The 72,089-nt window shown below is 35.1% G+C and overlaps 3 protein-coding genes and 1 pseudogene across 3 annotated transcripts; 3 read left to right on the forward strand and 1 right to left on the reverse strand.

Moving 5' to 3' along the window:
- Positions 1 to 11,747: 11,747 nt before the first annotated feature.
- LOC132298766 (SKP1-like protein 1A) lies at positions 11,748 to 13,072 on the forward strand. Its single transcript, XM_059795133.1, has 3 exons — positions 11,748 to 11,932; positions 12,189 to 12,239; positions 12,407 to 13,072. The coding sequence occupies exons 1-3, from the start codon at positions 11,806 to 11,808 to the stop codon at positions 12,952 to 12,954; spliced, it is 726 nt and encodes a 241-aa protein (XP_059651116.1). The 5' UTR covers positions 11,748 to 11,805; the 3' UTR covers positions 12,955 to 13,072.
- Positions 13,073 to 23,417: 10,345 nt separating this feature from the next.
- On the forward strand, positions 23,418 to 31,141 carry LOC132301511 (polygalacturonase ADPG1-like). Its single transcript, XM_059798759.1, has 10 exons — positions 23,418 to 23,484; positions 28,988 to 29,100; positions 29,179 to 29,316; positions 29,452 to 29,622; positions 29,726 to 29,752; positions 29,845 to 30,052; positions 30,190 to 30,271; positions 30,455 to 30,563; positions 30,691 to 30,807; positions 30,914 to 31,141. The coding sequence occupies exons 1-10, from the start codon at positions 23,418 to 23,420 to the stop codon at positions 31,139 to 31,141; spliced, it is 1,260 nt and encodes a 419-aa protein (XP_059654742.1).
- A 10,531-nt stretch (positions 31,142 to 41,672) lies between these two features.
- On the forward strand, positions 41,673 to 50,791 carry LOC132298767 (agmatine hydroxycinnamoyltransferase 1-like; annotated as a pseudogene).
- A 9,882-nt stretch (positions 50,792 to 60,673) lies between these two features.
- Positions 60,674 to 61,339, reverse strand: LOC132301512 (ankyrin repeat-containing protein BDA1-like). Its single transcript, XM_059798760.1, has one exon. The coding sequence runs from the start codon at positions 61,337 to 61,339 to the stop codon at positions 60,674 to 60,676; it is 666 nt and encodes a 221-aa protein (XP_059654743.1).
- Between the last annotated feature and the right edge of the window lie 10,750 nt (positions 61,340 to 72,089).

The raw sequence follows: 72,089 nt of genomic DNA on the forward strand, positions 1-72,089 counted from the left end.
AACGGTTCCGGTGAAGACAGACCCAGCTGATGCTCCATCACCATGAACGCCGGCGAGCTTCATTCAACCAGTGATTCAGATGTGAATTCTGAGCAGCAAAGGTATATTAATTCCAATGTGCTCCAGTTGCAGAATCTTCATCATTCTGGCGAGTTGCTAAGTTTCAGCTCACTCCGATGACCCACCAAAGTTCACATTCGAAGCTTAGACACTGAGCATCAACGATTCAACTGAAGCATCAATTCCACCGTCCTTCAGTCACGGCGACCAACAGTTCCAACAACCTTCGTGAACAGGTCCGGCGAGACCAGTGATCTTCACTAACCAAACCAAAAAGTTAGTCCGGCGAGTTCATTTTCAATGTGTTGTCCATTGAGAAAAGGAGGAAACCAGATGAGATGTATCAAAGGAGGCAAAGGGTTTTTTTGTCTTTTAAGTTATTAATTTAATTCTAATGGAATGGCATTCCACTAGTCTAAAAGTGGAATAGTGATTCTAACAAAATAATGGAATGAGCATTCCTAAGGAATTAGTTGGCATTCTCATTCCACTTTAAACATGGGATATCAAGTAAGGGAAAGGGAATAAAAAAGTAGAATAGGTATTTCATTCCATCTCATTCCACCACACCAAACATGCCTCAAAATTGGTAACATATATATATATATATATATATAGAGAGAGAGAGAGAGAGAGAGAGAGGGGCTAAGAAAACTACAAAAAAATTGGGCATTTACACAATTTATTGATTTATAAAAGGGTAAAGTGTAAAAAAAACCCGCACAATTTACAGACATAATGTGTAAATATCTAGTGTTAAAAAAAAACACTATATTATTGAATGAACAATACGTAAGTCTTCATTAGTGAGAATTTATACCATATTGACCGATGTGGTCCAATAATATATGGATATTTTGTAAATTTGGAGACAGATACTTAAAATGCCCTTAAGATAAAAAATAAAAATAAAAAAAAATAAAAAAACACTCAAGTGTGTGAGAGAGATTATTAGGGGAATTTTGGAATTTAAAAAAAAAAAAAAATGGTCAAAATTGACCGTCAACAAATATTAGGAAGCAATTGGTATATTTTTTTACATGCCATGATTTTTTTTACATGCCATGATTTTTTTTTTCTTTTCTCATTCACCTTACCCTTTATAAAACTAAGAATATATACATTGGCAATATCCAATGTTGGTAGATTTTAATGGTGCAATTGCAAGTTTGTAGAAAACATTCATCCCAGCCCAATCTGAGCCACCACCATCATTATCGTTGGCTTCAACCCATTTATATCATTACATATCTTCCCATCACAGCCATGTTCTTATTCTCCAAATGCTCTTCAAAACCCTCTACGCATATATGGAGAGAGAGAGAGAGAGAGTTCTAGAGAGAGACAACAAGCAAGAGGATCAAGTTTCTCTAGAGAGAGATGTGGTGTTCTTGGAACAAGTATACGAATATATTCTCAAAATTTTGAAAGGATCTAAACGAATTTTCAAATGTCAGATCCTTTATCCTTAAGGTTTCATACGTGAAATTTTTGTATAAGAGTGCGAAATTTTTATTAAAATTAGATAATAAGCACATAAACACCAAATAAAATAAAATAAAAAACATCGATCTTAGTGCTATACAAAAAACACGAACCAATTTACATCAAAAAGTTAAAAGTATCTTCAACTTCAAATCAAAGTAAATGTAATTATATTGAGCTGCAATGTAACGACCCGAAAAGATACCAAAATAATAATAATAATAATAATAATAATATAAAATTTCGGCATGACTTCCGCAGAAAAAGTCCCTCTATAACCTGTTGAAATATATAAAATGCAGACCTCACTTGGCATTAAACTAATCTATCGTGTCCCAATACACAATACAAATAATATACCACATTTCCAAAATAACCACATACATATAAAATGGTCTTGTTCCTCTATCATACTCAAACAAGGAATCACCAATTCACTATCTAGTCCCATAATTCTTTACAAGGAAGTACTTTAATTACATCAATTTACAGTCCATGAAATACAGTTGAAATCAAAGGTCCATAATTTACAACATTATACAAATTATACTAAAGTTTTACAGAATAGTCAAGATTTACATTTACAAAATATTAAAATTCTAAAACAAAAATAGCAAAATATAAACCTCTAATCCTGTCTAAACTTGTGGTGGATGGTAATCCGCCACCTCTTTTCCGTGTCTTAAAAAATATTAATAATAAAGGGATGAACACAATGGCTTAGTAGGAGATACCTAAGACACACCTCTTGTGACCTTGTGAATCCAAACAAGGAATAGGAAAAAGAACCGGAATCATCCTATTTCCGGGAAAAAAATATATATATAACCACAACATCAACAACAATAATCCAAATCATAAACGAACTATGTCATGCTCTGGAATACAATGTCATGCAACGTCGCTCCCCATTTCTATAACCTTTTCCGTCATCACTTCCAAACCGTTAGTGTAACCCATCCCATGGCAACTCTATGGCGGCACGAGAGAAGAATTAGCTACTGTCCCTGACCCATGGTAATCCCATAGCATCATTTGAGGCCCAGATAACTCAACCACGCTAGGAAAATCTCCCCAATTCCCTTTAGGACACACTAACGCTGCGACCTCTAGGTAACTCCTAGGCAGCCGAGTTTTTGCAAACCCTTTCAAAAAAATTTCTCCAAAACTTTTTTCATTTCCTTCAAAACACTTGAAATACCCAATGTCATGCATAAGTGCATCATGCCTTTTCTGTGCCATGTCAATATTCATATTATACATCTAATTCAAGCCTGAATCACTTAGCATGCTTTACAAGAAATACCTTAAACATACTATACTTTTTATTCAAAAATAATCTAGCAAGTTAAGCATACCAAACATGAAAATATTCCATATAAGCATGCTTTCTACGCAATACATCATCTACACATAGGAATTCACATAGTAATAAAAATCCTTGATGACAATATAATAATTTTCAAGAATTAATCCCAAATAAGCATGTTATAAATCCAATTATAGAGATAACTCACAGAAATCAAAGAGTTTTGTAGATTAGAGCACTCCTATCTCACTAGATAAAGAAAACTTCAATTCAGCCCAAAAAATTCGAAATCCCAAGTGCTCCAAAATGAAAATTGCTCCAATCAAGATAAAGCCCACGACGAGCTCTTTAACTTTGCTTTAAGTGGCAAAGTCTAATTCCCACTAGTTAAGCCTAGATTAAGGCTTGAAGTTTGTGTGAAAAAAAAAAAAAAAAGGTTACGAGGGAGAGAGATACAGACGGGAGGAGAGATAGAGAGAGATAGAATGGCCTGGTAATGGCCTTTGGCCATTTTAATGACCAAAATAAAAGGGGTGGGTCCCACGGATCACATAACCAATTCCATTTCTCAATTCCCAGTTAATTCGACTGCAACCTTCTTTTTTTTTTTTTTTTTTCCATAACCTTCAACAATGGCCTTTGGCCATTTTAATGACCAAAATAAAAGGGGTGGGTCCCACGGATCACATAACCAATTCCATTTCTCAATTCCCAGTTAATTCGACTGCAACCTTCTGTTTTTTTTTTTTTTTTTTTCCATAACCTTCAACAATGTTTGTTGAAGGTTATGGAAAAAAAAAAAAAAAAAGAAGGTTGCAGTCGAATTAACTGGGAATTGAGAAATGGAATTGGTTATATATATATATATTAGTATATATATATATATATATATATATATATATATATTAGTATGTGGTGCTGATGCTGTGTGTGTTGTTGAAGGTTATGGAAAAAAAAAAAAAAAAAGAAGGTTGCAGTCGAATTAACTGGGAATTGAGAAATGGAATTGGTTATATATATATATATATATATATATATATCATAAAATAAATTAAATCTTAAAAATTCGGATTGTAACATACAAAATTATCAATTGAATTGCTCCAATCAAATATCTCCAACGTATCATTTTAACATTTTCTTCATTTTTATTCCCATCATCGTCATTCCATTAAATCTTTATATTCTTTCTTCATTTGCATTCTTATTCTTATGTTCTTCATTCATTAAATCTTTATGTTCATTCACATTTTCTTCATTTTGAGTCTCATTGCTATAATCTTCATTCATTAAATTTCCATGTTTATTTAGGTTTTCTTCATTTGCATTCTCATTCTCATATATATATATATATATATATATATATATATATATATATATATTAGTATGTGGTGCTGATGCTGTGTGTTGATGAAGGTTATGGAAAAAAAAAGAAGGTTCCAGTCGAATTAACTGGGAATTGAGAAATGGAATTGGTTATATATATATATATATTCTATGCCAAAGGAAAGTAGTGAAGAGAATTAAATCTTAAAAATTCGGATTGTAACATACAAAATTATCAGTTGAATTGCTCCAATCAAATATCTCCAACGTATCATTTTAACATTTTCTTCATTTTTATTCCCATCATCGTCATTCCATTAAATCTTTATATTCGTTAAGATTTTCTTCATTTGCATTCTTATTCCTATGTTCTTCATTCATTAAATCTTTATGTTCATTCACATTTTCTTCATTTTGAGTCTCATTGCTATAATCTTCATTCATTAAATTTCCATGTTTATTTAGGTTTTCTTCATTTGCATTCTCATTCATATATTCTTCATTCATTAAATATTTTAATTGGGTAAATTCATTCATAATTAAATAATTAATTATGACAACTAAAACTCATAAAATAAATTAAATCTTAAAATTTCGGATTGTAACATACAAAATTATCAATTGAATTGCTCCAATCAAATATCTCCAACGTATCATTTTAACATTTTCTTCATTTTGATTCCCATCATCGTCATTCCTTTAAATCTTTATATTCGCTAAGATTTTCTTCATTTGCATTCTTATTCCTATGTTCTTCATTCATTAAATCTTTATGTTCATTCACATTTTCTTCATTTTGAGTCTCATTGCTATAATCTTCATTCATTAAATTTCCATGTTTATTTAGGTTTTCTTCATTTGCATTCTCATTCATATGTTCTTCATTCATTAAATCTTCAACTAAACTCTATATTTGTGTATTACGCCTACAAAAACTTAAGAATAGCTCAATTTTGAGATTGAATCAATTCTTCTCCTCTCTTCTTTTTTTCCTTTTTACATGTCGGATTCAAATTTTCTAGCAGGCATAACTGACAATGAAAATACAAAAATAGAAGTTATACAACAGAAAAATGTCAAAAACGTTGGAAAGAAAAAAAAACAAAATAAAAAAATAAAAACAACAAAAAAAATAAAATTGGGTCCTCAGATTTATTTATATATTCATTAATTTTCAATACCAGCAAGAAATTTGACAAGATTCAAAATTAATTAAATGAAAACCACATAATTTAGATTTATTTATATATTCACTAATTTTCAATACCAGCAAGAAATTTGACAAGATTCAAAATTAACTTCCAATTATAAAAAAAAAAAAAAAAACCCCATAATTTATATTTCCCCATCAGAAGCTACAAAAATTATTAGCAGTTAGCAATTGATTGTTAAAACCCAAACTAAATTTCAAGAACAAGTAAATCATTCAATTAATTATGCAAAACCCATGAATGATTCAACCTGAACTACAAATACAATGAAAAACATTTACAACAATATCAAGGTCATCTCCAAATTTCTCTTCCTGGTTCTCTGGATAGCTTATTCAGAAGCTCAGCCCTGAATTCCGGAGAAGGAACCCCCCCCAAAAAAAAAAAAAAAAACTTAACAATAATAACAATATTTATTGACTTATTGTCACTTAATCTGCCTGAAATTATTCACATATGAGTGATAGTTTAAGCAAAAGCAAGCGAATTCGAAACTTGATTTAATTTAACAAAAAAGTATCTATCTCAGTTCAATGGATTCAACAGGCAAGCCATTGACTTTGTATTATTTGGTAATAGAAAAAATATATGATTCTTAATACCACAAATTCATCAAACAACCTGCTAATTTGCTAATAGAAATTATGGGGCTTTCTGCTTTCATCAAATCAAACAACCTGCTGGCTGGTACTAATTTGCTAAAGCCTAAGCAGGCTAAAACATAAAATACACTATATATAGGGCTGCAACTCGGGCGGGCCCAACCCGAAGTAACCCGAGCCCAGTCCGAAATTTTGTGAGCTTGGGCAATGTTTTTCTAATTTCGGTTTGGGTCTGGACTATATATTTTGAGCCCGAATTCAATTCGGGCTAGGCTTGGGTTGATATGAATGAAGCCCAAAGCCTAATCCGAATCCGAAAGTATTATATATATTTATAATTATACTTAAATCACAAGAGTGTAATAGTTAAATCAGTAATGTATTTGAGATTTATGCTTAAGGTTTCAGTTTTAAGTCATGGGTGCAGAATTAATTTTTTTATTTTTTACACACAAATTCTTTTGAAGTGGGCTTAGTGCAGGTTCGGGTTGGACAAATTATGTATGGGCTGAGCTTAGGCAGCTCAGCTCGGGCTGGATTTGGGCTGAAGATTTTCTATATGGGTCTAGCCCGAGATGAGTGCCAACCCCGCCCAACCCGCCCTAACTATATATAATATATCAATATATATAGAAAGACGAGAGAGAGGAGAGAGAGAGAAAAATAGTTAGAAACCCATCTAGCATCCACAGTTGCTTTGTGTTTTTGCTTTGACCCGAAGCAAAAACAATATTTCCGTTTTAGAGTGTGTTTAACACTATTTCGAAACTTGTTTGATAACATAAATTTATTGCTAGATTTTTTAAAGCAAAAATATGAAAGCATGTTTGGTAAAAAGTTTTCAGGTTTGAAAATTTGAATGGTTAGTTAAAAATTTTAATTTAGAAAGAAAAAAAATAATTGAACAATGCTTTGTTACAGTGCGAAAGCAAATAAAAGGATCATTTTGATACTTTTGATTTTGGCCTCAATTTTGGAAGCGCTTCAATACTATTCAAATGACAGCAAAAGTTACCAAACATGGTTCGTGCGGTGGTGAGGGGAGGGCCTCAATTGGTTAAAAAAAACCCACAACCCCTGCGGTTATCCTGCACTTGGAAAAAGAAGTAGAAAAAGAAATAAATATATTGATAATATGATTCTTAGTCGCCATAGTAAATAGGAGAGAAAATGGAATTTATTTCTTCATTTCTTCAAAAAAAAAAAAAAAAAAAGGAAGCCGTACACTAGCAACAGTAAAAAAAAATGAAACAAAAGTGTTAGCCAAACAAAATTTCAGAGAGCTCAGAGTTGAGAACCACAGTGTGGGGAGGATATGAGGTAAACATTTTTTTTTGGCCCATCGGTGATGGGCCTCCTAAGGATTTGCCTTAATTTTTTTTTTTTTTTTTCTATTTTTTTTTTTTTTCTTTTCTTGGACCAAAAGTAATGCGCCTCCTAAATTTGAGGCACTCTAATTTTGGAGGCCCTAGGTAACCGTCTAAGCTGTTTTGAATATATACATTCAGATATATACAAGATATTGCATCCAAGGCCAAGCACGTAAACAAATGGGTTGTCAATCAGTTTCTTTAGGCTTATGTGTGCATTGTGATTGATTTCGGGACAATGTAATAATTATTCATTTAAGGCTTGGAGGTTTCCTCCGAATTGGGTCCATAAAATGTAATTTTTTATTTTTGTGCCCATGTATTTGTAAAATAGTAAGAAAATGCCGGATGATTTAATTTTATTCTTTTATAAAAATCTCTCTATTTATATATATATATTTTTTCTTTTACTCCTCTTCTTTGCTTGAGTCTTACACGAGTTAGAGCATCTATAGCAGTGTGTTGAAAGACTATTTTGTATAAACTATACACAATGTGTAAAATATATATATTTTTATCTTCAGCAGTATGTTAAGATACATTGGCACCTCACCAATGTATAAAATTATTGTTTTTTTTGCATAACCCTTTTACACAGCCACATTAAAATATTTTCTCTCACAGCCACATTAAAATATTTTCTCTCCTCCTTTTTTCTCATTTTATTAACGAATCAACCATATGTTATTAAGTAAATTTGTAAAAGTTATGTGTTTCTGGGGCATAACACATGGTTGGTTGTTATTGACATATATATTTTTACACAAAAGGTATAAAACAATGAGGGGAGCTAAAAAATAATTAGTCCAATTTTATTTTATTTTATTTTATTTTATTTGTATAGATACACATCAAATTTAGAAGAAAAAAATAATAATATAGATAATCATTGGAGATGCTCTTAGGACCGCCTAAGGCCCCAACCAATAAGAAGGGCTCCAAAATTTTTCATTTCTTTATATATTATAACTTTCCTAAAATAATTTATTTCCTGCAATTATTTTTTTCCCCACCAATTTCCCTCAACGAATAAAAAAATTTCTATCCTTTTTCACCATTTTTGGGCCTAAAAAATTTCTATCCTTTTTCACTTGTTTTTCATCGTACCCCAATTTTTTATTTTTATTATTTATTTATATATATATTATAACCTATCTAAAATTTTTATTTTCTTCTATCATTAAACCCTTTTTTTTTTTTTTTTTTCAATTTTTGAATGGTCCTATTATTATTAAAACCTTAACCAACAAAGTGGGCCCAAAATATTTTTATCCTTATATCACCATTACATTAGGTACATATTTCTCCTGGTGAAACTTGCTATATTTTTTTAAGACTCGTATTATTTTTTTTTTTTCTTTTCCACTCACAATTTTACTATCTCACTCCGTTAAAAGATTTTACTTTTTTATTGTATTGAAGAATTTGTTGAAGAATTGGTCCAAATTTTTCCAAAACAGTTTCTATTGTTCTATAACTAAATTATTTTATAGTTTTATTAATTTTTGTTATCATAAAATTATATATTTTACTTGTGAGTTGTCATCATTTTTATTTATAGGGTAAATTGCACTGATACCCCTTGAAGTTTTGGTCAAGATCACTCAGCGGATGGTCAATGGATTTTTTTACATTAACACCGTCTCAAGTTTCAAAAATGTACTTACCTCTAAAACCACTAGCACCTCTATTGAAATTATGAAATTATAAATTTAACCTCCTAACTAAATTTAATAGATCAAACTAACATCTTCATCTATTCTATATATAATAATACTTATACCACCAAAACCATCACCACAACAAAAAAAAAAAATAAAAAAGAATTTATTATTATTATTATTTTTGAAATAGCTAGTGTACACACAAATTTCGCATATGCAAATAAAATAACCAAATATGGGGCAAATAATAATTTATTGATTTATGAAAATTTGAGTACAATCCTCTGAGGTATTCTTTACAAAAGAAAGAAAAGATCATCTAATTCGATCTCCTTTGTTGGTTGGATCTAAGAGCTTGTAGAGCTTGATCTTAAATCGATTTGTTGACAATCTTCTTCAATTTGTACTTGAGGAAGACCATCGATGATTTCGGATTGAGGGCTGACGAAGCTTGATCTTGAACAGTGTTGTTTGGTGATTCTTTAAACTTGTTGAATCACGGAGAAAGAATGGCACGATTTTGATGTGTTTGTTGTTCTTTGTTGAATTTGAGAAAGAAAGACACGACTTTGGATGTGCTTGTTGTTCTTCGTCTTCAGAGAATTTGTTGAATTTGTGGAAAAACGGCAAGGCTTTGGTTGTGCTCGTTGCTCTCCTTTATCAAAACTTGTTATTAGGGATGAATGTCAGAAGATTTGGACTTCTGAGTGTCTGAATTTCTACCTCCCTTTGGATTTTTGAGTCTCTCACTTTTTGGACTCTCTGACTTTCTCTACACCTTTCTCCTTCCTCCATGCCTCTATTTATACGCTTATTGGATTAATAGGATGATGACATGTGTTCTTTCTTGACAAGGACATAATTATAACTGGGTCGGGCCAGTTATATTGTGATAATTATCCATAAAAATAATTATTCCAAATATATTTTATTAAGAATAATTTTTTTTTTTTAATCACCTGGGCTAATTAAATAATTTAAGTTGATTAAATTTGAGTCAAATAAATAATTTAATTAAACATTAGACCCATATTTGATAGGCCAATTTGTCATAACAAAAACCAATGAAATTTTGGTGTCTACAACTAGATAACTCTGTACACCACCAAAACCACCACCACAACATAAAAATAAATAAATAAGAAATTAATTTAATTTTTTTTTTAAAAATAGTCAGATAAATGTACACCACCATATCCACCACCTCGACATAAAAATAATAAAAAAAATAAAAAAAAATATTTTAAATAGCCAAATACACCACCATATATATATAACCACCACAACATAAAAATAAAAAGTAAAAAGTAAAATTAATTTTTTTTAAAAAAATAGCCAGTTACACCACCATAACCACCACCACAATAGTAGAAAAAAAAAAAATAAAAAAAATTTGAAAACTGTCATGGCCAACCCATACTTATATATGCCAAATGCCACTAGAACCACTAACATACTAAGGCAACACCACCAACTCACCCAGACTCAATCTACCAGAACCACCACCACCACCACCACCACGGTAGAAAAAATAAAAATAAAAATTTTGAAACACCCTTATAACCTAGACACCACAACAACCACCATTAAAGTAAAAAATAAATAAAAAACAGGTATAGCCATCTCAAACCATAACAGGGAAAAAAAAAATAGTCATGTCCAAGATCGGGAAGAGATAAAGAGGGAGTGTCAGCGGCTAGGTACTAAAATGAAAAAATAAAAAAAATAAATAAATAACAATTGAGGTGGAGAAAGAGGCTTAATGATGAGGGTTGTTTTGTCAATTAACAAGACTGATATTTTGTAAATTAATTGAATTAAATAATCAGGGACTAATATGACATTTGAAATCAAAAGGAGTGTCATTGCTCAAATATTCGTTGACCTATATTTGAATGATATTGACCGAAACCTCATAAAGTGTCAATGCAATTTAACCTAAATCTCATATACTTGATTGACCTTCCCAACAAAAACAAAGACAAAAAAAAAAAGTAACAGGTATTAAATACATTTTAAAGAAGGAAAAGCAGATGTGGGACCTGCATAAAAATTTCTAAGACGTTCGTAATCCACATAAATGAGACCAAATTGACTTGGTTTGGAAAGTCTTTAAGAACATTTACTCATTCATACATCTAACATTTGTCTTACATTTTCTTTCCCTCTATTGGTCCAAAAAAACCTTTTTTTCCGTTCTTTAATTTCTTATTAATTTGAACACACTTTGAATGCCAGAATAGATAAAATAGATAAATTTGAACATACGCCACCGAGAAATTATTAGGTGAATCAAGACTATAAATTATATCATGATCTGCCTTATATTTTTGGCTTCCGAAAAAAGATAAAAAATTTGATTGAGTATTCTAAGCGATTGATAGTAATAACACTTTATGAAGAGAAATACTCTATTTTTTACTAAACACTAATTATTCAAGTCACACAAAATAATGATAAGATTGTAGCATTAAAGTTTTTATACTATTTTTTTTTTTAATTTTTGAAAAAAGAAGAAGAGCAAATTAATGAAAACCGGGCTATTGAAACCCAGAAAAGTAACAAGTTTGACATTTAAATGTTCATGCCACATTTAAAGTCAAAGTTGGTTGATGGTCTATTTTCCAACACAACTTTATAAAAGAAACAACAGCGATGGACATAAGATAGATCAATCGTATCAGCGCTAGTTCCACAATAGAAACACAATTAATATATATATATATATATATATACACACACACACACACACACACACATACAAAGAGTGAAAGAGAGATGGCGAAGAAGATAATGGTTATAGCTGTGGTTCAGGTTTTAATATCATCGTGGTCTATGGAGATTGCTGAATCTTCTGCTTTCGACTGCTATGAAGATTGTTCCACTGGTTGTGTTCAAAGCGACAGTAAGTTTTTTTTTTTTTTTTTTATTAATTATTCTAGTCAAATTTTAAATCTTAGAATAATAATAACAATAATAATACACATACCCCAAATATTTAGACAAATTTAGTGGTTTAGATGTTTATCTATATATATCTATATATATATATATATATATATATATATATATATATATATATTTCTAAAATAAAAATGTTGATCAACGGCAGATTTAATTTTGTAGTCTCATGACAAGCTATTCCTTATTTTTATTTTCAGCAAGGCTTGTGCAGCATTGTGACCGCAAGTGCCAGATAGAATGCAATCCATGTAACTCTACAATCAATATATATATATATATATATATACACAATAATATAAGTAATACTTTATTTTTTACAAGAAACTCACGGATGACAGACCCGTTTACACTTACGGGAATTTGAAGTAATATTTTTATATATTTTTCACGTTTTTTTCTTACATTTTGTTTTTAGGGTTAGCTTTTGGTCCAAAGTTTCCACAAGATAAAAAACGATGCGAGTCTTTAAAGATCACCTTGCAGAGCTCAGATGGCGAGTCCTTCGAAGTGGACAAGGCCGTGGCATTTGAATCACAGACGATCAAGAACATGATCAAAGATGCTTATGACGATTGCGTCTTTCCTCTGACGAACGTGACTAGCAAGATCTTGGCCAAAGTGATCGAGTATTGCAAGAAGCACGTCAAAGTTCCCAAGACCAACGATGGTACGGTTGATGAGGAGCTAAGGAATTGGGACAACGAATTTGTAAATGTCGATCATCCTACTCTCTTTGATCTTATTCTGGTTGCAAACTATCTGGACATAAAAAATCTGTTGCACCTGACATGCGAGACACTTGGTGACATGATAAAAGGAAAAAGCGTTGAGGAGATCTGCACAATGTTCAACAACAAGAACGACTACACCCTGACGGAGGAGAAATTATTAGATAGTTTTAAACCATTAACACTTGGTGGAAGAGATTCTAAGGAAGAAGAGAATCAGTGGGCATTTATTTGAGTGAGAAATTAATCCACAGTATATTAGGGTTGATAGTATTGTGTATTAGGATTTGAATTGCATAAACCCTAATATTTGAGTGAGAAATTAATCCACACTACATGACATCATTTTAATATTATGTGGTGGCAGGGGACACCCAACACATTCTTCATGCATAATTAGATCTCTAAATTTGTTCATTAGTTTCTTAGACCATTTTAATGTCATTAGCTAAATCATCATAATTGAAAAGAAAATGATTCTTGTATCGAATAGTTGCGGTGAATTACTTAACCTACTCTTTTAATTGATCAATTATTCAATAAATAAGGAAGTAGAACCCTCTACTTCGTTGTATTTACTATAAATAAGTACTTAATTATTTAAAATTTATTCGGTTAGACAATTCACTTCAAGTACTCGGTTTGAATATTAATTTAGGTAACACAACAACTCAATGTTAGGATTTGTTCTTTTTATTTTGATTTTTTTTTTTTTTTTTGTTAAATGGTAAGCTTTATAAAGATAAGAAAAACTGTACAAAAGAAAAGAGACCCCTTGGAGCAGCAACCAAGCAGAGCCTCACAAGGGGGAGAACATACAACAAGGCCATGGCCAATCCCACAAATTTTGGAAGCAATCCGACCCTAGCAAAATACAAGAGCACTCTAACTTTATAGTTAAACAATGAGGTCTTCCAACACATAATACTTATGCAAATGTGGTTGCACACCAAGTCTGATTTCCTGCAAAGGCACATCCTTGCAAGAATAGCTGCAGCAGGTCCTCTTGCTCACCCAAAAGGCTAAACTCATTGCCTCTTCTTAACTTCAATGATGACAATTTAGCTCTAATACAACCTTTGATGAGGCAAATGACATGTTGTAGAAATGCAGCCCTATTCCTGAATGTCCTAGCATTTCTCTCCAGCTAAATAAAGTAAACTGCAGCATTGAAAATGAGCTTGTGGATGTTGAAATGACTTAAGTTCCATGTGTTAGAGCACCAAGTAATTAATTCATCCCAACTCCTGTGTGCAATATAGAATCCTGTAACATGCTGTATGAAACCCCAAATTTGTGCACTGAAATTGCAGTTGAAGAAGAAATGATCTAGTGACTCTTCAGCAGATAAGCAAAGATAGCAAGCATTGGTATAGTGTTTTTTCCTCATTGGCTTAGAGTCCAAGGTGAATAATTTGCCCCTACATGCTAACCAGGTAATACAACTATGCTTTGGGATATTGATCTTATACCAAAGTAGGTGAGGCCAAGTGAAAAGTATAGATGGTGGAGACAAGTATTTGATTGTGTGGGAGAGAGAGAACTGATTTGTAGGGCTTGGTAACCAAATAATCCTGTCATTCTCTGCTGTGGGTGAGGGTATATCATGCAACTAGGATGTGAAGATAATTGATTGGAAGAATTGTAAGTGTTGTAGATCAGGTGGAACCACCCACTAATTGGTGGAAATTAGGCTATCAACTCTAATCCTTGGATTAAGTTGAAAAATTTTCATATCAGAAAAGAGGAACTGATCACATAGGGGACCATTAAGGAGCCAATAGTCCAACCCCATACTGGTGCAAGTGTCATTCCCAATTCTGTGTTTGATGAGTCCCCTTGCCATACCTCTCAACTTCAGTAGACATTTCCAAAACCCTGAGCTTAAGGCAGATTTTTTTAACACACCAGAAGGATTTATCTTTGATCAAGTACCTCTTAGTCCATGCAACCCATAAACAATCTTTCCCTGAGCACAACTTCCAAATATGCTTAAGATTAGAGATAAGATTAACTATACAATATCAGGAAAGCCTAAACCCCCTTGATTCTTAGGCCTACAGACAGCAGCCTAAGAAACTTTTGCACCTCTTTTCTTTAGTTCCACTCCAGACTAGAAAAATGACCTAATGATTTGGTTGATTTGCTCAATCACCCCCTTAGGTAAAACAAAAGCCTGAGACCAGTAAGATTGCATTGAGCTTAACACAGATTTAATAAGCATAGCCCTTCTAGCATCTGATAAGAATCTAGATGTCCACATTCCTTATTCTTTTGACAAGTGTCTGACAGTCCCTTGCATTGATAGATGAAGATGAGAGAGGTAATCCAAGGTAAATAACTGGCAATGAACCAGCTTCACACTGCAGAAGGGACAGGATTGAGGTCTTTTCTTGGCTGCTTACCCCTGTGAAAAAGACTTGGCTCTTCGAACAGTTGATTGATAGTCCTGAGTATAAGAAAAATCTATCCAAAGCTAAGGAGAAAATCTGAACATAACCAAGTGATCCATGACAAAACAAAAGGATATCATCTGCAAACATCAGATATATGAGTGACAGCTTACTGCATCTCCAGTGATAGATAAAATTTGGATTCAGTTGTATGGCATTGTTGATGGACAAGGTTAAGATCTCCATGGCAAGGATAAACAGCATTGGTGATAAGGGATCTCCCTGCCTAAGGCCCCTCTTGCCTTTGAAAAAGCCAAACATCTCTTTATTCAGAGAAATTGAGTAGGATGGGGTTGTGACACATTGTGAAATCCAATTAACAAACACTTTAGGAAATGCAAACAACAACAATAAATCCAAGATGAACTGCTAGTGAATATATAGAATCAAATGCCTTTCTGAGATAAACTTTAATTGTGTAGTTAGGGATATGATTTGATCTGTGGTACCCATTCAATAGCTCATGTGCCAAAATGATGTTCTCTGAAATATTTCTCCCTTTGATAAAGCCATTTTGAGGATAACTAACAAGTGTAGGTAACACCTGGCTCAATTTATGTGCTAACAACTTTGAAATACATGTGTAAAGTATATTACAACATAATATTGGTCTGAAATCATTCACAGTGGAAGGGTTAGGCTTTTTGGGCACCAGAGCTATGTAAGAACAATTTATTTCTGTAAGCAGTCTCCCTGTTGTGAAGAAGTCTTTGACAGCAACAATGATATCACCCCCAATAATATTCCAAGTATGCTTAAAGAAGCATGCATTGTATCCATCAGGCCCTGGACTCTTGTAGGGGTGGAATGACAGTATGCAGCTTTGAATTTCCAAGTTAGTAGGAATGGACATGAGAGTGGGTAGGAGGTGGGAGGGCACTGATTTGGAGATGTGGTTGGAGAAAGAGTTTATACCTGGATACTCCAAATAGCTTTGCCCCAGCAATCCTTTAAAGTGGCTAAGCAATGCATTGTGTAGATCATGACCCTGTATCATATTCCCAAGAGAATTTTTAAGTGCTTGGACCTTCCTCTTGTTGGCTTTGGATGAGAAACACTTTATGAAGTAGGCTGTATTCTGATCCCCCTCCCTAAGCCAGTGGATTTGTGCCTTTTGTTTGTAGAACATCTCCTCTACAAGACATAATTCTGAAAACTTAGCAGCAAGCTCCTTCTCATTCACTCTTAATTGATCATCCACGGGATTGAGATCAAGGCAATTTTGACAGTGGTAAAGCTCCTCCTACAAGCCTCCACTCTAGATGAGATGGCACCAAAGTCATTTTTGTTCAAAAGCCTCAGTGGTAACTTGAGAGCCCTTAATTTTTTAACCACATAGAACATCTTGGTACCTGTGACTACCAATTGCCAACCATGAGCCACAATATCAAGAAATTTAACATTAAGTATCCAGAAGTTTAAAAACCTGAATGGTAAATTCCTTCTAGAGGAAATGGTACCAAGCCTAAACACGATTGGTGAGTGGTTAGAAATGCCATGTGGAAAAAAATAACACTCACTCTGTGGGAATTGATTCAAACATACATGGTTAACAAGAACTCTATCAAGCTTTTTTGAAATGTTTGCACAACCAAAACTGCCAGAAGTAGGTTCCAGTGTATTTGAGATCCTCCAATTCATTCTTGTGGAGGCAATCCCTGAACTCATGCATTCTAGTAGTCCATCTCAGTGCATTCCCAAAGGATTCATTGATATGAAGAAGCACATTGAAGTCTCCTAATAGGATCCATGGCATGGTTGTATTCCTTTAAAGGTTAATACTCCTCCACAATGATCTTCTTTCCACAACAGTATTACAAGCATAAATAAAAGAGGTAGTGCATTTAACTTTAAAATCAATGAGCTCAATGGTACAGTGAATAACTTGACAATTCTCTGAGATTGAAACCACTGAGACCTTTGCAGGGTTCTATAGTATCCAAACTTTGCACATTAAAGAGGAACCATTGTTACCAATGAACAACCAAGATGGTGTAATAGCCTTGTGTATATCATCCACATTTTCAATGCCTACTTTGGTTTCAACCAGAGCAATTAGATATAATTCAGAATCCCTAATTAAGTGTCTAACCTCTATTTGCTTGAGGGGAGAGTTTAGCTCTCTTATATTCCAAGCTGCCCAATTCATTGGGAAGCTGATGCTGTGAGGCTACACAACCCTAGAAACCCTTTTAGGGTAACTGGATTAGCTACATTGGTCACTTTGGACTTTCCATTCTTCACCCTCCTATCAATCTTAACATGCTTGGTGTGCTTTGGCTTTCTAGATGTGAGAGCTTTGTTCATTATAGGTGAGTAAGTGGGATCATGTGAGGATCTAGAAATCTCTTCTTCCTCTTTTGAGTTAAAATCTGGTGTGATTGAAGGCCCTTCCCTTCCATCATTAGGATTCTTGCTTGAGTCCACACACTTTAAGTTATTGGGCACTGGGGTTACTGAGTTCATGGCTAAGAGTAGTGGAGGTTTGTGATTCATTTTGGGGGTTTTCATTTTATGGGGGGATAAATCAATTACCAAAGAGATACCACTACTTTTCACATGGGAGATTGGACTTTCTTCAGTAGATGGATCGATGGGAAGCACTTGGAACCTATTTTGGAATGGAACGGCATTGGGGGATAGATTTGTAGTAGCTACCACCTCTTCAATTGTCAATGGATTTTGGTAGCAAACTATTTCCTTTGAGGTATTTGTGTTGGGGAGTGGGGCTGGATGATAAGTGAGAGAATCAATTCCTTCCAAGACCTTTATGGTAGAGGTTTGTGCTGAAAAATCTGTGTTTTCACCAGGTTTGAAGGGGTTGGGAATGGATGACATGTGGTTAAATCTTAAATACCTTTGTTTTTTCTCGTGACAAGCTGCCATTTGCCTTGAGGTTTAGGATCACACTGAGCTCTTCCATTCTCAGTTGAAGTGGCCTTTGTGTTGCTAATCCTTCCACAAGATTCATCATCGTGACCAAATTCATTGCACTTCATACATAGTAAACGAATCCAAGGATATTGGACAGTGATTGTAACATAGCTACCCCTCTTAATCCTGGTCTTGAAACTTTTTGGTAAAGGGAAAGATGGAATAATTTCCACACACACCATAGCATAGTCTAGTCTATTCCTAGTCTGAGTGTTAGCATCAACAAATAAGGGTTTCCCTATAATACTGGTAATGTAGCTGAGTCCTCTTGGTGACCACATGTCAAAAGGAACATTAAAAAGCCTGATCCATAATGATGTTGCTTGGGGAGAGGAAGGTTGGGTGCTAGACTGCAGGGGAGTGGGAGAGTTCTTCTGCCATAATGTTAGCCTGATATCCTTCCCCCCAAAAGACCACTGTCTACCTGCAAGCATAGCTCTACACCTCTCCTCAGTATCAATGGTGAAAGCAAACATCCCTTCCTTGTTAACAACAACCTTCTGAAGACCCCTTGAGTCCCAAAGCCTGTGAGCCAAGTGAGAGATTTGCTTGAATGGCATCCTTACTTGGAAAGTGCCTAACTGACATCTGTTCCAATAGTCAGCTCCATCCTCACACACATCTTCAAGTAACTCCACCAACATTTCATCATTGGTCATAGTTGGCTTAAAAAACTGTAATTCCCACTTCTCTTATGGTGATTGTGCCACTAAGGACCAGCTCCTGGAGTCCATTGCCTTCTCACCTAAAACATGGTTGGTTCTATTTGCTTGGTCACAGTGTTCCATTCCATCTTTTGTTGTCCCTTCAAGTTGAACGGGAATTGTTACATTCTGACTAGGTACTGTTGGCTCCTTTAGTTGAGCTGGTTGAGGGATGGTGCTTGTCTGGTTGTGGTGGAATGAGAAGGATGGGAAATTATGTGGGTTAGTTACCATCATACTTTGGTTTGGGTGCACTGTCATGGTAGGAAAAGTGCAAGTCAAATCCCCCAAGACCGGGGAAAGGATTGACTTTCCTTTTGAATTTGAATTTGGGTCAACTAACTGGGCGTGGTCAAAGCCAATATTGGAGTCTAGTGGCGCGTGATCCCCCTTCCTCTTGTCAGTAAAATAATCCGGCAGCAGTACATGAGCAAAAGCAGCATCCCATCTAGCAAAAATGTCCCTAAGAGCAACAATATCATTGGAGAATGAAGTGAGAAGAGATAACCTGGAGTTTAATGTGTTCAGCTCTTCCTCCAGGCTCTTAATTTTCCTCTTCAGCTCAGCTACCTCTTCAACAAGCTCAAACCTTGAGGCATCCATGATGGAGGCATCAGTACCCTCAGGGAGGTAAACAATGTCATCAATGACCTTATTGGAGAGGTTGAGGAATTTGTCATTTTGGAGTGCAATCAACACCCTTGTTTTAGTAAAGCCAGTGATAGAGGGGGCTCTCGGCTTATAGCCATTCCTGTCTGGAGAGGCTGTTGATGTGTTCTTACTTGTCCGCTGCATCTTTGTTGTTTGTGCGTCATATGAGTGTCCTGGTTGTGCGCCCTTTGCTCTTGCCTTAGCTGAACCATTATGAACTTTCTGTGGGTAAATGGGTGGCTTGCGCGTGAGGCATTTGTGTGTATGTGGAGTAGGGGAGTGAGGTGGGAACGGAGGATGATGATTGAGTGGTGGTTTCCGGTGAGTTGGGATGGGATGGAAGGGTGGTTTCAGGTGGTTGGGTGGCCACATGGTTTCCTTCTTTTTAGGGTTAAATGCAAAAAACCCCCCTGAACTATTGGGGTTTTGCAAGAAACCCCCCTGAACTACAAAAAACCCCCTAAACTATTGTTTTGTTGCAATTCACCCCATCAGGTTACCGGAAAAGGCAAAAGACAATTCCGCCCTTACTATGACCTAGGATAGTGCTACACTAGTAGCCAAACAGATTACTGGGATATATTATACATATATATGGTATATCATATATGCCTCTACAAACCCAGAAGGGGAAAGTACTGCAGCCACGGGGACGACGAAGAGGATCGGCCGGAGGAACGGCGGTGAGCTCGGCGGGTTCATCTCTTCATTCGCGAATTGGTGGGTCGCTTCAGCTCTCCGATGCAAGTCATCTAAAACTTGGGGTAGCTGAAGTTAATCGCTGAAGGTTCTGGGTCTGTCTCAAACGCAATCTTGCGGTTCCTTGTTGAAGCTTTTCCGATAAAGGTCGTTGAAGCTTTTCTGATAAAGGTCGCTGAAGCTTTTCTGATTGATTGAATGTTGATGCTCTTCAGGTTTGGTCGCCGTCTATATGGAGGTATCAGTTGGGTCTTCAATGGAACTCTAGTTCAGTTCATACAACTTCGATTCGAAGCTCGCCGGCTTCAATGGACGCTGCTGCTGCTAGGAGCTCGCTGGAATGGATGGGTCGTTGTAACTCTGCACATGTCTTCATCTTCGGTTGGGCCGGTGATACTCAGAGCTTCCCACCGATGGCCATAGAGTTTGAAGCCGGGTATGGAAAAATCAATATCTGGCAGTGGTTTGTTTATTGGAGGCTTGGAGCTGTTGCAATCTGATATGGGTATGATTGTGGGTGTAGGAACAAAACAAACCCAGTACAAATTATTAAAAAAAATAAGAAAATAAATAAATTTAAACAAACCTCTACAACTTTGTTGTTTTAAACAAACCCAGTACATATTGTTAGAAAGATTTCAAAAAATTTAACTTTTTAAGTATTTGATTGGACTGGTATAGACCATTTAATCGATCAGCAGATTCATCACAATAGAAAAAAATTTGTAAGCTTTAATGGAGAAGTTGAATTGGTTTTAATACACCATTAGAATTTATATATATATAATATCAATGAACTGTAACCCAACAGCTAATTGGAACTTTGATCCTTTAGATGATATGGAGGTCAATTTGACTCAAATCATGTAGTGTAAAAACATAATGTTGATGAGTCCTTGTAAACCCAGTTCTCAAATTGAGGGCTCTCTTGTTTCCTCCTTAAATTCGTAGTGCAGGCATCACAGGGAAAGAAACTTACTACCATCTTGCAGTTGGGTTTGATGAAGAAGATAAACAGTGTTTGTAACTCTCTCTCTCTACATGTAATATATATAAAGTGATGAGGGTGTGTTTGGGTAATTGGGTGTAACAGTAAACTAAGGGTCTGTTTGGGTGTAATGTTCATAATAAGGGTAATATAGTCTTTCATGCTCATAAGGGCATTATGGCCATTAGGTATATATTGTGTGATCACGTGACTGCATGTGATGGTTTTAACGGCGAAATTCAACCGGCCGGTCGCCGGATGGAGTTATCTGCAACAAAAAATTATAGTTCAGGGGGTTTTTTGAAAATTTTGAAGTTCAGGGGAGTTTATTGCTGATTGGCTAATAATTCAGGGGGTTTTTTTACATTTAACCCTTCTTTTTATTTTGTTGCATCAGAAGGCTTATTTTTTCTATGTTGTCATTATTCTTAATCACATCAATTCTCCCATAAGCTTGTTTAAAATAATAATAATAATAATAATAATAATAATAATTAAAGCGCCACATTTGCATACACGCTACTCACTCCCTTTTGTGTTAAACCAAGTCCTAGCTTCCTTTCTCGAGGACCGTACTGCAAAACCAATTCTCTAGGATACTTTCCATATGTTGAGTTTATTTTCTTGATAATTCCGTAATGGTCTTTTCTAATGGAAGGGAATGGCCCCTGCTTAATATGTTGTAACTGTGATATATATATATATATATATATATATATTCTTTTTTCAAAATTAGGTAAATACAACACACCCATATATGGCTGCTACGATGCTCCTACTCTCGCCTCCCCGGTAATTAATGTCGTGTTTTTCATCTATTTTGAAAAAGATAAAGAAAAATAAATTAAAAAGAAAAATGTTACTATGTTGGCCTTATTTTTGTGCCATAAACTTAGACTTTGTGTGATAATTCAATTCAGTACTTAATTTTGAACGAATTAAGTACTTATTGTGCGTCACTTAATGTACTTTGAATATCACTTGAAAATGCAAGAGCCACTTAAATTGGAATAAAATTTTAAGCCACAAATACTTCACTTATCACTAAATTGAAGGTCGAATGCTAAATTTGTTATTATTATTTTTCATTGCAAGAAATTCACCCACCCATTTATCCCTATGGGGCTCGACCCTTCACCTCCCACATGATCGATAAAGGAGATACCATTCTACTACAACCTTTGTTGTTTAGAACTTAAAATTCAGCTCAAAATTAAAACAAGACAAACATACACCCAACACTAGAGATAATGAGAAAAATATCTTGCTATTACTCAGGCAATGCTCATCTCCTCTTGTCCCCTTCGCATTTATATCTGTCATTTATATCTCCCTTCATTTAAGGGGATTAGGATTAATCTCCACGGTCATGTTGACCTATCTTGCTCTTGAAAAATTATTAGATTTGTACGATCAATAGACGCTTGATGAACTAGTTTAATCCAGAGTCTCGGATTGAGAAGATCAATAGACGCTTGATGAACTAGTTTAATCCAGAGTCTCGGATTGAGAAGACGGTTGCATAGATGCTTTCATTCCTCTTTTCAGGAACAATTTGTCTTCCTTCAAAGATATTTGCTACTCTCTATACTAGAATATATATATATAATCTCTATCATCTTCTCCGTATATGTCCAGAAATATATTTTGTCACCTTGTATGCTTAGTCCTTATCCCAGTCTTCTAAGTGATCACTGTATTGTGTAATACAAAAGTTTATTGTATGTCTCTGCTAGTAGTATAAAGGGCATCTTACTAGCTTGAAACAACTCTTTAAGGTTTGAATTTCATATGGTATTATATGGTGTTTTTTTTTAGTTGAATTATTATGTAGTGTTTTGTTTTGTTTCTTTTTCCTTTCTTCTTTTTTTTTTTTTTTTTTTCAAGAAAGTTCAGCATTATCAAAATTTATGGGACTTTTAAAACTAAATGCCAATATATTTTTTTTTAATATTGTAAATGTTTCTAAATTTTAAGAAATTTATTTCACGAACTTTAATTATATAGATTATATGTTGTGCAGTTTTGAATATTGTGAAAGGTCTGATATGCGGATGGGACTCAAGTAAACGTTTGAAGAATCAAAGTTAAGTTGACTTGTTAATTAATTTCTCCATCTCAAATTAAATGTCCACATTTATATTTTTTACTGTCTCAAAATAAATTTTCCATTTGAAAAGTCAAAGTACATTATTTTTATAATATTACTAATTTAACATTCTTACATTAAACTTATAATAAGTAAACCATCACATTATGTGAACCCGCTATGAACATATTTTGTAATTCATTCACTACTAATACAATAAAAAATATATTAAAATTTTTGTTTTTTAAAAATTTAGATTCCCGAAAAGGGACATTTAAGGGAGGGAGTAAAAGATATAAATGTACCTATTTAATTAGGCAGTGGAACTCCAGAAAATTGCCTAATGGCAAAAACTTCCACATCACATTTGGATGGTTGGAAGTTTAATTTTTCTTAAGATCAGTGCCCCAAGACATTTTTTTTTAGTAATTGTCCAATGCATTTAAGATAAAGGTATTACATGTGTCTGGTGGTGAATTATGGAGTGCTCTAAAAGACCTCCGCATTACTATTGTTAACCCGAAAAAACAAAAAATAAACATTAAGCATGAGGTTAGTTAATCATGTTTATGTTTTAGAAGTTTTTGTACTCCAAATATATTCGGGTAACTGTTGTGGTTTTGTAGAGTCTGATCACATATTGATTACGTGAAGGATTTGGGAGGTTAAAATTTATTGACTGGGTGTCTATTTTGGCTACTGGCATTTGAAACTGGTTCACCTGGAGTTGCAAATTTGACTTTGGCTATTGCCAAAATTGAACTAGTTCATTGGCCTTTGAACCGGTTCAAGTGTGTGGTCGACTTTGGCTATTGCCAAAGTTAAACTGGTTTAGTGTCCTTTAAATCGGTTCAAGCGACTTGCAACACGTATATAACAATAAAGTTAAACCAGTTCAAGTGGAGCTGAACCGGTTCAACTCTCCTACGAAGTTACGTGAATTGTTTTCCTTACTGGTTTTGGATTCTAAAAAAGGCAAGTCCTTATAGGACAAATTGGGTTCCATTGTATAGGACTATATGCATCAACTCTAATTAGATTTTAGGGTTAAGGAGGAAAATAGGGATTAATTTGTGCCAATATAAGAGAAAACAATTGAGAGAGATTGAATGAAAATTCTCCATTGTACTCGTCATCTTTTTCATAGTGGAATTGTTCAGTGTGCTCCATTGACGTAGCCCTAATTTTTAGGTGAACCATGTATATCTTGTGTCCTTGTGTATGATTGTTTTTTTTTTTTTTTTTTTTTTCTTCATGATTACTTATGTTTATTCCTCGAATAACATTGTTTTTTGTACATTTTTCGTTAACAACTGGTATTAGAGCCTTTAGTTCACAACCTTGGGCACAGAAGGTGTTTGACGAAATTTCGAAAGTCTTTTATAGCAAACCTGTCCGTTCGAGTGGGAGCAATGATCAAGAAGTTCAATGGCACAAATTTCGGTTTCTAGAAGATGCAAATTGAGGATCTATTGTTTTGGAAAAATCTATATCAACCTTTAGGAAAGAAGCCATATGATACATAGGATGCGGATTAGGAATTACTTGATAGGAAGGCTATTGGCATGGCACCGTCAGGTTGACGTTGTCAAAGTCAGTTACCTTTAACATCAAGAACGAGAAGACGATGAAGTCTCTCACGGCAGCCCTTTTTAATATATATGGACAATCGTCTACAGTGAATAAGGTGCACTTGATCAAGAAGTTATTCAATATGCATGAAAATGGTCGAAGGTGGTAGGTTCAATAAACATCTAAATATGTTCAATAAAATTGTTGGTCAATTAGAGTATGTTGATATCGACTTCAAATATGAGGTCCGAGCACTGCTAATTCTACGGCAGTTACTCGAGAGTTGGAGTGGCACGGCTACAGCGATCAGCAATTCTGTAGGAAAGACCAAGTTAAAGTGTGATGAAGTTATGAGCATGATTCTAACTGAAGAAATCAGAGGCAAACAACAGGGGTTTCTATCAATAGTTCGGCTTCGAATGTTGAAAACAAAGGTAGGGGTTAAAACAAGAAGAAGGGCAACGGTAATGGATACAAAGGCATATTAATGAATGGAAGGGCATAATCTTAAAATCCAAGGAATTCCAGAGATCTCAGTGATGTTGAGTGTTGGAATTGTGGTAAGAAGGGATATTACCGTAGTAATTGCAAATTTCCAAAGAAGGGAACCGAAAGGAAAATTAAAGTAAACATTGTCTCAGAAAAATCAAATGATGCATTGATATGCTATTTGGAGAGCAAGGTGGAGTCATAGGTTTTAGATTCTGGCGTATCGGTTCATAGTACCTCAATCACAGAGCTATTCAATAGCTATGAACTGGGTAACCTTGACAAGGTGTATCTTGGTGACGATCAGCCTTGCAACATCATTGGCAAGGGTAAAGTGCAGATCAAGATGAATGGGTCAGTTTGGAAGTTGAAGGATGTTAGGCACATCCCTGACTTAAGGAAGAATCTGGTTTTGGTGGGACAATGGTCAGAGGAAGGTTTTGTTACTACCTCCAATGGAGAATCGTGGAAGGTTTCTAGGGGTGCTTAACTCGAGCACCAACTCTCTTTTGTGATAACTTGAGTGCTTTGCATATGACTGTGAACCTAGTGTTTCATGCACGCACAAAACACATTGAAATTGATTATCACTTTGTTCGGGAGAAAGTTGCACTTGGTTCTTTGGTCACAAAATTTATCCCTTCCTACTCTCAAAACGTTGATGTATTCTCCAAAGCTTTGTCTAAAGATGTCTTTTAAGCCTTACGAACCAAGCTTGGTGTGCTTCTATCACCACCTTCAGGCTTGAGGGGGAGTGTTAAACATACAGCTCGTGAGCAAGTGCCAGAATCAAGCTATCAATAGCAATCTTTGGAGAAAGATATTCTAGAGAATTTCTTCCTTTTTTTTTTTTTTTTTTTTTTTTTTTTTTTTTTTTTTTTTAATTGGTACTTACACACACGTCTCTCCTGATATTTAAATCCCTGAACTTCCTTTGGGAAGTAAGAGACTGATACCGCTAAGCCAGTTGGTTTCTAGAGAATTTCTTATATTTGGAAACTTTTTGTTTTGAAAAGAAATAAACATCTATAAATATAATATCTTATTTAGATGGCTTCTTAAGGTTTTCAGTCGAAGCCATTTGGTTCAGTCCATCTTCTTCCTTTTGTCAGTTTTCTATTTTCTTTCAAGGATGTCGATTGATCGAGGCATAGAATAAGGAAACAGATATAAACTTCGTGGTCATTTTGAATATATGTCGCCTCATAGATTATCACAATATAAGGTCATTTTGTAAACTTTTTAATTAAATTTTAAAGTTTATTGAGACGTGTATCTATGTCACCTCATATATATATAATTTTTTATATACTTTTTGGGATTTGTACTATGTAAATTAAATTTGAAAAAATTGTAAATAAATTGTAATATAATTTTGTTTAAATATTAGTCATAATATATATATACCTTGAAAGAAATCCAAAAATGATAAAAAAATAAAAATAAAATAAAAAATAAACTGACATAAAATTAATATGAGAGAGAAAAATATAGAGATGAACAAGTGATAAGTTACAATTAAAAAGAGAAGAGGTACTTCATCATTTGTTTCAGTTCTTCTAAAATCTAATTTTAAAAAAATAAAAAATTGAGTTCTTTGATTCTACTTCGAAAAAGATAAATCATTAATTATTACGTAGACGAAATATTAGAAAATGGATAATGATTTTTAACAAAACAACATCTGAAGTTTAAACTAAACAAGATTATTACTTTATTAACTTATAAAAATAGTTACAAAATTTGTCATTTAACAAGTGACAATTTAAAAGCATTAGCTAGCATATATATATATGATATTGTTGTTGTTTGACAAAAAAGTTCATGCATTTTTTATTAACTATGAGAGAACGATATTGTTGATTTTATCTCCTTTGTTTTTTACTTCTCTCTCTTGCATTAATATATTAGATATTGTACAATGTATTTGCAAATAAAATAACGATATGTTGTGGGAAGGACTATAACAATAATGAACTTAAATTTCTATATCACAATGTTTGAACTTTCAAAAGTGTATAGTTAAATATGTCTAAGTTGAAAATTTTATATGTTTTAATGGAACAAATGCTAAATTTCTTTTTAAACTCTTTATTTGGGGGCCAATATACCAGTGTTTTGGAAAAATATATATATGGGAGCCACTGCATGTTGATTTATATGTTATATTTATACTGTACAAGAAATTATACTAATTATAATATTTATACAGTCGCCATTAATTCTTGTTCGTGTTGTTTCTGTAGAACATCTTATATGTATAAGCATAGTTGTATATATATATATATATATTTTTTTTTTAGTTAAAGGGTAAGCTATCATTGTTGTATATTTCTGGACATAAAATGCTAAAATGCAGTGGTCATCATATGATATACACCTGACCAAACACGCAAATCCTACATTCATGAAAGTCTGCCACAAAGCAGAACATGAGCTGCATGACAACTTTTGCTCATTAGTGTTACTCGTTTCTTATGATACTATTTATGGAAAAAATAATGCACCAAACTGTTGCTCACTGCTATTCTTTGCTTTTCATTGTCCATTTGATAATACAGTAATCAGTGAAAATTCATTTTTTTTTACTTTCAATCTACTAAAACTGATCTGTAGTAATTGCTACCACCCAACATTTCCATTCCATCTCTAACATCTCTATGCCTTTTAACAATTTCAGTTGATGTGTTAGGAGTTTTGTTTGTTTTTGTGACAAAAATAGCATGGTTTCTTTTTAGTTTTTTTTTTTTTTTTGGTTTTTAGTTTTTTTTTTAGTTTTTAGTTTTTGGTTCCAATCTTCTGTAAGAACAACATATTCTCATCTATATATGTATCCCCACATTCTCGTTATCATTCTCAATATTCAAATACATCTTTCTTGTAAACCCAATTTCAGTAGTACGTACTACAATCATTGTAAGCATTTTTGGGACCCCTTGTTTCAAGTTTACATCTTTTACATGAGGCCTAGTCATGGCCTAAAGCCAATTTCAGTTTACACTTCTCTTTTCATATTGTTTTTGCTTTTTACTGATTTCATTACATAGTATCAATTGCAATCACTATCAAGCAATTAATCATTCAGTTTCTTATATACCCCGAATAATTACTTTTTAATTTTAGCATAAAATTTTATTAATTTTCCAATAGAATTAAAATCTCATTTGAGTAGGAAAGTTGAAAAGACAAGAACATGATTTGTAGTGAACTCTGATGTGTACAGAAGTGAGATGTTCATATATATCTTCCATAATGACATGAAGTAGTAATAATATATCACAAGGATATGAATAAATGACAAGAGAAATTGCAAAACTTAAATGCTTGATTCATGTATTTTAACTTTATACTCTTACAGTTTTACAGTTGATTCTTTAATTTAGAATTACTAATTGTAACTTTGTTTTTGCATGTATTTTAGGTCCACATTTCGCCAGTGTGTTTGGCCATTTCTAATAATTCTTGTACATCATGGTGAGAACTAGCTTCTTATTTCTTTTTCAATTTAAATAATTAGTTTCTTTTGCATAGGTAACTCAAGCGTCATAACAATTCATACTTTTCCGGATACATCCATATGTTTTGCAAAATATATATGATATAGATAAACTTGAAAACTATGCATTAAACTAATTAACCGGCCTTTCTTATTTCTCATGTTTTGCAGGATATCTTTGCTTTTATATTTTTTCTCGGCATAGTTTCATCCAAGATTGCTTCCTCAAACGCCAATGGAAATGCAGGCACTTTTAATGTCTTAGAGTATGGAGCAATCGGGGATGGCCAAAAAGACGATACTCAAGTAAATTTATTTATTTTCATTGTGAGTTTTAGTTCACTTTGTACCTTGAGAAACTAAATTATTTATACTCCATTTCAGGCATTTCTCAGAGCATGGAATGCTGCATGTAGCACAACAAATGGAACTCCAAAGTTGGTCGTTCCTAAAAAGAAGACATTTTTGTTAATTCCAGCCATGTTTAGCGGTCCATGCAAGGCTAAGAAAATTGATTTTATGGTAAGGAAAAAATCAATAAAATTATAATTCATAATTTGATATTAATAAAAAATAAATGCTTCAACATCAAATAAGTACGGGTTTTTATCATAATATAATCTTCTTCTTCTTTCCCTTTACCCAAATACTATGTAGATTTTGGGAAAAATTGTGGCGCCATCCTCACCTTCTGTATGGAAGGGGCGTGATGCGAGTCAATGGCTAGGATTCAGTGGCGTAAGTGGCCTCAATGTCTATGGTTCGGGCACAATTGATGAACAGGGCAAAGGTTGGTGGGATCAATCTTGCAGATTTCATCCTGACTTGGTATGTAGATTTTGATAAATATGAAAGACTGCCTCATAATTCTATTAGAAATGCTTCTACTTTGGCATCCCTAACTTCATTTTCACTTGCTCCAATTTTGCAGCAAGGATGCACTAAACTGGCACCAACTGTAAGTATATATAATTATTAATAAAATTAATGTCAGTTTGGGTAGGGCTTGTTTTTATATCATTATTAATGAATATTTTTCATTTTTCATAGACCTTAAAGTTTCTTTCGGGCAACGACATCAGTCTCAGCAACATTGATTTCACTAACAGTCCACAAACTCATGTTCTCATAATGGGGTGCAATAGGATGAACGTTCAAAACGTGATGATCAAATCTCCTGGAGATAGTCCCAACACTGATGGCATTCACATCCATGCCTCTCACAATATAAGTGTCATTCAGTCCAAAATAGAAAGTGGTAAAATTAGGGCCATATATTATCTCTTTCTAATATATTTTTTCCCACTACTCTTCCCATATTTTGGCCTATAAGTTCCCATCAATTATTCATATATATGATACAAACTGACTGATTAATTGGTTTTGTTCCACTAGGAGATGATTGTATTTCTATTGGAGATTACATTTCTAACCTATACATATCCAATATTGAATGTGGACCTGGTCATGGAATAAGGTAGATTACTTCTCTTTCTTTTCTTTACCTACTTAATTTACATGTAATTACACAAACATGGCAGTTTCAGAACATTACTTTGGTGGTATGCATGGCCATACATATATATATATGTGTGTGTGTGTGTGTGTGTGTGTGTGGTTCAGTCAAGTGAAACATCTTTTCCTTCCTTGAATGAAACAGTATTGGAAGCTTAGGTTTGGGAGGCAATTTTGTACAAGTAGAGAACATTCATGTGAAAAATGTCTCCTTGAAGGGAACTACCAACGGAGCTCGGATCAAAACATATCAGGTATATATATAGCCAAATTTACTTCAACCATCATCCAGACTCCCACACTTCCATTTTCACCAGCATACTATGTATATACTTAGCTCTTCATTATGTCACTTTTTACTCATTGTCTATGCATAAATAGGTTGGAAAAGGATACGTCCGAAATGTCACATTTGAGGACATTAAATTTGATTCCGTGGATAACCCAATAATCATTGATCAGAATTACTGCGGAGTTAGGGGTACATGCAAAGAATTGGTAATACCCAATAAAAGAAAATTAGAAGATTTCATCAATTTTCATTTGTTGCATGGAGGAAACAAAAAGTACTGATCATTCAATTTTCTTGCATTCTTTGTTCAAGCCAACCGGAGTTCACATAAGCGACGTGACATTCAAGGACTTGTATGGAACATCGAGCACCGAAGTAGCTATCAATCTCAACTGCAGCCGATCAGTGTCGTGTACTGGAATATCGTTGCAGTCCATAAAACTTACCTCTGCCAGAGCTGGAAAGCAAGCCACTGCAAATTGTGCTAATGCTCGTGGCAAAGAAACAGGAGTGCTACCAGGGCCATGTTTCAGAAACTGAGTTCATTTAAGAAAATGGTTCTGCAAGTTCATATATCCCTGTTATTTTCTAGGTGTTGTGAGATTGAATGATATTTTTTTGTACCTGAGCTTATGTAAGGAATTATTGTGTACCAATTAAAAATCTTGATTGAGTTATAACTTATATGTAATACAAGTAAATAAAATTTCTCTCTACAATGATATGACTCAATGTATCCCAACATTTTAGATGCTTGAAATAAATGTATCCCAACATTTTACATGCTTTTTCCATTCTTTAACATAGCACATTTAATTTTTTGCATGTAAACTGAATCATCTTTAGTATTTTTTTTTTCACTTTAAACATCACTGGTACTTTATATAATTTCATTTTCATTGTAGACATCCATTAATCAGCTTGAACTAAAAGGACGTACAATGACAATTAAGAAAATGGATTCAAGTTGATGCAAGTTGATTTATTTGTTATAACAATGTATTTGTTCGTGTTTTTTTTCTGTAAATCATATCATGTAATATGAGCCTACTTATATATATATATATATATATATATATATATATATATATATTGGACATAAAATGCTAAGATAAATACTTTCTCCACAAATCAGATGGGATATATATGATGCTGTCGCTAGTCTCACCGTGGCAAATGGAGAACGCTGAATCTTCTACTTTCGACAATAAGTATTTTTTTTTTTTTTTTTTATCTACCCATAATTGAAGCATTTTTCTGAGTATTTATTTTTCAAAAAAATAATATATTAATTTTTCAACTCAGACAATTATTTTGGAAAAACTGAAAATGAAAAGGTAAAAAAAATTTGTGTAACGACTCTAGCTGATGCCAAAATTTAAAAAAATTCGGCATAACCTCCCCTAAAAATGGGCCTTCAACAACCTGTCCCAATACACAAAACACATAAAATCATCCAGCATCCCATTCATCCATTCATTATACCTCAACATAGTTCCTCTCATGGTGGAACATTCACACACTAATTAATCTAAATTATCATAATTACAGTCCCAAAATACAAGATTAATATTTAAAGTCTCTGTCTTACAACGTTATATGATACAATTGCATGGAAACTTATACCATAATTCCATTAGTTTCCTTTACATCAAACAAAAGATAAGTTCGTTCTTAAGTTACAAGGCCATGAATACTAACTTAGTTACATTTCCACAACTACGAATATACATAGAACGGTCAAAATACAAAATAACAAACAACTTTCTAACAACTTTCAAGCTTGAGGTGGATTGTCGTCCACCAGTTCATTTCCAAAATTTGAAAAAAATAATATAAATAGTAGGGTGAGCATAAAGCTCAGTAGGTGACACTTATGACACACATCTTGTGTCCTTGTGAATCCAAACAAAGGATAGGCCAATGGGAAATGGGGATCATATACAATGTCGGGAAATAATACAGCATGACGATTCAATCTCAAGTATATCCAATGCAATGGTATGAGATGCAATGCATGCTAGTGTCGCTCCCCATTTTCATAATCCAAAACATCGTTTCCAAACTGTTAATACAGCCCGCCCTTTGGTAGCCCCGCCGCGACACGAGAGGAGGATTGGCTAGTGTCCCTGACCCTTGGTAACCCCGTAGCGTCATTATGGGGCCCAACTAGCTCAACCACGCTAGGGCGACTCCCTAGTCCCCTTTAGGCTAAATTAACCTCCGGCCCATTGGTAACCCCGCAGCGACCGGGTTTCGCATAAAACCATTTCATCAAAAACACTTCCCTGAAATTCCCCATATTTATTTCAAGAACAATTTCTCCCATTTCATGCAAACCCAATGGTATGTGCATGTATATATGTTCCATACATTCAATGTCATGACATTTAAAATTCTACACCATAAAATTAAACATTCAACATATTCAACATCTCCCAAGTAATTATTAACACATTAAGATATAACAAAATATATTTAAGCATGCTTTACACATAAAACAACTCACATTCAAATACATGAATTTCTCTAGACAACATTTAAAATAATCATTGATACAATTAACTTTTAATTAAGCATGCTTGGCACAACAAATGATTATAACTCACAATGGAACAAGAAGGTAGTGGATTAAGGTGTCCCTATCTCAAATTTGCACAAAACCCTTAATATGGGTCTTGAATTTCGAACTCCAGGAAGGGCACCAAATCTGGAATTGTTCGTATGGATGCGTAGAGCTCGTCGTGGGCTTCGTTTTGCCTCAAACGGCACCTTAATCCGATAAGAGATGAGAGAGAAATTAAGCCTTGAAGCTTTGAAGAACGAAAAAAAAGAAAAAAAAAAAGAAGAGAACTACTGGACGAGAGAGAGTGTGATACGCAGAGAGGAAGAGATAAGTCATTATATTAGCTTATAAATCATGTAGGCCCCGCAGGTGAATAAAATTTTATTTAACTTTAACATATATATATATATATATATATATATATAAAGTCAAAAACATTACAATTTGTCGGACGGAGGATCTAGGTGTGAGATATTATTTTGTATTCCGCAATTATTGTAAACAAAACAAGTCCAAGTCAGAGTTGTAATTCCAGTTACTTGTAATGCAAGTTATCAAGATCGATGGCGACTATGAAATTGGAAAAGTTGTTCAAAGTTACCACAATTAAGATAATTCGAAATAAGGTAAAAATAACACATTAATTAGGAAGGATTCTAAAGAGGGTATGACACATTTTACAATTTCCATATTTTTCAGAACTTATCGTAGAATGTTTTTAGGCTGAATGAATCAAGGAATTCGAGTCTGCCAAACTTGAACCAGTTCAGCCCCTCTAAACCAATTCAAGATGCTCAAGATTGACTTTGACTAACTTTTGCCAATCTTGAACCGGTTCAGGCCTTCTGAACCGGTTCAAGGTGTCCTAATCAGTTTCCAACTTTCAGTTTCCTGTTTCAGAATTGTTTCGTAGTTGGTTTAGAATTGTACCAAATCCTATGCACAAATTTTTTCATATTTTTAGAGGGATTAGGTCATTATATACTCTATATAAACCTTGTCATTCACATAGGTTTATGGACGGCTTTTGCATTATCAATTTATTATTCTTAAAAGCCTTAGGAAGATTTTTGTTTCAGAAATTCTTAGAGAATTTTTTGTTTGTCTTTCTAGAACACATGCACATGAACACATAGTGAATCATGATTGTGATCATACAGTTGCTGAATTCGAAGAAGAATCCGACCACAACCAATGAAAAACCCATGAATTCGAAGAAGCCATGATCCTTAAACCCAAATCGGGAGAACTTGATGATCTAAAGATTGGGCTCCATTCCCTGAAGGCGAATCCAAAGCCTGAGAGAAAAACTCACCAACATGGGATGAAAGACGGCAAAGCGCTAGAGTTTTACAGTAAAAAGAGAAAGAATGAAAAAGGTATGGTTTAGGTTTAGAGAGAGAACTTACAGTTTGGGCTTAGAGAGAGAAGCTTTTAAACGACAACCCCTTTAGCGTCTTTTTTTTAAGCGACCTTCCCATCTCCATGTTTTCATTCTTTCTGAAAACTCCCAAAACAACTTTGACTTGTTTTCAAGAAATCCATACTCCTTTAACTCAGTTTTCTAAAAACTCTTTTTCAAAAACAGGCACCAAGCAGTGCAAAAACGGGTTTTCTGAATTTTTTACACTCTAAAAACAAACAATTGTTTTGAGAGTGTCAGTCCAAGCAGGGCCTTATTGATCAATAATTTAAAGAGATTTACAGAGGAAAGAGAACTTACTAACTGAAATTGGTATTCCTCATTTTAAGGTTTTTTTATTTTTTAGTCTCAATTCCTTCATAGATGAAGATGCTCCAATTTCCAATGAAATGCTTTCATTAAGTTATTTTTGGTCAAATTACATCCAAGTTTGGTCGTAGTAAGTTCTCAATAATTTTACTGTATTCTTTCAATAATTTTATTGTATTCTTGGAGATATATTGTTCTTGATAATTGGAAAATCCTGAAGTGTAACCATTTAAGTATCCAACTTCTTTTCTATTAAACCAGAATAATAGACATTGAACTTTTAAAATATAGGGTAAAGTACTTTAACTATTACCAAAATAGGAAAAAATTAATCCCCTCAAACTACAAAACTTGAAAAAAAAAATTCTTTGAACCATTTACTTTGTTGCAGATTGCCCCTTCCGACAAGCTTGAATTGATAACTTATCATTAAGGATAAATAGAGGAGAAAAGAAAAGAAAGGATAACAATAGTTAGGAGAGAAAAGAAAAGAAAAGAAATGAAGTGATAGTAATAATTTCTATTCCTATTTGGATAGATAGGGGAGAAAAGAAAAGAAATGATAGTTATTCTTGTTTGGATTAGATAAAGAAGAGAAAAAAAAAAAAAGAAAGGATAGTGACCAAATTACCGTCCTACCATTTCATAACCACTTCATACATTATCCATTTTTAAAATCTTGTTTCTTTTTGATAGTTCAATGCCATGGGTAAAAACAAAAGTAAAAAATAAAAATAATGGGTGAAAACAAAATTAGATAGGACTTATTCTACCTAAGCAACTAGGAAATAGAAATGATATTGTTTGCCTGAAGCCCACGGAAAAAGTAATACGTTAAAGGATAAAATCACAATTATAGTATCCAAACTAACTTTTCGAAACCAATTTAAGCACAACAAAAGAAATTAACAAAATTAGATAGGACTCATTAAAATGTTTATGCCTATAAATATATATATATATATATATATATATATATGTATATATATATAATTTTTGGTGACTGGAGGTATGTTCACACCCTTTGGATGAGACTTATTACCACCCATTTATATTCTTTAGCGACAATTAGTGCACTGGGGACACGTAAAAAACAAACGAAAGGACTAATAAACAACAACCAATAGAATTATATAATTGGGACATAAATGGAATTACTTTTTCTGCATGTTGATTTGTAAAGGGTATTTTTGGTATTAAGAATTTATAACTTACTCCACTATCCTTTCTCTCCCTATCTTCTCAAATTGGGAGAGAAAGCATATCATGGATAGGAAGGGATAACTATTCCCCCTATCTCTCCCTATCCTCTATTTTCTCTCCACTTAACCTATCCAAATACACTCTTACACTATTCTCTCTTTTCGTTTCTCTCCCTATCACTCCAAATCAATCCTACCAAATACACCCTAAACGAGACACAATAGAAGGGTTAAGTGCAAAAAATTCCCCTCTACTATCGATATAGTGCAAAATAGTCCTGTGTAGTATAAAACACACCTATACTATTAATTTGGTGCAAATAACCCCTGAAGACTTAAAATGAGGATAATACTCTAATTTTAGTAGAATAAAATAATAATTTTAAACATAGGCTATGTAAAATGACTGTTTTACCCTTTTATTATCTAAAAACACTACGTCGTTTTGTCTCCTCTGATTTCGTGCAAAATCTATACCTATATGATACGAGTATAATACATATATATATATATATATGTGTGTGTGTGTGTGTGTGTGTGTGTGTGTGTGTGTGTGTGTGTTTATTTCTTCCATTAATTGTAATTTTTGGCAATGCCAACAAAAGGAAATCAAGATTTTGTAAGATTTCCATTAGATGATCAATGAATCATTTTTCAACCTTCAATCAGGTCATACAAAAGCCTTATCAAGTGAAACCCTTCCAATTGGAACTCTCTACCCTTGCCTTCTCAATCGGGATATTCCTTATGTCAGACTGGTCCCGCGAGTAAAGAAAGGCGTTTAGAACTACAAATTACGTCTATTTCTTCCTTTCAATGGTAATCTGAGAAGTTTCCAATTTAAGAGCACGTCTAGTCTATTTCTTCCATTGATTTCAATTTTTTTTGTCATTTGATATGTTTCTTTCTTTATTTCTATATTTTTGGTAATCTGAGATCTTCTATACATATATATCAATAATAAGATTTTTCTGTTAGTAGTATCGTAGAGAGAGAAAGCAAATCTGGTATTGACAATTGTGTGAATTCATGAATATGGAAGTAACCGGAAAAGAGAATATAGTGATACATCGGCAAATATGAAAATAGCTGGAAACTTGGCCAACCCCACTAACCTCTTCCTCCTCTTCAAACTCTGCTCTGACCACGGCATCCTTGGCCGCTAAAAAATTAGCTCCTTCTCGGCTTCGTCTCTGTCCCCGTCAAAGAACTCCTCGCCGGCACCCACCACCACTTCCTTTCTCTCATCTCAAAACTCAACCCCGCGACTGGTCAAACCTCTGCCGACCTCCTTCATCAACTACCACCTCTGGCTTGCCACCAAACGACCCCCCTCGCGTCCACCACCCCTCTATCTCTCTCGTCTCCAAATTCCGGAGGTCCACAATACAAATCCCAAATTCCAAATTCCAAATTCTTGAGATCATCCACCGAACCCGCATCAGAAAACTGAAATCCCCAAACCTAATTTCAGAGGGACTAATTTCAAAGGGACTTATTTTAGAAAGGGTAGAATAGGAATAGAAAAGGGCAAAATAGGATTTTTAAATTTATTTTATGTTAATTTTGACCAAAAAGTGATTTATTTGCACCTTTTAAAAATTTTATGAATTAAAATGTACATTTTTAAAAAATAGGAACTATTTTTGCACTAACCCTGTCAGGGTTTTTTTTTGCACTTAACCTTATATAATTAATTTAATAACTCTAATGCCCATATAAGCATGAAAGTACTCTAATGCCCTTATTGTCACTACTACACCCAAACACCAATTGTTACACCCAAACAAACCCTTATGCCCCATCAGTCTATACACATTACACACATATATATATTTAATGTTGTTCATCCTCTTCACGCTTCTGAATGGAAATATATATATATATATATATATATATATATATATATATATTTAAAATATTATACAAGAACATGAGCTTCAAATTGCTTCCGGAAACAATTGTCAATATTATCGCTTCGGTTTCAAATCCATGATAGTTGTTGACCACTTTCCTGAAGAAAAAAACATTGTTTGAGAAAATGCTTCACGATTGGGGATTTTTCTTTTTCTCTCTTTTAGGGGATTAGTTGAAAATAACCAATAGTTTAATAGTTTACATATAATGTAGGCGTATGTAACAGGTGAGCGCTTATCATTTACTTAAAAGATCAAGTTAGCTATTTTTTGGACATTGATATCTCCTAAAGTTTGAAAAGTTAACAAAGGCACCCCTGTAGCCACTTGCCACATATGACACATGAGGAATTGACAAACTTGCCCTTTGACCGTTTAGTGGACCTTTCAACTTTACAACTTCATGAATTGGACCAATCTACCCCTCATTAACATTTGATGCAAAAATGTTGAAGTGTTGAGTTAGAGGAAAATTTTGCATAATAGTGAATAAAAAATTCATTTGAAAACAAAATGAAGCAAATGAAAATGTTTGAAAAGTAGACTCACGGAAGTATAAAACTGAAAATTTTGGTGACGATCTGATGTCCAAAAGGCTGTCAAATAAATAAATTAAAACTTTGATTTCAAAAAGTGGAAAATTCCAGACAGCAACTATTGTCAAATTTTTATAAAAATATATTTTTAGCCAAAAATTATGAAATTTTTCAAAGCAAACATTTTGTAAAAATTTCATAACAATCGGAATATTACAATACCTTGGAGAAATTAATGAATTTCAGCACAATAAATTGATGTCATTTTATTGCTCATATTAACTTAAAGGTAATTTCGACATTTTAACATGTCGGATGTTTTACAACAAAATTGATTTTAATATTAAGGAGTAATTTCGTCTTTTCAAACCATATAAGACTTTAATTGGATAACAATTCTAACAGGAAATGTCTTTATCCAAAAAATAGCCAACTTATATATCGGTGTCCATATAACACACCTCAAAAGGTGTCATTGTAGTTTGCCCTATATATATATATATATATTATTTGCACTTTTATAACTAGTAAATATATATATAGATTATCCACTTCGGATATAGCCCAGCAGTTTGCTTGCTGGACTTTGGTGCTTTGCATACCAAGTTCTGAGATTCGAGTCTTGCTGGGTGTTCTTTATGGGTAACCTCCGCTGCCCCTGCACTGACTTACCCATCGACTTACCCGATCTGGGTAGAGAGACGTTCTTCCCGATCTTCAGGAATTAGTCGGATTGTTGAGGAGCCCTCGGGTTCGTGGCTTCCCAATACCAGAGATTAACTAAAAAATATTTATGTATACAGATTAAAATAAGGTTTAATTCAGTTAGACCCCCTGTGGTTTGTCGAATCTTCAAGGAGACCCCCTCACATTTGCAAAAATTCAGTCACACCCCTTACTTTTTCTGACACACATCACTCTCCCCTAAGATGTTTATAGTAGATGCGGATGATTTGATAAATTTACACCTATTCGCAATTATAAGAATGATTGTTTGTTTTTTTTTTTTTTTTTAAATGATACATCCTTCTAATTTCGAATAAACAGAGTGGGTGTTAAGTGAGTGAGGATGTGAGCTCCATCACATGGCATCATCCTAACATTTTGTGGTGGGTCCTACCACTACAACAAATGAAAGCAATTGTTACAGAAAAAAGTGTCACTAAGTAATGCACAATATTTTATCATTACAAAATTCTAGTTACAAAAATATATCGGCACTGTCACAAAAAGCTGGGTCGCGAGTTCTATATTGTGACATTTAATCAATTAACAACTAATGAATCAATGATAAAATTGGTTAAGAGGTCATTATCAATATGATTTCTCCCGAGGCATTTTCTCTACCCCTTCTTACCCTGAAAAAGCAGGGTCACCTTACGTCCTTAAACCGTTAACCATCTTTCGGCTAACCTAGCCTCCTCCGTCCCTCGGGACCAACAAGGGGTAGTATAGGAATATTCACCTGTTGTCCATCGACTACGTCACTAATGCTTGTTAATTGTGACACATAAATACTATTAAAAAAAATTATACTTTTAGTAACGTTTTTAATTCCATCACAATTAAGGGATCCATTTGTGACATTTTTGTGTAAGTGTCATTTATAATTTTATCCATGACAGCAAAATTTCGTTACCCATAATGTACTACTTGTGACCATCAGGCACAATGACAAGAATGTTAGGAACAGAATGGGTGTTTTGTGAACCTCACCACATGATATCATCTTAACATGCCCATAATCACATTAAACACACACATTTTTAAAAGTGAAGTGAAACAATTTGGCAACACATTCTTCATGCATAATCAGACCTCTAAATTTGTTCATTTCATTAGTTTGTTAGACCATTTCAATAATGTCATTAGTTGGGATAAACACAATCGACAGCACTATCAAATAATATGCTCTGGTAACACCACAAGTCAATATATGGTAGGACTCGTTCTTTATTTTTTTTATTAATCGGGGTACTCGGAACTTTGTCCCAACTAATCTACAAAACCGTGCAAAACGACCCCAATCGTTCTTTTTATTTTGTTGCATCAAAAGGCTTATTTTTATTTGTTTTATTTTTTATGTTGTCTTTATTCTTAGTCACATTAATTCTCCCGTGTTTATAAAAAAATTAGAGAGAGAATGAGAAAAATATCTTGCTATTCCTCAGGCAATACTCATCTCCTCTTGTCCCCTTCACATTTATGGAGAGAAAATGTATCTGTCATTTATTTCTCCTTTCATTTAAGGGGATTAGGATCAATCTCCCGGGTTATGTTGACCACTCTTGCTCTTGAGAAAGATGGTCAAGAATAATCGATAGATACTTGGTGAATTAGTTTAATTCAGACTCTAGTTTAATCCAGATTCTCGATTGAGAAAACGGTTCCACAAGTGTGAATTAATAAATTACAAAGAAATTTAAACACTAGTTTTTATGAATTAGGTCACCAAGTGTCAAATGGTCCAGGTCCAAGTCCACATAATAAATTCTCCTTCCTCGGGTTGGCAAGAAAATTATCGATGTCAAGTTATGATTCATTCATGTATTGTATAGCTATCGTGTCCTTATTGGTGAGAAATTTCCCTCTACCAGTACCTTAAAATATTAATTATACATTATGCCCTTGAAAGCTTGCTGATTTTTAATAACACAACAATCTAATTTTTAATTTTTTTAAAAAAAACTAATCCTCCTTTCTATTCGGGAATTCAAGCATGTATAATCATCTTTTTATGGCCACTCAAGTCAATTAATCTTTCCATTAACATTAATTATGGAGCAATAATAATGACAATATCCTATTTATACATGGAAAGCTGTTTTAGCCCTTCCATTAACGTTAATAATGATAATATCCTGATTACGGATAGGTGTCAAGCACTTAGACTTAATTATTATTGGATTAGTAAATTTTAATACTCTCTCAGTCTCATGAAAAGGGTTGTGATGTACATATTCCAGATTTATTTATTTTTCCCGTTAACTTTTGTGTCATAAAAGATGGACAATTAAATTGAGTCAGAGGGGAGGGAGTATATAAACCCATCCCAATGCCTTCCCCAAACTTATCAAATACACCTTTCATTTTCTTCTCCACACATATTAGCCTTAACCATGAAGGTCCAAAAAGAGAGCTCAAGAATCATTAAGCCATCTTACCAATCCACAATATCTCCTCCAACCACAGACTACATTCCTCTTAGCATCTTCGATACGGTCACTTTTAAGTCCCATGTCGCCATTATTTATGCCTATCGCGCACCACCTCTGCTAAATGCAACCATTGAGATGGGGCTTTAAAAGGTGTTATCAGTCTATATAAAGATAATGGGTTGGTAGGTTTGGAGGTGATAAAGGTGATCATGTCATTCTTCTTAATGATGAAGGTGTAAGGTTTGTGGAGGCATCGGTTGATAGCACTCTCGATCAATCCATGCCCTTTAAGCCTTCCGAATCTTTGCTTAACCTTCACCCTAGCTTGAAAGGGGTGGAGGAGTTGCTGCAAGTTCAGCTCACGAGGTTTGCTTGTGGCTCATTGGTGGTTGGCTTCACCACCCACCATTTTGTTGTTGATGGCCATTCGGTCAGCAATTTCTTGGTTGCTTAGGGCCAAGTTTGCCGTGGACTCGACATTAATCCACTCCCCTTCCATGACCGCACCATTTTCTCCCTCGGAGACCCTCCTCATTTCGAGCTTGAGCATAGAGGAGTGGAGTTCATGAGCAAGAAACTCAAAAAGGATTATCGTTATCAACTAGTTAATGATAATGACATTGTGGTGCACAAAGCTCATTTTACATTGGAGTTGCTTGGCAAGCTCAAAGACAAGGCTTCTTCACTGAACAATACAAACATATAGCACTTTTGAGAGCTTGATTGCTCATTTATGGAGGGCAATCACAAAGGCTCGTGCTTTGAGAGGCTGCTCAATCCTCAAGTACCCAATGACCACTTTGGTAATTTAGTGCTCTGGGCTTTCCCAAGTGCTAGGGTGAAGGACCTTTTGAATGAGCCATTGCCGTATGCTGCCGAGCTCATCCACTAGGCCGTCGCATAGGGGAACAATAACTACTTCCGATCTTTTATAGACTTTGCAAGTTACAAGGTGGAAGAGGAAATCATAATAATAGTAAGTGCCCGTGTACATGAAGCAATTTTAGAAACATAGGAATGTCACCATGCTCAAACCACCAAACCACCTGAAACCACCCCTTCCACCCCACTCTAACTCACAGGAAACCACCATTGTCTCATTTCCCTCCACCCTCTTCCCACCTCCCAGCTCCACTCCCTAATAGGATCTCTTCAAAAAAACCTCCTACTTACCCACTAAAACCCCCCTTAGCCTCATCAAAGCTTGGACCAAGGATCACACAAACTGAACTCCCATATGAAGCTTAAGCAATAGTTAGGGAGCAGAATTTGGACACACCATCACCATCTTTCCCACTCACAAATCTCCTCAAACCTAAAGCCCCTTCCATCACTAGGTTAACTAAATCAAAAGTCTTATCTGTGCTCCAGCAAGACAAAATCCTCAACCCCTCAAACAAAGCCATTGATGACATTGTTTACCTTCCAGAGGGCATTGATGCCTCTATTATGGATGCCTCTAAGTTTGAACTCATTGAGGAAGTGGCAAAGCTGAAGGAGAAAATTAAGAGCTTGGAGGTGGAACTGTGTACTTTAAACTCTAAGTTATCTCGGTTCACTTCACTATCCAAAGACATGGCCGATCTTAGAGGTTTCTTCATTATATGAGATGCTGTACTTGGTTTTACGCCATCACCAGAGATTATTGTTGATGATCAGATAGAGGACCAAGCACCACAAGAGCATAATCACTGCCCTGCGAATCATACTATGGTATGACCAATAGCTCAATCTCTCACAACATAGAGAAAGCACCTCCACCACCCTCCTCCGCCATAACCATCCAATCAACAACCTTGGAGTTGATGAACCACCAAATTTAAATTTGAAGTTGGCACTCACTTCTTATCCAACAGGTAATCCTTCTGACTATTGCATTTTTAATTTGAAGCTAGTTGACCTTACCACCTACCTAACCACTAAAGCTATCCCTACTTCTCCAAAAACCATACCTCTCTCTGAGCCTATTGACCTTGACCCTATACATCAAACCACGCACACTAAACCAGGTAACCACCTTCCTCACAAACCAACCAAGCATCACAACTCTTTCCTAAACCCTAACCATGGGCCCTCTATTCCAACTAAACTCCAAATGACCTCTGGTCCCCCTTCATCATGGGCATCTGTTGTTAGTACTCATCCATTGAACCCCGCACCTGTGTTGGACCCCAACGCTAACCCCCCATCATCCAAACTTTAACTCCACCTCGTCAACCTTGAGGGTTCAACTGATTACATTGCTCCCCACCTGAAATTGAATATGTTGGTCTCATGAATTTAAAAGCTAATCTTTTTGGTTACTTTATCCACAAATATCTCCCCTTTGGCATGGTTAAAGACATTGCTAATGAATTGTGGCCTGATAGAGGCCTCCTCAAAGTGACCAGCTCTAAAAAAGGTATCTTTGAATTCCATTTCTCAACCAAAGATCCATGTAACCTCATTCTAGCGGATGGTCCTTGGTTCTTTGCTATAAACCTTTAATCCTAAACCATTGGGAGCTAGGGTTTCAGAAAAGGTTGCACTCAACCTTACCTGTGTGGATCAAACTATTTGGATTATCTCTCCGTCTCTAGTTAGCCTCAGGTTTCAGCTATATCACAAGTAGCATTGGTCACCCCCTTTTCACTGACTTAATCACTCAAAACAAACACAAAACAAGGTTTGCCAAGATTTGTGTCAATGTCAAGGCCTCAGCTGATTTTCCAACTACTCTTTTGATTCACATGAACTCAGGCAAAACTGCCAATGTCAGAGTGGAATATCTTAATTACCCACCAATCTGCAACACCTGTAAAATGTTTGGTCACACTAATAAGACTTGTCATCAACCTACGCACCTGAAAAGAACTCTTCAACCATCCTCTAAATGGAAAATTGTTCCCTTCAAGACCCATTCCAACAGGAATAAGGCGGCACTATCCACACCCACTAATCCTTCTCCACCTCCACCTGCATCTTGTCAAGAAACTCCTCTCACTATAATTCCTCACCCAAGTTAAAATGTCATCACACACTACTTCAAACAAAATGATAGTTTCACCATTGATCTAAGTCCTTACAAACCAACTCAAATAGTACCTGAAACCCCTTGTGATACAACCTTAGCTACATCTCCACCCAAACTTGACCATCCCACAACATCACATCTTATCCACCACTCTGATCCTGAAACTTCAAACCTTTCTGAAACTGAATCAACCACTAGCTTTCCAGCTGACCTATGCAAGCATAGGAACAAAGGTAAATCCAAAGTAAAGAAGGGGTCGTCCAAAAGTGCTCTTGCATCTCAAAGAGGGAATTTATTCCCAAGTGGCAGCTTCCTCAATACCATCAAATGGTATCAATAGCTATCTGGAATATAAGGGCCTCAATCGTCCCTTAAAACAGAGTGAAGTGAAACATCTTCTCAAAGAAAACAAAGTGGATATTATATCCATTATTGAGACCAAAGTTCAGCCAACCAATGTTGATTCAATTCACAAATTCATTGCAAGTTCATGGGAAATTGCCTATAATTGCAATCATTCACAATTAGGGAGAATTTGGATTCTCTGGAACCTTAACTCAGTTAAGCTTCAAGTCCTCCATTGCTCTAGGCAAGTAATTCACTGCCATGCCACCATCCTTTGTTGTAGAACAACATTCTACATATCTTTTGTTTAGGCAGCTAATGACCCTATTGAGAGGTTATCCCTATGGAGTGACATTGAGAACCATGCATCTACCTTAACCTCATCACCTTGGATTCTGGGAGGTGATTTCAACATAATCAAATCATCTTTTAAGAACCATGGGGGCTCTAGTAAAACTGCTAAGCCAATGATTGACTTCAGAAGTTGCCTTCACAAGTCAAACCTTGAAGACCTCAACTTTTCTAGAATATTTCATTCATGGTCCAACAAAAGTCCTGAGGTGGCCAACATCTCCAAGAAGCTTGATAGGGTTCTAATTAATGATCTTTGGAATCAAACCTTCCCTATGTCACATTGCCACTTCCACAGTCCTGGGATTTCAAATCACAGTCCAATGGTTATTACCCTTGGAAATCCACAACCTCACAAGAAAATTCCTTTTAAATTCTTCAATTGTTGGAGCAATAATGATGACTTTCTACCCTTAGTGCAATCCATTTGGGACTCTCAGGTGGTAGGTTATACTATGTTCCAAGTTGTTTCAAAACTCAAGAAACTGAAGCTATTTCTGCGGATGAAGTTTGCATCCAATTTCAGTTCAATCAAAGAAGAGGTCCATACTGCTAAGTCCCTCCTTACAGACTGCCAACTTACTTTAGATTCAATGTCCAATGATTCCAACCTCAGATGTAAAGAAAAACAACTTCTCTCATCCTACATTAATCTCAGAACCAATGAAGAGCAAACCTATAGGCAAAAATCAAGGATCTAATGGCTGAAGGATGGAGACCAGAACACTGCTTATTTTTACAAATCTATTGCATCTAGATGCAACAGGAACAAAATCACAACGATCAAGGATGCTAATGGTTCTCTACTGGAAATAGAAGCTGATATCAAAAAGGTATTGGTTGCTCATTTCCATTCTGCCTTAGGGATGAATCCCCATCCCTACCCAGGTATTGATTCACTTTTTCCCTTCATATAAATTGCTGTTCCACCACATTTTTTCACTTCATTGTGCTCTATCCCATCTAATAAAGAGATTCAAAACTACATGCTATCACTAATCAGTGATAAATCACCCGGTCCTGATGGCTACAATGCTTACTTTTTCAAGAAAGCATGGCCAATTATAGGCAGTGATGTCACCAAGGCAATAAAAGATTTCTTTGTGAATGGCAAATTACTTAAACAAATTAACTCCACATACATTACACTTGTGCCAAAATCATTCAACCCCTCAACCCCTAATAACTTTAGACCAATATCTTATTGTAATACCATTTACAAGTGCATATCCAAGCTCCTAGCCAACAAGATTAAACCAATCCTACCCCACATCATTGGTCCATCTCAAGCTGCCTTAATCCAAGGTAGGCAAATTGATGACAACATCCTTCTTGCCTAAGAGCTTCTCAATGGTTACCACAAACAAACCAACTCTCCTAAATGTGCACTCAAGATTGATTTAAGGAAAGCTTTTGATATTGTCTTTTGGGAATTCCTTATGGACTCACTCAAACTTTTTGGATTCCCCTATACCTTTTTGCAATGGATTCACACTTGCTTATCAACACCATCCTTTTCTATCTCCATTAATGGGGAACTCAATGGCAACTTCAAGAGTATCAAGGGCCTAAGACAAGGAGACCCCCTCTCACTATTCCTTTTTGTCATAGTCATGTAAGTCTTTTCCCTCATTGTCAATAAATTCACAAAGGAAAGACCATTCAAGCACCATTAGAGATGCAAAAAACTGAACCTTACCCACTTAATCTTTACAGATAACCTCATGCTTTTTTCACATGGTAGTATCCAATCTCTTCAAACCATCAAGCACTGCCTAGAAACATTTTCCTCTATCTCTGGCCTACAAATTAACTATGGGAAAAGCAACATTTTCCTTACTAGCACTCCTCCTAATTTAGAGGCAGACATCCTTGATCTATTTGGTTTCCAGAAGGGTGATCTGCCAATAAAATACCTTGGTGTCCCTCTTATAACTACCATGCTGAAGGCCATTGATTGCAGGGTTTTGATTGATAAAATTACCACTATAATTAGCCACTGGACAAGCAAAAATCTTTCTTTCGCTGGTAGACTCCAACTGATCAAGGCTGTGCTTTTCTCAACACAGATGTATTGGAGCTCAAAATTTGTTCTTCCAATGAGCATCATTCATGAATTAGAGGGCATTTTTAGATCCTTTTTATGGACTAGCCCAGCTCTTAAAAAGATTAGTGGTAAGGTTAATTGGGAGAAGTGTTGTCTTCCTAAGAGGTTGGGAGGTCTCAGGCTGCCTAACCTAGCTACTTGGAATGAAACAGCCATCATGAAACAGTTTTGGAGAATTAACAGTTCAAAAGAAATACTTTGGGTACAATGGATTGAAACCTACTTACTTAAAGGAAGAAGTATTTGGGAGGTGAAGATACCTAGGCACCTCAGAGAGAAAATCAAGCGTCTTTTCAAACTGCAAATTGGTGATGGAAAAATCATGAATTTTTGGTTTGATAATTGGTGCCATCTTGGTCCCCTCCACCTCCTTGTTTCCCCTCAACAAATAAATAATCAGGTCAGGACAGCAAGACAAAGCTATGCTCATTCATCAAAGCTTCCACATGGTCTTTCCCAAGTGCAATAATTGAGTTGCTTCTTCAGTTGCGGTGCTTTTCATCCCTTCCAATCCCAAACCATCACAAAAAAGACAAATTCATCTAGATTCCTTCCCCCTCAGGCAGCTTCTCAATTGCCTCAACTCTGAAACACCAATTTCACCATTTACCCTCCCTACCTTGGATAAATTTGATATGGTCCAAACCTTTAATCCCAATGCATAGCTTTACTCTTTGGGTAGCCATTCAGAATAAACTTCCAACACTAAATAGGAGATGCACTGCCCCATATTAATGCCACATTATGCCCTCTCTGTTCCAAGGAATCAGAATCCCATGATCATTTATTCTTCAAGTGTACCTTTTCCAAACCCTTATGGACATTTATTCAAATGCGTTGTGGGTTCTACATCCTCCCTCCCACCTAGAATGAGTTGATAACTTGGGTATTTCACCACTGGAACGGCAACCACGGTGTCTGCAGTAAATCCATCTCCAAAATGTGTCTTGCTTCTCTGGTTTACAACATTTGGATTGAACGTAACCGTCGGATCTTCAAGAAGAAAGCCATGTCTGCCAATTCAATTCTTCATTTGACATTGCAATCAGTAAGATCCAAACTTCTCTCTTCCAATTTCGTGATCACTACCATCCCTCACAGAGCTGCAGATGAATGTGAGTTACATGATTCCATAATCTGGCCACTAAGAAAGCCACCGGACGTCACTACATACAGACAACCGTCGTCAAATGTTGGAGCCACTCTCCATGTTCACCGGATGTGAGGACTTCAGTAACAATATGTAATTGTTTGATTCCTTAAGTTTTGTTGGCCTTTTAGCCTTGTAGGCCTTTGGGCTATGTCTGGGCCCTCTTCGTTGCTTAGCTCTTGGCTAACTATCCTTTGGGCTGTGTATGGACCTTTGTTATTTTATATAAATTGACTTGAATTTCACTAAAAAAAAAAAAATGGTGTGGAAGAGAAAGACCTCAATCCCACTGTAAACATGAATTCGTCTGTGCTGTGTCCTAACTTGGAGGTTGATAGCTGGCTGCGTTTTCCTTTCTATGACCTAGATTTCGGAGGAGGATGCCCTTTCATTTTCATGCCATCATATTTTCCCATAGAAGGCATGATGTTTATTATACCCTCCTTCACTGGTGACGGAAGCATAGATGCTTTCTGATAAGCGCCGAATATTACATATTCAAGCGTCTTTTCTTGCATTAGTTAAGTCCATTATTAGAGGGTAATGTACAATTTTAATTCAGTTGTGTATTTCTTTCTGATTTCAGGTTTTTTTCCCACAAATGATCAAAGAAGCGGTTTTGACAACTTTCCGTTGAAATACGTGCGCCGTGTCGGGGAGTCATCTTTTGGACTTGACTTCTTCTGTTGCCGTTTTGTGAAGTCATGACTGAGTGTTCGTCGTGGAAGTGCGTCCACGGTCCGCGTGTGAAGAAGGCTTGCAAGAAGCCTTGCTAATATAGCAGAGGCAAGCTCCCGCGGGTGCCCGCCGAACCCCTCATCTCTCTCCCATTTCGCGGGGCCTTGCTGAGCCCCCGCGACCCGCCGCGGGCGCCCGCCAAACACTCCAGTCCCTCGCAAGCCACCGCGGGTGCCCACCAGAGCCCCGCAGGCGCCCGCCGACCTGCTGCAGGTAGCTCAACTGCCCTTGAATTTCAGCATTTTTGTCTCCTTATCTTCATTTTGTGTGGCTTAGCTTGATGTAGAGGGGGGAGCTCGGGATTTAGGGGGTATGGTGAGTAGGTTTTGATTAGAATAAAGAAGAGGCACTCATCTCATATCTCATATCTCAAGTTTTGGGGAGGCAAAGGGCTAGAGAGAAAAAGGAGTGTTCTTGAGTTTAGGGTGTGAAAATGGAGAGTGGTTTTTCCTCTTCTTCTTCATACTTTGTAATTATGGGTAACTAACTCCCTATTTAGGGAGGTGATGAAGCTCCATATTGTAAGCATTGCTCTATTTTGATTTATATTTGGGGATTAATGTATATGTGTGATTTTTTCATGAACTAGAGCAATTTATGTTATGTAAAGAACTCCAATGCTTATAAATGATCATTTTGGGTTAATCATCTTGTTTTAGATTATTTTTCTCTCATGATTATATTGCTACATTTTCATAGTGACAATGGGGATGAGTTCATGGAAGTGTTTTTATTGGCATGATATTTAGGAATTTTGATAATCTATTGCTCAGGGCTTTCTTTTAATAGATTCTTCTTGATTTCTATTTCATATGCTCCTAGTATGAGATTAAGGGCTTGATGATCTATGGCTTGGTGATCATGTCTAAGGTTGCACCCTAGTCTAGGTGACCAAAACGTATAGTGCTTTGATAGGTTATTCTTGCCTATTGATTTTATATTTTTCTTGAAGGAAATATAGCTACTTTATGTTGTTATAATCTTTGGTCATTTATATATGTTACTTCCCCAAAGTAAATCATGCCATAGCATGCTTAGTGATAGGTAGTGAATTCACCTCCCTAACTCCCATTTCTTATTGTTTTTATCTAGTACTCCCTTGCATTCTCAATTTATACACATTTTAATTCCTATTTTTAGTGACAATCCAACAAATCCTCTATAAACCCCTTTATCATTCTAAAAGATGATTCTAGTTACTTAGGTTGTCATAAACTAGCAGTCCCAGTGGTTCGACTTACTCGACCAATAACCCTATTTTACAATGATTTGTGCTATTGCAAAGGTTGATGTATAATTAACAACCGATCACTTTCATTCCTCTTTTCAGGGACAATTTGTCTTCCTTCAAAGATATTTGTTACTCTCTAGACTAGAATATATATATATATATATATATATATATATATATATATATATATATATATATTTATAATCTCAATTAAGTTCTCTTTATGTGTGCATAAATATATTTTGTCACCTTGTATGCTTAGGCCTTATCAGCTTCCCTCTTCCCGGTATCCCAGTCTTCTAAGTGATCGTTGGATTGTGTAATACAAAGTTTATTGTATGTCTCTGCTACTAGTAGTATAAAGGGCATCTTACTAGCTTGTAACAACTCTTTTAAGGGTTGAATTTCATATGGTATTATATAGTGTTTTGTTTTGTTTCTTTTTCCCTTCCCCCCCCCCCCCTCTACCCTAAAAAAAAGTTGAGCATTATCAAAATTTATCCGACTTTTAAAACTAAATGCCAACATTTTTTTTTAATATTGTAAATGTTTCTAAATTTTAAGAAATTTATTTCATGAACTTTAATTATGTGGATTATATGTTGTGAAGTTTTGAATGTTGAAAGGTCTGATATAGAATGGGACTCAAGAAACTTTTGAAGAATCAAAGTTAAGTTGACTTGTTAATTAATTCCTCCATCTCAAATTAAATGTCTACATTTTTATTTTTGGCCGTCTCAAAATCAATATCCTATTTGAAAAATCAAAGTACATTTTTTTATAATATTACTAATTTCATCTTCTTATATTGAATTCATAAAAAGTAAACCATCACATCATGTGGACCAACTATGGACATATTTATTAATTCATTCACTATTAATACAATAAAAAAAAATATTAAATTTTAGATTTTGAAAAAAGGACATTTTATTTGAGACAGAGGGAGTAAAATATATAAATGCTCCTATTTAATTAGACAGTAGAACTCCAGAAAATTGCCTAATGGCAAAAACTTCCACATCACATTTGGATGGTTGGAAGTTTAAAGTTTCTCATGGTCAGTACCCCAAGACAATTTTTTTTTTTTTTTGTAATTGTCCAATACATGTGGGATAAAGGGGTTACTATTGTTAACCCAAAAAAACAAAAAATAAACACTAAGCATGAGGTTAGTTAATCATGTTTATGTTTTAGAAGTTTTTGTACTCCAAATATATCGGGGTTACTGTTGTGGTTTTATGGAGTCTGATCACGTAAAGGATTTGGGAGGTTCAAATTTATTGATTAGGTGTCTATTTTGGCTGCTAGCAAGTTTTAACCGGTTCAAAGGATTTGAACTTGTGATACCACTCGATTTCAGAACACGGGTTGATCAGGTCCGTACACGACACTGATGGAATATCAAGCAATTAAGGTAATAAACAAACATGAAATACAAAAGATAAATAAATAATAAAGCTGAAAATAAACTAATATTAAATTCTCCATAAATAATATCCAAATAAAATAATCTTCCAAATACTCTGATACTAATAATAGCTAGATTACAATTCAGGAATCCATAATGTGGACCCCTAATAAAATCCCCAACTAAACAATAATTGAAATAACAAAATCCAAAGTCTGAAAGCATAAACAAGAATCCTATGTAGAATAGTGATGACGACTGGTCTCTGCTCTGCACGAATAATCTCTACACCTGATGAACACCTGAAAATAATAATGGGTCAGACCCACGAACAATTTCTACTCTACTACATTTCAAATAGAGACCCAATACACATATACATCCTAGTCAACTCATACAATAACTACATAGTCCGTATATATATAGATACATACTAAAGGACTCTCACTAGACTATAGGGCGGTCTCAACCTGGATAGTAGGCAACATGCAAAACACACACATAGTAGTCATGAGTACCATGTTCTACTAGAGCACACAACTATCCACTATATCTAGCTATGCATCCCAGGCAATAACGTTCCCTAACCACTAATCATGATAATTCAAGCTCATATCAGGGCATATATCCATACATATATATAAATCTATCATATCCAAAACATAAAAATAGACTATCCGCCATAGTCTTTCAATAGCCTGTCATACACATGGTTCCGTGACCTGAAATGAATAGACGAGACTTAACTTATTAGCCAATTCATCCAAAATATGCCCCCATATTCTAACAATGGTGCATTAATCTGTAACATATCCAAGCAAGAGTTTTCAAATCCATATAATGATGCAAGCATATGTGTACATCAATTAATCCAAAAATAAACATGATATAAATCAAATAGATATCTGTAGATCCTTGCTTCTACTATACCGTTGAAAGGTCAATGAGTCTGGGATATATCACTTAAAACAATGTGAGGAAAGCAGAAGAGCTAAGGAAGGGAGGGAAAGCTAGCCCAAAAGCGAGGATTGGAGCGATGGTAGGAGAGATGATGCCCGAAGTGTATGGTCTGAGTCGTCCGCCTCTAACCTTTTTCCATTCCTTCCTTTTTATAGCTTAAGGTCACTAAACAGGGATTTATTAGCACTTATTGGGCCTTTTTCTAAATAGGGTAGGGCTCACGTAATCATTAAGATCACGCTGCCCTAATTCATATTCTTCAGGACCCATTTAATAAGTGCTACGTTCCTTTAAATGACCCTGGTAGGATTAAGCCTAATAGTAACGATACTCACTCCGGCTATCTCTCACTCTGGTCCTCAATTTGGGTCTTGCTTTGCAAGACTTGACTAGCTTTATGTCCTCCATTCCAAAGTCCCTTTTGTATTCCCTTTGATAACAAAGTAAGTCCTACCATTTACTCTTCGTTCTGGTTTGGTTGGACAATTAGGCCCGTCAATCGATAATTCATGATCGGGTAGAATTGAGGTTCTAGGTCTGTCGATCGACGACTCGTGGTCAGGTTGGATCGAGGTTCAAAGCCCATCGATCAATAATTTATGATCGGGTTAGATAGAGGTTTTAGGTCCATCGATCGACGACTCATGGTCAGGTCGGATTGAGGTTCTAGGCCCGTCTATTGACCATTTGTGGTAGGGTCGGATCGAGATTCTAGGCCCGTCGATCGACGATTCGTGGTCGGGTCGAACCAAGGTTTTAGTCCCATCGATTGATGATACATGGTCAGGTCGGATCGAGGTTCTAGGCCCGTTGATCGACGTTACGTGGTCGGGTCAGATCAAGGTTCTACGCCAGTCCATCGACAATATGTGGTCGGGTCGGATTGAGACTCTAGGCCCGTCGATCGACAATACGTACTTGGGTTAGATCGAGGTTCTAGGCCCGTCAATCGTCGATTCATGCCTGGGTCGGATCTAGGTTCTGGGCCTTCAATCGACGATTCATGGTTGGGTCGTTATACTCTTCGCCCCAACCTTTGAATTTATTATGATTTTGTCTTTCCTGCTTCAGAGTAATGATGTCGTGGGGGTCACCTAGATTTTGACTAGGTGACATCTATTGCATTTAATTAAGCAATATAACCAATTATAAGTAGCATGCAGTTAATTTACATCACAAGTAATTAATATGCATCTCAAATATATTTATATATGTTGTGAAGCTGTGTCACACTAAAAACCCCAAGCAAAAGGACTTCAATAACTTAAAGCCTGACTGTGCTTGATCCTATGACTTTTCGGGCGACTTCAATGGCTTTTTCTCATCTGTCTCTATGGGGTTGGAGTGTACAGAGGTGCAGTCAGTCCAGTCTTATAGCCCCAGACATTTCCAGTAATCCCATGTGAAAGAAATCTTTAAACTCGATCAAGAGCTTGATTAACTTGGCCTTGAACTCTTCACCCAAAAGACTGCTAATAAAGATCTACCTTAGATCTTGGTCGGTACCAAGATTCTTTTTTTCTTACCTTACAAGGGGGGTATTGAACGTTGGCCTTGAGGTCGTCCAGCCTTGGCGGAGGCTCCGCCAATTGTATGACATTTGTGGCGAAATTCCCTCCCCTATTTCAACTTGACATGCATGTTTTTATTATTGCCTCCAATATCATGCTTTGATAACGCTCTTGAGATTCGAAAAAAGTAATGAAGAAAAAAAATGATCAAACACAATGAACATAGAGTAAAAAAAAAAAAAAACTATGACTCCATTCCAAATAAATACATATATAAATCGAATGGGCATTTAAATACATATATATAAATATATAAAGGGAGAAATTAGTAAAAAAATTGTGGTTGCTTGTGTGGCTTGGTTACATTGTGATAGACAGCTTACACTTCACTTGTTGGAATTGAAAATTGGACTAAGTTTTTGTAACTGAGATTAAAACATGGTTGTTAAAATCGCGATTCTAACTCATAGAATCGTGCGATTTTACGATCCAAATGCCCAAATCGATCCGAATTGCAGGAAAATCATGGCTTGTGCAAAATCATGAGTTGAATTGTCGAAATCATACGTAAAATCGTGGAATCGTATGATTCTATACGATCCCAACGATTTTGAATTATCCATGATTATGGTCTTGTTTTGGGTTTAAGAGTTGTGAAGAAACCCTAAATCGATTACCACAGTGCAACAATTCCATCTCTTTCGCGTCCTCCAGCACAACTCCGAGAAGAGATAAGATGTAGAGGACAAAAAGAATGCTAGGGTTTTGGTGAAGAAGAAGCAGAGGAGGAGGATAAAGGGAACAAGAGGCTAAGAGAGCTTACCTAAAAAAGACGATAGGAGATGCCGCTGTGGAATTGCAATAGGGGAATTTTGCTCTCTCTGTCAGTTCGTCTGCCACTATCGCTGGGGAATTTCACTCTCTACAGATGGGCAAGTTGAGACTTGCCTAAAAAAGATTGGTCTTGGGCCTTATACTTTTCTTGTGCTCTTTTTGTTCTATTATATAGCTGGGCCAAATAGGCTTTGCAAACTTTAAGTTTTTGAAGCTTAATGTAATATTTACATTTATATAAAATTTGTCTTACATTCCAAAAACTAAATAAGTAAATTAAATTTTAAAAGAATTTGTTGATAATTTTATATGAACTTATTCTTTTATATATATATATATAAATATTTATATTTGTGTTTTTGGCTATTTTTTATTTATTTTGAAGATAATTTTTGTTGAGAAAATTAGTTTGAGTTGTATTTTTATTAATTTGGTAGAATCTCACGATTTACGATCTAATTCTATGATTCCAATTCTACGGAATTCAAAATGATTCTACCTAGAATCCCGATTTTAACAACCTTGGATTAAAAAGAACCAATTCACCCCCTTCTTGGTTCATCACTTTTGAGACTACATACATCTATACGCTTGAGAATTATATAACTCCCCCCTCTACTCACAACACTAACTTTTAAACCCCTTGCATATTTCTTCTATTCTCTCTCTCTACCCAAACCCATCTCTATTTATAGAGTCTTCAAAAATCATTTTTTTGTGAATAAGAATTACACAAGTTAACTACAAGGAGTTACCATATCAATCACAACTCTAAAATAAAACAACCCAAACAAAAAAGAAACTAACTTTTGTACACAAATTTTGAGCAACAAACCTAACCGCCACTGATGATATCGATGAAGAAGATGAAGATAAACAATAAAGAATAGGAGTGTTACCCGCAATTAAGGACACAGAGACAACAATACCTCTTCCGCAATAGGATTAGCATGTTTATCGACTTTGGAGTAGTCGAACTTGAATAATTCAGCCTCGTCGACAGCGCGAACTCGTTCCGATAATTAACATAATTAGAAAGGAGAGAACTTAGCCATCGATCGACCATTCAATTGGGAATAAAACCAGATGGATTGTTGTTCAAACACTGAGTCGAAACTTTGATGTTTTGGTCCTTTGATGAATCAAATGGGTTGGGTTGGAGTTCAAGAAGATGGCTTCTGGTCGCAATGAAAAAGACGAAGTTTTGGGTTTTAATCGGATATAAACACAGAGGGTAGTAAGAGAAATAAAGATGCCTGTCCATGGCATCAAATGGGTTTTAATTGGATTAACTCATCAAATGTATCCATATATCATGGGAAAATGGTTGTTCATACAAAAATGATTGTTTAAGTGTTCATACATATATGTATGTATATGTATCCATACAACAATGTTCATATGTGAATGATGCATGTGATCGGGCATAAAAAAAAAAAAAAAAATGGGTTAAGAAAAACAATATGATTAATTAGTACAAAATTTTGGTCATTCCAAACTTCACACCATATCTTCAATTCAACATTCATATACAAAATAGAATCAATCATTCATATATAATAAAATAAAATATTACAATTATTCTTATTAAACTTTTCTCCAATATCTCAATCACAAACACTCATAACAATATGTCAAACATAGTATAAAAAGCATAGTTATAACAAATGTTATAATGTTGTATATGTATATGCATCCATATATCATGGAAAAATGGTTGTTCATTCAAAAATGGTTATTTAATGATGCAACATATTGATTAGGGGCATAAATAAAAAATAGGTTAAGAAAAACAGTATGATTAATTAGTTCAAAATTTTGGTAACTCCAAACATCACACCATATATTCAATCCAACATTCATATACAAAGTAGAGTCAATCATTCATATACAACAAAGTAAAAGAATACAGTACTCAATACTTTAATTATTGTTAAAGTTTTCTCTAATATTTCAGTCACAGTATAAAAAGCATAGTTATAATAATATGTCAAATATAATATAAAAAACGTATTTATAACAAATGTTATAATGTTGTATATGTATATGCATCCATATATCATGAAAAAATGGTTGTTAATACAAAAATGGATGTTTAATAATGCAACATTCATGTGATCGATTAGCACATAAATAAAAAATTGGTTAAGAAAAACAGTATAATTAATTAGTTCAAAATTTTGGTTACTCCAAACTTCACATCATACATTCAATCCAACATTCATATACAACATATAATCAATCATTCATATACAACAAAGTAAAAGATGTCGTATCCTTGCCTGAAACGAAAGAGATCCTTAAAGCGAGAAGTTGTCGTTTGAGTTGTCCTTAGGGTTTAGGAATAATAAATATCTTTTATAATGGCAGATGTTGTAATTTTATTTTCTCAATGCCTAAAAGAAAATGGTACGCTTGAAATATTGAAAGATTCATTAAATCCATAAACGGCTTCTCATGTGTATCTAGAGAGTGTTTTGCCAAAGCTGGGGGTCCCTAGCTTCTCAAAACGCTCTTCTAAGAGCTAAAAGCTCTTCTATAAAATTATCCAAACACCCTTCATAATAGCTTCTATGCCCAGAAAGTCAAAAGTAGCGTTTGAAAAGCCAATCCAAACAGGGCTTAGTCTTATATAACCTTCTCCATCAGCACCATTTACCCCACTAACATGAAATGCACACATGCATCATGTATACCAAATACTTGAAAATACTAATTAAAACTAAAATTCTAAAATCAAGTTTATTTTCAACAAGAATTACATAACTCTCCCTCTGCTTACAACACTAACTTTTAAACTCCTTACATATTTCTTCTATTCTCTCTCTACCCAAACCCATCTCTATTTATTTTGCCTTCAAAAATCATTTTTTGTGAACAAGAATTACACTAGTTAACTATGAGGAGTTACTATATTAATCGCAACCCTTAAAATAGAACAACCCAAAACAAAAAAGAAACTAATTTTTGTATACAAATTTCGAGCAACAAATCTAACCGCCACTCATGATATCGATGAAGAAGATGAAGAGAGACAACAAAGAATAGGATTGTTACCCGCAATTAAGGACATAGAGACAACAATACCTTTTCCGCAATAGTATCAGCATGTTTATCGACTTTGGAGTAGTTGAACTTGAACAATTCAGCCTCGTCGACAGCGCGGACTCGCTCCGATAATTAACATAATCAGAAAGGAGAGGACTTCCTTGATTTGTTTCTCTTCGGTGGATGACCATTCAATTGGGAATAAACCCAGATGGATTGTTGTTCAAACAGTGAGTCGAAACTTTGACGTTTTGGTCCTTTGATGAATCAAATGGGTTGGGTTGGAGTTCAAGAAGATGGAGTCTGGTCGCAATGAAGAAGACGAAGTTTTGGGTTTTAATCGGATATAAACACAGAGTGTAGTAACAGAAATGAAGATGCCCGTCCATGGCATCAAATGGGTTTTAATTGGATTAACTCATTTCGAGCGAGTTGATCCATTTTTAATTGAGGACACAAGCACGGTAGCTTTGATACATCATTTTCAAAATTAATTGGCTTTTAACATGGCTGACGGTCAACTAACAGAACGGAATGATCGAAAAAGTCAACCAAACGTCAAGGGAAGACTTGGGGTTTTATTCACTAATTTAATCTGTGTGTAGAAGGGTGCCCGAACATTTTACCCATAAATAATTTAAGCACTAAAATGAGAAGACCCCGCTCCTAATTGTTCACAGACACTGCAAAAGCGCAGCTATTGCATTGGAAGCTGCATTTCTGAAGGCATCTTTTTTTGTAACTAGCTATATATATTCTTTCCACTCGGGTTAAGTAATTAAGGTTTTAATAAAATACAATAATAATAATAATAATAATAATGGTTAATTTATGAGATACATATCATTAAAGATTTTTTTCTTGGTAATATATAAATCATTTAAGTTACACCCTTTTATAATAACAGTTTAAATTTTTAGAAAGTGGAAGGTGTAACTGCAATTAGTACAAAAAGGTAACGAACTATTTACATTCTATGGAGTACGGTGGATGAATCCTCTGCAATAGATTTGTTAATCATGTATTTCAAGCCTCCATTAAAGGAATACGTCATGTATAAAGAATGCAAAGGATGAAGGTCAAAAATTCCTTCAACATGTAACTAGGACAAAGTAGGACGGGCTAAATTCAATTAGAGAAAACTTGAGGCAAAAACTTTATACTGCGAATTTCCATTATCACCATTAAAACCACACAATTTTCTTTGATTACACAGAAGTGTTACTCCCCTTTAGTCACACACTACCCATCATAAACACATTGCTTACACTCCTATGATCCTATCACACGAATGCATTTTTTATTTTTATTTTTATTTTTAATCACTCCTCCACGTATTTGCAATTCTTGAAAATAGATGGATGACATGATCGCACTACTTTTTTTGGTTCTTATATTCACGCTGGGTTAGCATGAATATTTATTATTACCTTAATTACCAACCAACAATTTGGCGACGCATTTCAAAGAAGCCAGAAGGATTACACCTGCCAATTGATATTTTTGAGAAAGTCATGATCTGACTTTTAGACTGGAAAACCCTGCGTACGATGGCCGCATAAAGAACTGAAAAGTACACACAGACACACATACCGAAGGCAACACGAGGAGCAATAGCATCAGCCGTTGATATTAGGGAAGCCACCAAAGAGAGGTACGTTAATGTCACAAAAAATAGACATAGTTTCAGCAACTGAGTGACAAAGCTATTTCGGAGAGTAAAAGCTATCACTCCTACTGAGGAGAAAAATGCTACTGAGTTCAAAACCAGGGCAATGTCGAGCATAATTGAACGTGCGATTATTCTGTGTCCAAGAATTGTAGTCATGCCAGTGCGTGGAACTTGGAAGGTAGCAGTTGCAGTGAGCACAGCCACCACTAGTACCACATTACCCATGTCGCCTGACAAGCCCCTGTGCAGAACATGGAACAAACTGTCACTCATAAAGTCTGCTAGACTAGTACTAGCCGACGAATTACTAATGGTTGCACCTCTTGAAGCTCCTGCACTCATTAAAATATCTTTCACCTCTTGGTGTTGGTAACCTGAATCAAGCGGGGTCGAATTCTGTAAATTCTTATCATTCATGTATACTCTATTCATCAACAACTTCACATCCTGAATATATATATATATATATACAGTCCCAAAAATGGATTAATCAGTCTCCAATAGACTATATATAAATTAATGAATTATATATATATATATACACACACACACTAAATTCAAAAGCTGAGAAAATTAAAGAGAAGGAGAATTTCAAACCTTAGGTTGGTTAGTGGATGCTGCAATATGCAATGCAGTGTCTCCATCCTCGTTCTTCCATCTTAGCACCCCTTTGTAGGTTTCTCGCAGTAAAAACTGGTAAGGTATATATGTCCAGTTAAATCGTTCATCGATCTTTCGATGCCATCCCAAAATGACTTCAGAAGTTGTAAAACTACCATTTCTCACAGCAACATGCAAAGCAGTTTCACCTCGAATAGTCAAATCCTCGATAGATAATGGGCAAGCGCACAGAAATTCCGCCAGAAGATCGAATTTATTTCTTTCAGCTGCATAATGTAATGGAGTCATCCTCCCCCTCCCTTGGACTCTGATGAGCTCCCTGTCAATGTTTATGAGCCGTATTGCAGTTTCAGCTTGTTGTGCTCGTGTCAATGGCTCAGCCAGGCCAGAGGGGACAGCCAGGTGCAACGGGCTTAGTCCATTTGGATTTAGCTTCCGACCAAACGATGGCTTTAAGCTAAAAATTTCAATGGCGAAATGGACTTGCCCAGCAGAAGCAGCTACGTGAAGAGGAGTTTCAACAAATGGGATCTTATCAATGCCCTCCAATACATGTGGATCTACCCCAATCACTGCGCACAACCCTTCGATATTTCCATCTTGAGCATGAGCATTCAACCTTTGAACATTATCCATCCTAACTTGTTATTATGAGTTGTAATTAATGGCAGTTAGGCAGCTAGAACTATAAAATGGCGATGAATATTACTTTTCAAAAAAGGAAGAAGAAAGAATTGTCGATGAATATTGCTGATCTTGTGGCCACTGAGTAAATAGTAAATAAAAATTGATAGGAACAGAGACGCAGAGCTCAAGCAGAGCTAGAATTTGAAGCTCCAGAGAAAGAAGGTAGATTAGACCAACTCGGTGGTATTTGGGGCTAAGAAAGCGAGAAGGCAGAGGGTCTTTGTAAGTGCGTTGTCATTGCCAGTGGGTTTGCATACTTTGAAGTGTGTTGTCATTGCCAGTTGGTACGCATACTTTGAAGGCATCAATAAAAATAACAATTATTGTTGATATATAAATTAATGTAAGTCAAACTTTGACCCCAAAACCGCATCAAAGGCTATACTCCAAATTGGAATCTCTCTTATAAGCAAAAGTAATTATTTATTTCACACGACTCTCTAGACACGTCTAAGTCACGTCTGGTTATATATATATATATATATATATATATATATATATATATATATATCTTAACAATATGATAAAATATATTCCCATGGTTCTAAAATAAATATTTAATTTTTCTATTTTTGTTGTTTCAAAATAAATGTTTTATTTATTAAGGGTTTTGTGGCCCGTTGAAATTTTTTTTACCTCCCAAAATAGATAGTGAGTGTTGTGAGCTTTATATGTACCACTCGCAAGTGTACAAATCTTTGCAGATAGGGTTTACTTGTAAGGGTGTCAGACCCAAGGGACTTGTGTAAAATAAGTTTGTCAAATACGATGTAGAAAATAGAGAGTGAGAGAGAGCTAGGGGTATGACTTCACCACTAACGTCGCACAACCAGTTAATTGTATCAATTTCTTGAAGATATATCATATAACTGTTGGGATTTATATGCCCTGGCATAGCAAATTCCTGTTTGGATTAAAGTAACATATGTTCCTGACGTTTTTGAAATATTTATATTTTATATAATTGGCGAATTCAATATATTATATTTCGATTCATTATAGAATTGATAGTGTCTATTTAATTACAAGAGATATTTATATATATGTATGTGATGGCAATTAATGCATGATATATAAATAGTAACCATAAATGGTTCATAGTCGGTAATTATAGATGGACTCATAATTAATTAAGATTTGAACTAGATCCGCATTAGGTTGAGATATATTGCGAGAGCCGTTGTATGCAATTGCTCCCTATCACCGTCATGGCATTTGACTCTTAAGTATGAGAAAATTATAGACTCTTTTATTAATTAATAATTACTTTGATTTGTTCGGCGGATTCTTCGGGATCCTTAAACCGACACTTTGGGTGGTTGTGTAATTAATAGTTAGAGGGTTATATTTTCGATATTTGCATCATTGCTATTTGTATTTATTTTGTATTGATTATGGTTGATCACAAAGTAAATTCGAAGGCCGTCGTGTGTTTTGAGACAAAATGATTTATTATATATTTATTTATTTAAATTATTATTTTTGTCAAACTAATGTTTTATTGTGATCGAGCCAGAAATAATCAAAGGTATCAAAATAAATATATTAATTAAGTAGTCGGATTGATGGCTTTATTTATCCGATAATTAATTACGCATAGAGGAGTCAAAGTGCAATATTGACTTAGAAGTTATTTATTATTTAATTGGAGTTCAATTAATTTCTTTTAGTGGAGTATAAATTAATTTATGAATTGATTGAATTGGGTCCATGGACCGGGCCAATTATTAATTCATTGTAGCCAATAAAATAATAAGCCCAAAGGATTCTCACTCATAGCCCAACTTGATATTGGAATCATATTAGATTTGAGACATGTGAATTAGAGATTGAGAAGGATTAGTTGTTTCATTTTCTTTACCTTTATATTGCCTATAAATATACATGGTCTATGTATATTTTAGGGGTGATTTTGAGTAGAAGGAAAAAAGGAATATATTTTCTCTCTTTAGAAAATTAGGGTTTATGTTCTCATCTAATGGAAGCTCCCACAAGCCTAATTTTCCAAGGTCATTCATGGAGGCATATGAGTGATTCCTAAAGGCAAAACAATTATCAAAAAGATGGAGATCCAAGGAGAAGGCGTCTTGCTAAGGGATCTACAATAAGTGAGAACATTCACTTTAGAGGAAAGAATTAAAGGTTTACTCAGACATTTGATGTAAGTATTCAATCTGTTAATTGAATGATACATCATATTTTATTTTTGCATAAAACTTGTCTCTATGTGATGAATCAAGATCTATGTATTAAAATCCCTCGAAAAGTTTTTAAAACTTGCACGTTTCCCAATAGTGGTATCAGAGCATGGTTTGATTCATTACTAGAGATCATGTTTTTTTATCAAAATCATCATCATGGATCGAATTATATATATATATATATATATATATATATTGATGTATGTTAATGTATGATTTAATATATTGATACATGATGATGTATGTAAAATTGTGAATGGATGATGATGTATGTTTGGGTCATGGATGAAGCTTATAGGTTATTGAATGTAATTTTATCTTTGGATGAATGTAATTAAGGCTTTGATTTAGCCGTTTGAAAGTTCAATGATGTAATTTAATTTTTTTCCATTGTATTTCAAATTCTAAATATTTTTAAAGCCATGTAATCTTCGTCAAAGGATACTATGAAGCTTCAAGAAGGTCCAAAAGGGTTAAATTAGGCTTCTGAAATTTTCTGGAATTTTTGGAGCTTTATTTAATTTTTCCAGAATTTTTTATTATTTTTCGGCGATTTTCCGGCGAACGGAGATTCACCAGCGGCAAGCACAAGCGCCGGAGTAAAAGCTGGGATCCAGTGCGGCGCGAGACCATGCAACCGGATCCACAGCCGCTGGATGAAGGGCTGCAATCAAGTGCAGCACCAATATAATACACCTGACACGCGCCAGGGTCAACAGGTTGCTGGCGCGTGAGAAGCACCCGCCAGCACAAGCTAACCTCTTCCAAGTGCGCGTGCACGCGCGTGGAAGTGCTCCCACGCGCGTGAAAGCGCTTGGGAGCGGGTGACAGACTCTCCTACCTCCTCCTAGCGCGTGCAGGCGCGTGGGAGCGCGTGACACGCGCTGGTAACCTCCAGAAGCGCGTGCAGGTGCATCAGATGAGTTTTGAGGTGTCCAATTGTGTCCGGTGGCGCGTGGGATCGAGTTAAAGCCTCTTTTAGGTGTATACAAGCCTATGATAGACCTTCGCGCATTACTTAGAGTATATAAATGTTAAAAGCTGAATCCATTGGCCATTTAAATTGCTTCTGTCTGTTATTTATTTATTTAACTGATGCATGAAATAATTAATTGTTTATTATTATTATTCATGCATTGGATCCATGATATTTAATTAAATGACTTGATTTATATTAATTAAATTATGAAAATTAATTGGATTTGATTACTAATTAATTTGAGAGCACTCATTGGGAAACGAAAAATTATTTTTGTAAATTATTTTTAAAGTGTGCCTCAAATTAAATATTAGTGAATCGTTTAAAGTCCAAATATTTTTTAAATTTAATTGGATTAAAATCAAGACGTTTTGCATGCATTATATCATGTAAATGAATAAAATGAAAACCCTAATTATGAATGATTAAAAATTGAGTGGGAGCGGGAATTTTTATACATTGCCCTATGGCCTTTGTTATTAACACCATTGTAATTAGATCTTCAAAAATAAGGCCCCACGCATGATTTGAAGAGTCTTAATATTACAAGAATGGTGGTCTCATAAAAATAAAAAAATATTAAATGTTCATTGTAATTAGATCTTTAAAAATAAGGCCCTACGCATGATTTAAAGAGTCTAGATTATAATGACAAGATATTTAATGTTTTATTTTTCATTAGAGCATTAATAACGTTATACACTCAATCTAAAATCAATAGTGTTAGCTCCCCAATGGAGTGGTCTACACTAGGTGATTTTAGAAAGTCTAAACATAATCGGGAATCATTTCATATAGATAGACAAGGCATTGTCTTAAGAGATATGGAGATGATGGGATTTGCTTGCCAATAGAAATAATGAACTTCGCCTACCGAATAAGTTATTGGCGCACTGGTTATCCGATTTTTCATGCAGTGGTTAATGGACCCACATACTATTTTAATGGAAGTCTTCGCCTAATAGTAAATGAATCTCAACAATAGTAATAATGAACTCCTCTAACAGGATAAGTTATTGACATATTCATTGGTTGATTTATTATGCTACAGAGTTGAGGGACCCGCATTAATTAAAAGGGATTGTTCACCAATAATGATAATGATCTTTTGCTCGATTGAGATTTATTATATTATGTGGTTAATAAACTCATTTTAATTTTAAATGTGCATGACAGTATTAATAATTCACCTTGCATATTGTATGATTGCATTTATATTCAGATTATTTATGTCTAATCCAGTTTATCTGCTTGCTTACATATTCAATGTAACTGGACCTCATTAATATTGACTGGGAAAGGAACTTAGATATTTTATTCACAACGAAAGGGTACAAAATGTATATAATACTCCTATACCTAATTACTTTACTTTATGATACTTAATGAGATGTTTTAGTGGGATTAGATAGGGTGTATGCCTACGTACTATGTCAGACTTGAACACTATCAAGATAGTCTAAGGAACTCCAGTATGAAATCGAATTTTGGAAAATGATTGTTTATTATTTAAAAATTAGTTGGAGATCAATAGGGCTGACTTGGGTGATAAGTTTCAAGTTGACATGATTATTGCCTTGTTACCAAACTCGTTCGACTCTGTTAGAGTAAACTAAATAAGGAATCAGTTTGAGTTCACACTCGCTGATATTCTTATAGAATTGGTAACAGATGAAGGGATAATCAAGAGTATGGGCATTCCTATCAATCTAACCTAGTCTATACCATCTTCTTCTAGGCTCAAGTGGACGGGCAAAGCAAAGAAGAAGGATGATAATAGGATTAGGCTAGCACAAAACATGGGTATCTAAAAGGTTAAAGGGAATAAGGTAATGTATGTTGAGGGCGAAGGAAATTATTTCTTTTGCCGTTAACTATGACACTCAAGGACGAACTGTCTAAGCAATGACGTGGCATAGGAAAATATATATTTAATCATTGAGCCATGTTATGTGGTTGTATCTATTAATTCCTGATGGATAGATTCTGGAGCCACTAAACATGTTTGCAATTCGTTGCAAGGATTTCAGGAATCCAGAAGCCTCGATGATATGGATATATATTTGTCTTTTAACCTGATATCAAGGTTGTAGCTAAGTCAGTGGGAGTATTACATCTGAAATTAGAGAGTATGAGGATATTAGTATTAGAAAACTATCGTTATGTACAGATGTTAAACGCAATCTAATTCTTGTTTCACTTTTGGTTTATAAAAACTATGTTGTTATTTTGTAAAACTGGTTTTATAAAATTGAATAGATATGCGGTTGCTTCTGGTGCACTGAAAGATGGTTAATATACTATAATCACAAGCTCTTAAGATTTGCAGTTTGTAGAAACTAATGTTGCATCTTCTAGATTGAATGTTAAGAGAAAATTTGTTATTTCTGACTTATTGTATTTTTAATGTCTATTTTTGGGTTGTTATCAATCAAAATGAGATTCAAAGATTAGTCAAAGAAGGTTTATTACCTAGTGAGGCAGAGGAGCATAAATCAAACTTCTAAGGGCTTAATAAGCCAGATGAAATAGACATAAAAGACAATTGGAGTCGATACACACAGACACGTGTGGTCTTATGAACATCCAAGCAAGATTACTCACGTTTTGGATATATTTATCTGATGCGACACAAGTCTTAAATTTTTTTGGTATATTCTGAAAGTGTCAAGACTGATGTGGAGCACAGATTAGGTAAGCTTATCAAAACAATCCGATCTGATCGTAGAGATGAGTATTTCTTGGGATAGTGCAAAGACTATATGGTCAATGAGGGTGTGGTGTACCAGGTTTTCCGCAATTGACGCAAAATGGATTTAGGTGTCAAATAGGAATAACAGAATTCCGCTTAACATGGTTAGATCTATGATCTATTATGCTATATTATCTCTTTCATTTAAGAGTTTAGCGTTAATGATATCGATGTGCATTATGAACTGCATTCCATCTTAGTCTGTCTCAAGGATACCGTTGAGCTGTGTTTTTGACTAAATCTTAGTTTGAATCACATGAACATATAGGGTAGTCTTGCACATGTGCGCTTGATATGGACAAGTAAGTTGGAAACAGATCATACGCATGATAGATTTGATAGCTACTCAAAAAGTCACTAGGATGGATTATTTTATGATCTCAATGATAAAAGTTGATTGTTTATACTCACTGTTTATCTATAGGAGAATCATATTATGAATCACATACCTAGTAGCCTAGTGTTAGAGAATATGGTATGAGTACCAGATGCACCAGATATGAACACACTTAGTATAGAGATTTAGAATTATAGATGAATTCCCGATTAATGCGTCAGCATCGTCTAGTACACAGATTCCTTCATCGGTACATTGATGTAGTGGGAGGATAATTATCCAATCCGACAAAATTATGTTTTTAGGTGAGACCATTATGGACATCCCTGTTAAACATGAGTTGGACCTAGTAAGCTACACGGAAGCGTGAACCGATATGGATACAGATCGTTTTGGCGAGTTACTATGAAATTAGAGTTGGAATCTATGTATTCTAATAAATTCTGGGATCTTGTAGAACATTCTAGTAGAGTGATTGATCGGTTGATCAACTAACATCAACCTTCGCAATAGCACGAATCATTGTAAAATAGGGCTATTGGTCGGGTAAGTCGAACCACTGGGACTGCGCTAATCTATGGCAACCTAAGTGTCTAGAGTCATTTTAGAGTGATAAGGTGTAATAAAGAGTTGTTGATTGGTTTGTCACTAAGCTAGAAATGTAAAGATGCATAAAATAATAAATGGAAGGAGATTAAAAGGAGTGAAACTTAGGTGGAGAGGACTAGGAAAATGAATCCACCACACACCTCATAAACATGCTAGCTTGCAATTAACTTGGGGAGCTACTTATGTAAATGACCATGATATGTAGAGATGCATGATAACTACACTATCTTCAAGAAGTTCATACAATCAACAGCTAAGTATAAACCATCTAAGTATAATCCCCTAGGAATAGCCTATCAAATCCCTTACTTTGTATGGTAAATGCACATGTAATCAAAGACTAAGTATAATCCATCCACGGTTGGTATGAATCATCTACTTAATTACATTAAACTAGGGGTGTAGTATGGTTCATCGTTCCTAGGAATGGACTATCAAAACCTTCACAAGACATGCCAAGAAAACCATTTCATAATCTCATCTCCATTCCCACTATGAAGATGCAAGCTATAAAATCATGAGAGAATATAACCTAAAACAAGATGATAAAACTCAACATAATCATTAATAGAATTTAAGATCCATTACAACATGTGTAGAGCTCTAGCTTATGAAAAATACCACATACATACTTCATTCCCTAAATTAAGAACAAAACTAGAGTATGCTTACAAGGGAGGCTTCATCACCTCCCTAGAAGAAGAGTTAGTTACCCATTGGAGCCTTAGAATGAAGAAGAAGCTTGAACTCCATCTCCAATTTTCGAGCTTCCCTTTGTTAGCTTGAAGAACTCTCTTTCCTTGCTCTCTTCTCTCTCCTCTATTTTCCCAAAATGAAGCATACCAAATGTGTGGCCTTTGGTAGCCTTTTATTCTCCAATAAAACCCTCTCTCTCCTCCAAGGAACACCTCCAACCACTTCATAAAGAGGGAAGATGGCATTGAGGAAACCAATGTGCAAGTGGCTGAAAATGAGCCATTTCCGAGTGCAATCTGCCTGATTTTCGAGCACACAAAAAGTGGTCTCGAGCACTCTAAATTAGTGTAATGTGCAACATGCTCTTCTTGCTCAACGCTGACCTACTTTGGTAAAACTACTATAACTTTGTACCCCAAACTCCGAATGATGATCTGTTTGAAGATTTGGAGAGCTGATTCAGTGCTTTAAAAACTTCATGTTTTGATGAAGACCCAATTCTCAAGTCTGGTTGGTCGAAAATGGGGAGAAAGGCAGTACTTCAGTGCTGCCAGGCAGTTCTGCGCACCTCTGTGAAGAAGATCATAACTCTCTGCTCCGAACTCCGAATGATAAACCGCTTGAAGATTTGGAAAGCTGATTCAGAGATCTAAATCTTTCATGTTATGATAGAAGTCCAGTTCTTAAGTTTGCTAGGTCGAAAATGGCGACAAAAGTCAGGATCACTGCTGCCAGAAATTCAGAAATGGCATCCTTTTTTGTTCAAAATTCCACAAGGCATCGTTTTTGCTTCCTTTTTGCACTTTAACCTGAAAATGCATAAAAACATGCAAATGGAGTTAATCTACATAAAATAATCAATTAATGGACTTTGTTAATGTAATTTAGGGCGCTTGAATATACAGTATTCAGCGCTTATCACACCCCCAAACTTACATTTTGCTAGTCCCTTAGCAAAACCAAAATCCAAAGCTCAATGGAATGAAAACATGGGAATGCTATTACAAAAATACTCACCATGGCAAAGATAAACATAAACATAGCTCAAATACAACTTGAAACAGATAAGAGCTGGAGACGGGATCATTGGGAAGACTACCTTGCATATATGAAGCATTGATACAAAAAATGGGAAAAACCATTTCAACATGCATGCATCAACATCATAGTCCATATAAATAATTCAATTGTCATCTCTTAAATGGAAATAACTCAAACTCCAGTGAAAGTGAATTGAATCCTCAAGATGCGGCTTTTACTTTCTTTTCCAATTCCAAGGCACAAGTTTTCAAATCAATGAATTCCCCTTTACATGAAGTCCCTAAGGCATGATTTTATTTTCAAGACAACTTTTGTTGCCTGTTAACAATTTATTGCAACTCATAAGCGAAACATAGAATGGTTGTGCAATGCTAAAGTCCCTTTGAGCTTTCTAACTAACCTATGTAGCAAGCGTTAGGCCAACAACTCCCAAACCAGACGGCTTTAGGGTGTTAAGTGTAGAGACACTCCAAAGGGCTTAATAGCTCAAGTTGGAAAGGCTACGAACTCTAGCGAACCATGTTTATTACAATTTTTTTTTTTTTTTGAATGACCGTGCAATGTTTAAGTCCCTTAAGCTTTCTAACCAACCCTTGTAGCAAGCGTTAGGCCAACAACTCCCAAACCAGACGGCTTTAGGGTGCTAAGTGTAGAGACACTCCTAGGGCTTAATAGCTCGAGTTGGAAAGGCTACGAATGTCAACTGGTCATCATCATTTTTTTCAGTTTTTTTTTTTTTTTTTTTTTTTTTTTTTTTTTCAACTTAAATCATGCCAAAGATATTCATCTATCAGGTTCATCAAATCAGATTAACTAGGCCAAGGTCAAGGTTGATCAAGTTGCATGCCTCACAGTTAAGTTTCCAATGTGCATCTGTGCATTGTGAAGCTTATAAGAGTGTAAATCCAGCAAGAATCTAATTGAAACATTTATACAGACTAATTTGAATCTACATGATCATTTCAACTCAAATTTTTCTTTATTTTCAAAAATTTCAATTGCTTCTATACACAAGGTATTAAACATATGTTTCATCTCCGACAAGTGTTAAGTTATACTATCATTGCTTAGCAAAAATTATGAAACCAAAAATATGCCAAGAATGCTTTGATGCACCCCCAAACTTAAACTACACAGTGTCCTCAATGTGGGACATGGATGTAAGTTAGAGACAAAAATGACAAAGAGTATAAAAAGAAACAACAATACCCAGGGGGAGGAAACGACATTTTGATACAAAAACCCCCAAACTTGAATTGGACTGCGCAACCTGGAGAGCATCATGAAGAACAAAAAGAAACAACCACAAACAACATTAATAGCACAAGCATAAATATAGAAAAAGAATGTACCGAAAGTTAACAGAACAGAAAGAATTTGCATTGCAAAAAGAGTTTACATGATTACAAAAAGAGCTATACAGAGATCATATCTACTAGAGCAACCTATACAGAGCAAATTCTTACAGTTCAAAAAGGAAAACAAAAGATACAAGAGAAATAGGTACATATGAAACAAAAAGAGAAGGTCCAACACTCGCAATAAGCTACGGTCCAGAGGGTAAACGGGCGAGGATGGAATGGAGGAGAGATTGAGTCTTACGCCGTTTAGCGGAGGCCAAACGACGTTCCTCAGTGGCGACACGACGGTCTTCAGCAGCAAGACGACGATCTTCTTCAGCACGTGAAGAAGTCTCACACAGAGTCCGAGTGTACGCGGACAAAGAATTCTCAAAACGATCCAGTCGCTCATGAATACCGGCAAAGCTAGCCCGGATGAAAGCCTGGTCCTGGTGAGAGTCGACCGGAGGCTCTACCCTTGCAGCGGCTGCTGCGGTGGAAGCATCCTCAGATGGAGGAGGAGGTGGAGCGTGGATGAACAGGGGGGCAGCAGGCTGAGGGGTACTAGAATGGCTAAGAACATTGATCCACCGGCGCTGGGTAAAAATTTTAATCTTTTCGCCTTTTGGTTCATGGGGAGGAACAATGAAACCCTTGTGCTGAAGGAGCCGAGTGATGAAAAACGGCAACGGCAATTTCTGATTTTCAACTCGCGGAACCCGTGCATTATGAGCGTCATGCCAA

This window comes from Cornus florida, unplaced genomic scaffold (genome assembly GCF_030987335.1).
Source record: "Cornus florida cultivar Cherokee Brave unplaced genomic scaffold, ASM3098733v1 CherokeeBrave_3.0.0_Hap2_Chr03, whole genome shotgun sequence".
Lineage (NCBI taxonomy): Eukaryota > Viridiplantae > Streptophyta > Magnoliopsida > Cornales > Cornaceae > Cornus > Cornus florida.

Bases quoted from the DNA above. Each gene is read 5' to 3' on its own strand.
- LOC132301512 (XM_059798760.1), bottom strand. From the start codon at position 61,339: ATGGATAATGTTCAAAGGTTGAATGCTCATGCTCAAGATGGAAATATC.
- LOC132298766 (XM_059795133.1), top strand. From the start codon at position 11,806: ATGGCGAAGAAGATAATGGTTATAGCTGTGGTTCAGGTTTTAATATCA. The intron at 11,933-12,188 runs GTAAGTTTTTTT...TTTTATTTTCAG, and splicing joins TGGTTGTGTTCAAAGCGACA to CAAGGCTTGTGCAGCATTGT. The intron at 12,240-12,406 runs GTAACTCTACAA...TTTTGTTTTTAG, and splicing joins CCAGATAGAATGCAATCCAT to GGTTAGCTTTTGGTCCAAAG.
- LOC132301511 (XM_059798759.1), top strand. From the start codon at position 23,418: ATGAACATATTTTGTAATTCATTCACTACTAATACAATAAAAAATATA. The intron at 30,564-30,690 runs GTATATATATAG...ATGCATAAATAG, and splicing joins CTCGGATCAAAACATATCAG to GTTGGAAAAGGATACGTCCG. The intron at 30,808-30,913 runs GTAATACCCAAT...TCTTTGTTCAAG, and splicing joins GGGGTACATGCAAAGAATTG to CCAACCGGAGTTCACATAAG.